The sequence below is a fragment of the Procambarus clarkii genome, chromosome 79, assembly GCF_040958095.1.
Source record: "Procambarus clarkii isolate CNS0578487 chromosome 79, FALCON_Pclarkii_2.0, whole genome shotgun sequence".
In the NCBI taxonomy this organism is placed as follows: domain Eukaryota; kingdom Metazoa; phylum Arthropoda; class Malacostraca; order Decapoda; family Cambaridae; genus Procambarus; species Procambarus clarkii.
This window is the reverse complement of record NC_091228.1, coordinates 18,930,997-19,003,085: the sequence shown is the minus strand read 5'-3', so window position 1 is coordinate 19,003,085 and position 72,089 is coordinate 18,930,997. Positions and strand designations below refer to the sequence as shown.

The 72,089-nt window shown below is 41.9% G+C and overlaps 1 protein-coding gene across 1 annotated transcript; it reads right to left on the bottom strand.

Moving 5' to 3' along the window:
* Positions 1-23,936: 23,936 nt before the first annotated feature.
* Positions 23,937-32,488, bottom strand: LOC138357711 (golgin subfamily A member 6-like protein 25). The gene is made up of 2 exons (XM_069314700.1): positions 31,262-32,488; positions 23,937-24,038 (listed from the first exon to the last, which is right to left on the bottom strand). Exons 1-2 carry the CDS (start codon positions 32,486-32,488, stop codon positions 23,937-23,939), a joined length of 1,329 nt encoding a protein of 442 aa, XP_069170801.1.
* Positions 32,489-72,089: the final 39,601 nt, after the last annotated feature.

Here is a 72,089-nt window from a genome sequence, read left to right as displayed (position 1 = left end):
GGCAGCGATGTGGTGGAGGCTGACTCCATACAGTTTCAAATGTAGATATGATAGAGCCCAGTAGGCTCAGGAATCTGTACACCAGTTGATTAACAATTGAGAGGCGGGACCAAAGAGCCAAAGCTCAACCCTCGCAAGCACAAATAGGTGAGTACACACACGCATCAGGCGCGAAAGAACTTTGTAACACAACAGCAACATGGGTTCAGGGATGGCAAGACCTGCCTCACAGGGTTAATTGAATTCTACGACCAGACAACATAAATCAGGCACGATAGAGAAGGCTGGGCAGACTGAATATTTTTGGATTGCCAGAAAGCCTTAGACACAGTACCACATAAGAGACTAGTGCACAAGCTGGAGATGCAGGCAGGAGTGAAAGGGAAGGTACTCCACAGGATAAGGGAGTATCTAAGCAACAGACGACAGTGAGTCACTGTGAGGGGTGAGGTCTCAGATTGTCGAGGCGTCACCAATGGAATCCCGCAGGATTCAGTTCTTGGACCTATACTGTTTCTGATATATGTAAATGATCTCCCAGAGGGTATAGAATCGTTCCTCTCATTGTTTGCTGATGATGCAAAAATTATGAGGAGGATTAAGACAGAGGAAGATAGTATGAGGCTACAAGATGACCTAGACAAACTGAAGGAATAGTCCAACAAACGGCTACTAAAGTTCAACCCGATTAAATGTAAGGTAATGAAACTAGGCGGTGGAAACATGAGGCCAGACACAAGATACCAAATGCGAGAAGAAGTTCTTCATGAAACGGACAGAGAGAAAGATCTAGGAGTTGATATCATAACAAACCTGTTTCCTGAAACCCACATAACAAGAATAACATCAGCGGCGTATGCAAGGCTGGCTAACATCAGAACTTCCTTCAGGAACCTGTGTAAGGAAACATTCCGAACATTGTACACCACATATGTAGGACCAATCCTGGAGTATGCGGCCCCAGCATGGAGTCCGTACCTTGTCAAGCACAAGACGAAGCTGGAAAAAGTTCAGAGGTATGCCACTAGTCCCAGAACTAAGTTAGTTTAGTTCTGGGACTCAGTTTCTGAGTTACGAAGAAAGGCTGCGTGAAATGCATCTGACGACACTGGAAGACAAAAGAGTAAGGGGAGACAGGATCACTACCTACAAAATTCTCAGAGGAATTGACAGGGTAGATAAGGATGAACTGTTTAAAACGAGTGGTACGCGAACAAGAGGACACAGGTGGAGACTGAGTATTCAAATGAGCCACAGGGACGTTAGAAAGAACTTTTTCAGTGTCAGTTAACAGATGGAATGCATTAGGCAGTGATGTGGTGGAGGCTGACTCCATACACAGTTTCAAATGTAGATATGATAGAGCCCAATAGGCTCAGGAACCTGTACACCTGTTGATTAACGGTTGAGAGGCGGGACCAAAGAGCCAGAGCTCTTTGAGCCCTGCAAGGGCTCAAAGCTCTTTGCTCTTTGAGCCTTTGAGCCCTGCAAGGACAATTAGGTGAGTACACACACACACACACACACACACACACACACAAGGGGAACACGCACAAGGGGACACAGGTGGAAACTGAGTGCCCAAATGAGCCACAGAGATATTAGAAAGAACTTTTTTAGTGTCAGAGTGGTTGACAAATGGAATGCATTAGGGGGTGATGTGGTGGAGGCTCACTCCATACACAGTTTCAAGTGTAGATATGACAGAGCCCGATAGGCTCAGGAATCTGTACACCTGTTGATTGACGGTTGAGAGGCGGGACCAAAGAGCCAGAGCTCAACCCCCGCAAACACAACTAGGTGAGTACAACTAGGTGAGTACACACACACACACACACACACACACACACACACACACACACACACACACACACACACACACTCGCCTCCCAGGTCACATCCCAGGTCACCTCCCAGGCCACCTCCCAGGTCACCTCCCAGGTCGCATCCTCCCCAACTCAGCCCTCCTATACCTCCCCCCTGCCTCAGCCCCCCAAAACCCCCCTGTCCCTTCCACATTTGCACCTCCCCAACGATTCCCCTGCCCCTGCTACATCACACCTGTCAACGACCCCAGTGGGTCAAGCCATGCCCTCCCCAAACCCACCTTCCCATCCCCCCTCCCCAACTACCCCTTCCTACTCCCCTGCCCCTTCTACCCCATTGACTTCAATTCCATCTACTCCATCCCAGCTTCCACTGCACCCCTCTTCCACTCACCCCCAAACCCCACCCAACCCTCACCCCTCCTATGCACCTCCAGCCCACATTTAACCCCCTCACCTTGTGACCCCCTAACACCTTCCCCCATCTCCCTCTTCCCCTCTTCTACCCCAAAACCCCCACCTACCCCCGATTCCCCCCTAACTAATATACCCTCTCTTCCACTCCCAGCACCCATGCTCCATTCTCATCCCAGCCCTCCGCCCTCAGTATCCCTCTCCCCCCCAACCTCTCAACCTCTATCTGACTCTCAGTCTCACTCTATTTCTCAACCCCCCTATGCTATTCAGACCCCTAACTTTCAGACCCATTATGCCCTTCCTACCCCCCTAGATGCCCAGACCCCATTCGCCTACCAGGCACTCCCAGGCACCCCCCTAGCACCCCCCCACTCACCCCCACAGCCCCCACTTGCCCCCCAGACACCCCCCAGCTCCCCCCAGACCCCTGGTGAAAGGGGGAACTCTGACACCCGAGTTTCCAAGAAGAGTCTCAAGGTTTGGTACACCAATGCTGATGGGGTAGCCAATAAAGCAGAAGAGATAAAAGAAAGAGTTAGTGAGGCAGACCCAGACATAGTGGCAATAGTGGAAACTAAAAAAAATGGCATGATCTCGGATGCAATCTTTCCAGAGGGGTACCAGGTGATAAGAAAAGAAAGGACACAGAGACAGGGAGGAGGAGTGGCACTACTAATAAAGCGGAAATGGAAGTTTGATGAGCTGGAAAATCCGGGTACCAATGAAAGCACGAGCTTCATACATGGAACTCTGACAGTGGATGGGAAGAAGATTGTAATCTTGATACTCTACAATCCCCCACCAAACAGTAGAAGGCCCAGGCAGGAGTACGAGGACAGCAACAAGACATGTATAGATGAACTGCAGAGGGCAGCAACTTTAGCGCATAGAATGAGAGCGAAGCTGCTGGTCATGGGGGACCTAAATCACGGAGAGATAGATTGGGAAACGAGGAATCCCCATGGCGGGGAGGAGACCTGGGGAGCGAAGCTGGTAGACGTTATTGACAGGAATTTCCTAACACAGCCTGTGAAAGAAGATACTAGGGAAAGAGGAGGGGATACGCCCAGCCTATTAGATCTCATTTTCACTCAGAATGTAGAAGACATCGAGCAGTTGGAACATGAAATACCACTAGGAGCTAGTGACCATTGTGTCCTAGTCTTTGACTACATGATGGAGCTTAAAATTGTGACCAAAGAACAAGAGGTCCGGGAAAGGAGACTTGATTACAGAAGGATAAGGGACTACCTGGGAGAAGTGCAGTGGGAGGAAGAACTTAGAGGAAAAACAGTGCAAGGTATGATGAACCAAGTCATATTGAAATGCAAGGAGGCTGAAGAGAGATTTATTCCAACAATAAAGGAAAAAAGCAGGAGGGAATATAATAACCCATGGTTTAATAGACAGTGTCAGGAAGCAAAGGTGAGAAGCAGGAGGGAGTGGAGGAAGTACAGAAGACAAAGGACAGAGGACAACAGGATTAGATGTAACAGAGCTAGGAATGATTACATTAACATAAGACGAGTGTCGGAAAGAAATTATGAGAATGATATTGCAGTCAAGGCGAAAAAGCAACCAAAATTACTACATAGCCATATAAGAAGGAAGATGTCGGTAAATGACCAAGTGACAAGACTGAGGAAAACAGAAGGGGCATATACAGAAAGCGACAAGGAAATCTGCGAGGTACTGAATGCAAAATTCCATGGAGTGTTCACAACCGAGCCTGAGCAGCTCCCATTGTTAGAAGAGATTACCCAAGATGAAAGACTATCAGATATAGAGGTGACAGCAGAGGATGTAATGAAACAGTTGACAACACTGGATGCAAATAAAGCTGTTGGACCAGACAAAGTATCACCGTGGATACTTAAAGAGGCAGCGCAGGCTCTCAGCGTGCCTCTGGCAATGATCTTTAATGAGTCACTTATGTCGGGAGAATTGCCCAGTTGCTGGAAGGAGGCAAATGTCGTACCGATTTTCAAAAAAGGTGATAGGGAGGAGGCACTTAACTACAGACCCGTATCACTGACAAGCATCCCCTGCAAAATACTTGAAAGAATAATTAGGCTAAGACTTGTTGAGCACCTGGAGAGCATTGGGTTTGTAAACAAGCACCAACATGGGTTCTGGACAGGGAAATCATGCCTAACAAACCTTTTAGAATTCTATGATAAAGTAACAAGGATAAGGCAGGACAGAGAAGGCTGGGCAGACTGCATATTTCTTGACTGCCAAAAGGCCTTTGATACGGTACCGCACATGAGACTGCTATACAAACTTGAGAGGCAGGCAGGAGTAAGCGGAAAGGCCCTAGTATGGGTGAAGAACTACCTAACAGGAAGGAGCCAGAGGGTAATGGTAAGGGGCGAAAAGTCGGACTGGCGAACAGTAACAAGTGGAGTACCTCAAGGATCGGTGCTGGGACCAATCCTCTTTCTAATTTACGTAAATGATATGTTTACAGGAGTGGAATCATACATGTCAATGTTTGCGGATGACGCAAAATTAATGAGAAGAGTTGTGACAGACGAGGATTGTAGGATCCTCCAAGATGACTTAAACAGGCTGCAGAGATGGTCAGGGAAATGGCTACTGGAGTTTAACACCAGTAAATGTAAAGTTATGGAAATGGGATCAGGTGACAGGAGACCAAAGGGACAGTACACAATGAAGGGGAACAGCCTACCTGTAACAATTCGAGAAAGAGACCTGGGAGTGGATGTGACACCTAATCTAACTCCTGAGGCACATATAAATAGGATAATGACAGCAGCGTACTCTACACTGGCGAAAATTAGAACTTCATTCAGAAACCTAAATGAGGAGGCTTTTAGGGCGCTTTACACTGCCTACGTGAGACCCGTCTTAGAGTATGCCGCGCCATCATGGAGCCCCCACCTGAAGAAACACATAAAGAAACTGGAGAAGGTTCAGAGGTTTGCGACGAGGCTTGTCCCAGAGTTACGAGGGATGGGATATGAAGAGCGGCTGAAGGAACTGAACCTTATGACACTAGAGAAAGGAAGGGAGAGAGGAGATATGATAGGGACATATAAAATACTCAGGGGAATTGACAAAGTGGAAATAGATGAAATGTTCACACGTAATAATAACAGAACGAGGGGACATGGGTGGAAACTGGAAACTCAGATGAGTCACAGAGATGTTAGGAAGTTTTCTTTTAGCGTGAGAGTAGTAGAAAAATGGAATGCACTTGGGGAACAGGTTGTGGAAGCAAATACTATTCATACTTTTAAAACTAGGTATGATAGGGAAATGGGACAGGAGTCATTGCTGTAAACAACCGATAGCTAGAAAGGCGGGATCCAAGAGTCAATGCTCGATCCTGCAAGCACAAATAGGTGAGTACAAATAGGTGAGTACACACACACACACACACACACACACACACACACACACCAATTTGAGTTTGGTGTTTGATACCAATCTGTATCAGTTGAGTTTGATCCCAATCTGTTTTGCCTCTTTACTGATGCAGTCTAAGCATTTGGGTGCAAGGCGCGCCGCATCCCTTCCTTTTATGATGATGACAAAGTCGTCCGCGTAGTTTAGCAGCCTGCAGTGATGTGGAAATTTCAACCTCATTATTCTTTCCATTAAACAGTTGAAGAGAAGAGGGCTAAGAATACCTCCTTGCGGTGTACCATTTTCATGTCTTTTGTACTCAGAGACTGTGCCATGAAGTTTTACTCTTGCTTCTCTGTTTATGAGACAGTTTTTGGTCCAGGAGAGCAGGTTGCCTCTGACCTCTTTGTCAATGAGGCAGCAGAGAATAGCTGGGGCGCTAGCCAGTTCAAAGGCTTTTTCGAGGTCCAGGAATATCAGCATTCCTGGTCTGTCATTCAAGTGGGCTAACAGAGTTGTAATACATTCCACTGTGCCAACCCCTCTTCTATAGGCATACATATCATGGTGCAGTTTAGGCATTTTCCACTCCAGTCTGTTGAGTGCCATTCTGTCAGCCGTCTTGGCTGCACAGCTTTGGAGAGAGATGGGCCTGGGATTAGCTGGATCTTTGGGTTTTGGGATCGGCACTATGTCTGCTCTATTCCAAGCAGAAGGTCTAGTTTGAGAAGTCCAGGCTAAATTAATTAACCTTAGGTATGCAGCGTCTCCCTCTGGGCCAAGGTTTCTAATCATTTTATAGGTTATTTTGTCGGCTCCAGGGGATGTATCCTTGGAGTTTTTCTTAGCCCGATTGAGCTCATCCAGTGTGAAGGGGGCATTAGTGTCAGAGACTTCTTCACATGCTGTAAGGATTCTGTGCCACCTTTCTTCCTCTAGTCCGGTCTGTACTGCTAATACATCTGGTGGAAGTTGATTGCTGGCTGCTCTCTCTGCAAACCTGGTTGCCAGTACTTCGGCTTCCTGTTGAGGATCCTTGGGGTGTGGAGCTTTAGGTGTTTTATTCCCTTTGGCTCGGTGAATTTGCTGCCACATCTCTCCGAGAGAGGTGTGTTCATTCAGGTGTGAACACCATTCCAGTCACTTTTGTTCTTTTATTAGTCTGGTCTCTCGATGCACATGTTCCTTGACCTCACAAAGTAAGGTCCTGTTGCAGTCACTTGGCTGCTTTTTGTATAGCTTTCTTGTTCTGTTGAGTCTATGGTTGAGTTTTTTGACACGTTCGCAATAGTACCAATGATCTTTATGGTGTCCGGCGGACTGTTTTTTCAGTGGGATTGAGTGGTTGACTGCACTTTGAATCGCTTTGACAAATTCTTGTTCTGCCTGATTAATGTCTTTGGGAAAATCATAGTTTCTATGCCACTCTGAAATGAGGTTTTGAAATCGGTCCCAGTCAGCTAAAGCAAAGTTCCAGGCTTCAGATGGAGGCGGAGGTGGGGTGGGTAGGTCTAACTGAAGATCAATTTGGACCCCATAGTGGTCGCTTGTGAGTGTGGGCTCAACTGACCATGTTGCTGCATCTCTTAGGGAGGCTGACACGAAGGTTAGGTCTAATCTGCCTCCTTGGATGTGGGTAGGTTCATCTTTGTTTAGGATTTGTATTTCTGGAAGCTGGTCCAGTAGATGTGTAATGTGTATGCCGGCCTCATTTGTTCTGTTCGAGCCCAGTGCCAATCGATGATGGGCATTAAAATCTCCACAAATGATTGTGTTTGATGTAGTCACGTGTCCAAATAACACAGAGAGATCCATTTCGGCATGTGGAGACCTGTACACATTGAACACTTCAAGTTTGTCGTGTCTTAGCTCAATGGTGACTCCCATTACCTCTGTCCCTGCTCCACAGTCGGGTGGGCTGGTTATGGACTTGGAGATCAGGTCACATTTTACATAGATTGCACATCCCCTGGATTGCCCATTGATCCATGGAAGGAAGAAGCCTCTATCTATAGCCTGAGATTTTAGGTTCTAATCTGGCTCGAAGCAAGCTCTCCTGCAGTATCAGGATGTTTATGCCTTTGGTTGCTGCTATGAATTGTAAGTGTTGCAATTTAGTGCGCAGTCCTTGCGCATTCCATTGCAGGATCTTTAGACCTCTAGGTTCATGGAATTTGCTGATATTACCGTGGTATCCATGGAGTCTGATGAACGCGCCATGGAAGTTGTGATTGGTGTAAAAGATCTTAGTGGACCTGAAATTGATTCATCAAGGTCGTTTTCAGACGAGCTGGACTGTTTTTTTTAGGGGAGTGTCTCCTGCTCTGCATTCTTGAAGTTGAAGATATTATATTTTTGAAGTTCTTGAGCTTGTGCTCAATTGTCTTCCGAGTTTCTGTGGTTTGCTTGATACCATGTGATGACAGCAGATTTTCAACCAATTCCGTGACCAAAGTTTTGAGCTTTGGCCTGAGAGTGTCCAGTTGTGCGGGAGCACTATTTACTGTTGCGCAGGTTTGGGGCCTGGCTTCTTTTTGACCCTTCTCAGTGGTCACTTTGACATTGGAATTGTTACTCTTACCTTATTGCCCCCAGTGTGCTTACTGGATGCAGTGGGAGGGCGACTGCTTTGAACATGTTTCTTGTGTCCTCCATCTGTCTTTTTGTCCTGTACGGAGGCCTTCACACCCTTCACCATGGCCGATGGTGAAGGGCCATGTGCCCCCTCTACCTGAACAGGTGGACTCCACGCGGTTTTAGTGGGCAGGGAAGCTGGTATAAGTTTTGGTGGGGGCTTCGGCTCCGCTGTAGGCGTGGTAGGGTTCGCTTGAAGCCTTTTGAGCCTTTCAAGTTCCAGGCGTGATGTGCCTTGGAGCAATTTGGGCACTTTGCTTGGACAGGGTGGTTTCCCTTTTGTTTATCAATGCATATTTTTGTGTCGTGGGGCTGGCTGCAGACTCCGCACCTCACTGGGCGTTGGCAGCCATCTTTGTGATGCCCAAATCTCTGACATCTGAAGCATCTTAGGGGTTCTGGGGTGTAAGGCCTGTGTTGGAACACGCCCCAGATTCCAAGGTCAAGTTTCTCCGGGATCCGTCCTCTTACTGTGAGAAGGACTTCTTGGGTTTCCTGTTTTATGGTTCTTACCTGGCATCTCTCTGCTGACACAACATAGACATGATCATTTCATTCCCTTTATACACTGCACATGCACAACCTGTTCTACCAGTGCCTAACTGCACAAAGCCATCAGTAAAGGCATAGGATATAGTCGGTTTGAGATTTTGAAGATGACTGTCAATAGCTTCTAATGTTATCCATCTCATAGTTTCAGTGTTATACATTTGTTTTACACTGATGGGGATATAATGCAGAGACCTGCACATCTTTCCAAGGGGGAATATAGTGAACAGTTTTATCAGGGTTAAGAGACACATTCAGTTTCAGAAGATTATAGGCACAACAACTGAGCCACACACTGTAGGGAGCTTTTTGCGGCGGATTGAGGGAACATTCAAAATTGTTTAGAATGGATCGCAATGTAATTTGAATAGAGCTAAGGGGGACCATTATTTTTCAAAGTTTTGGCACAAAACATAGTACTAAGTACTATGTTTTGTACTAAAGTAGAACTATTCTTTCATAAATGGAAGGTAAGTTTAGTTCCTTTCTCATGTTAACAATTGTGACAGTTCTAGGACAACCCAGGATGATGTGCAGGGCATCATTCTGTACTACATCTTGGCCTTGTAATTGTTTAGGAGAAAAATTAAGAAGATGCAAGGCATAATAATCAACAACAGATCGTATAAAGGCAATATAAAATTACGAGCATATTTTTTGTTAATGCCAAATTTATTTTATTTTTTATTTATTTTATTTATATATATACAAGAAGGTACATTGGGTTTGTGAGAATACATTGAATAGTACAGTATTTACACTCTTGTAAAACCACTAGTACGCGCAGCGTTTCGGGCAGGTCCTTAATCTAGCAGATAATTTTAAGTAGGTAATTTCTATCAGAATTGATAAATGATAAATACATTGCAAGAGAAAAATGAGATGAGAGAGCTTAGTAAGTGTATTAAAGCACATTGTTATATTAAAGCTCTGATTGATTACATTGACAGCTTGATTGGTAATTTAAACAAGATTAATAGACACCATGCAGCAGATTGACAGTACATATAAGAAGACAGCAATGATCACAATGGTAAAGATGTTCAGATTGGGTACATAAAGATTGGGAGATTGGATAGCAATAGATACAGTGCAATTTTAAAGCAAAAAGTGAAAAACTATGAAGATGAAATTAGGTACTTTTTAGTATTGATTTTGAATGATGTAAAAGTTGGACAGCTTTTCAATTCACTAGGGAGTGAGTTTCATAAACTGGGTCCCTTTATTTGCATAGAGTGGTTACACAGAATAAGTTTAACTCTGGGGATATCAAAAAGATATTTATTTCTGGTGTGGTGATAATGGGTCCTATTACATCTGTCCAGGAAGAGTTTCAGAGCAGGATTTGCATTTAAGAACAGGGTTTTGTAAATGTAGTTGACACAAGAGAATTTATGGAGTGAGATTATGTTTAGCATGTTTAGGGAGTTAAACAAGGGGGCTGAGTGTTGTCTGAAAGCAGAATTTGATATTATTCTGATAGCAGATTTTTGCTGGGTGATGATGGACTTGAGGTGGTTTGCAGTGGTTGAACCCCATGCACAGATACCATAGTTGAGATATTGATAGATTAGTGCATAATATAGAGAGATGAGAGCAGAGTTAGGTACATAATATCTGATTTTGGAGAGTATACCAACTGTTTTAGAGACTTTCTTAGTTATGTGTTGTATGTGGGTACTGAAGTTGAGTCTCTTGTCTAGGAATAGGCCAAGAAACTTTCCATCATTTTTATTGCTAATGTTTACATTGTCTATCTGAAGCTGAATTGCATTTGTAGATTTGCTTCCAAATAAGATGTAGTAGGTCTTTTCTATGTTAAGTGTTAGTTTGTTGGTTGACATCCATAAGTGGACTTTTTTTTAGTTCATTATTAACAACATTATTTAGTGTATGTGGGTTGGGGTTAGAGTAGATGAGGGTAGTATCATCAGCAAACAAAATAGGTTTCAGAATGTTAGAGACATTAGGCAGATCATTGATGTATATAAGAAATAGAAGAGGTCCCAAGATGCTGCCCTGTGGCACTCCAACGGTTATTGGTAGAGTGGGAGAGATTATATATATATATTTTTTTTTTTTTTTTTTTTTTTTAGATATATACAAGAGTTGTTACATTCTTGTACAGTCACTAGTACGCGTAGCGTTTCGGGCAGGTCCCTGGAATACGATCCTCTGCCGCGAAGAATCGTTTTTTCATCCAAGTACACATTTTACTGTTGCATTAAACAGAGGCTACAGTTAAGGATTTGCGCCCAGTAAATCCTCCCCGGCCAGGATACGAACCCATGACATAGCGCTCGCGGAACGCCAGGCGAGTGTCTTACCACTACACCACGGAGACTGCTAATTGGCAAGATGTAGTTCAGACTCCAATGGCTACACATTGGAGTCTATCACTAAGATAGGATTGGAAAATCCTTTGCCAACAAGAGTTTTGAGAGGTTTAAGATGCTCAAAAAGTTTTTTGCGCAGGTTGCTGATGAGATTTGTATCATTAACCTCGACTCCAAGATATTTATAAGACTCACAAGTCTCCACGGGCACTCCATTAATAGTATAGTTAACATGAAGAGAATGGGGAATAAGAACCCTTGTTTTATCAACAGAGATTATGAGCCACATTCTACTACTTTCTTGGAGAATGCATCAAGTAACACTTGTAGCCTTGGTTTACTGTGTGCCATAATACAAATATCATCAGCATAACATATAACAGTTTCCGTAGGTTGTACAGGTATGTCATGGATAAGTTTGTGCATAAGTATATTGAAGAGCATAGGGCTTAGGACACCACCTTGAGGTGTGCCTAGTTCGTGAAGATAATCCCCTATCCAGCTCAATAATCTCCCTTTAACACCAAGACCAGCTAATTTATATAAAATAACCTCTTTGTTGGCTTTATCAAAAGCTCCTTGTAAATCAATAAAAAATCTATAATAATCATTATCATTAGCTAGACATTTAATAGTACAATCAGAGGTACTTTTGCCTCTGAGGAACCCGAACAAATTACTAGACAGTTGATCACCTATTATATATAAAAGTCTATTTAAAATGATCCTCTCCATCATTTTACAAAAACACGAGGTTAAAGACACAGGTTTGTACTCTCCATTGGCTTTAGGGATAGGGATGATCATAGCTTTTTTCCATTTACTGGGAATACTGCCCTCTTTATAACTAATATTAAAGAGGTCTAAAAGTGGGCTTTTCGTCATAATGGCAAGTTCATTAAGTATTTCATAAGTTACTCCATCCTCCCCAGGGGCGGTAGATTTCCCAACTTTAATCGCCGTTATTAGTTCTTCTCTGGTAATACCTGTGCAAGTGACATCACCACTGTTACCTGCTATAAGTATAAAATCCTTTCTTAGATCTTTCCAAGAATCTAATGACTCTCTCGTTACAGCGGGTAATGAACTAAGTTTGGCAGCTTCTGCCCATTTATTTACGAGCCCATTTGCAATTTCTTGCGGGTCTGGATGTGCAACAAAATTATGCTTTTTACCCCTTATTATATTTACGTCTTGCCAGATTTCCTTCAAGTTTCTGTTACTCCCAACTTTCTCTGCAAATTCCTGCCAATACTTGCTCCTAATTTCCTGTCTCTTCTCCCCACACAGCCTAGCAACTGCCAGTAAAGCATTCTTCCCTTCCTCAGTCCTACCATTCCTATTCCAATCCCTGTGAGCTCTCCTCATTGTTAATGTCCACCCCTTAAGCATCTTGTCATGTGTATAATTTTCTTTTCTGGGGGGATGCCTTTTTATACTAGATGTTTTCCTGTTCAATGTTGCATTAAATACATCTACTTCCTTAATTAAATCTTCATAAAATGCTTCTGCCGAAACTGGCTTATAAGTATCATACCAAGACTTAATATGGCCAACAAGACCCCTTAATTCTCCCTCATTAAACTTTAACCTTTTCCTCTGAAGGCAGGCATGCTTTTTATCTAGTTTAAGCTGTATTTGTAATGCAAAATGTTCACTTAGCATTTCATCCACAGTAAGACAATTCCCCTCTATGCCCTCAGCATTTATCAAACAAGCATAATCTAATCTCCCTCCCCTCAGGTGAGTAGGAGAGGGCTCGCCCAGCAGTTGAACATCTTCATGTTCCTGCAAAAACTGGTACCATCTGCAACCATTCCTATTTGCTTTACCCCTTGATCCTAAAGCTGGATGTCTGGCATTAAAATCCCCTACCACAAGTGTATCTTCAGAAAAGAAGGAATCTGGCAAGTATCTTAAATCAAGGGAGCCATCAGAGATGTATAGATTAATGAAATTTAACTCTCGGTCTTGTAATTGTATCCGCAAGCTAATACTTTCAATACCTCTATATCTCTGAGGGATTCTAGTTATCTCAGCAGGTATGGTACTTTTGACATAACATGAGACCCCTCCCCTAGTTCCTAAATCAGCATATAAGTGAAAACCTCTATAGCCATTTAGCCTCAGTATGCTACCATCCCTATCCCCAGTTTCCTGGAGTGCTACTATGTCAATATCCTCTCTAAGAGTATAATAGTGTACATCCACCGCTCTAGTTTTTAATCCATTAACGTTCCAAGATAATATTCTTGGAACTGTTGCCCGTTGTTGGAATTATTCTATTCATTGTTGCCCGAAAACGCTATGCATACTAGTGGCTTTAGGTATTGTATGTATTACCTCTATCTATAAATCCAACATCATGTTTGTAACTAATCCTCTATGTATGTACTTTTACCTGAATAAACATTTGATTTGATTTACTTTCATCCATAATTAATAATAAAACTACCTTTGCCCTGTCCGTCACATTCCATGAGATACGAGAGTACCTTAGAAACTTCCTTCCAACACCGTAACATTTTTTTCTTTCTCCTCACTTTCACAATTACTACTAACATTGAAGGTAATATTATTCATATCTATTTTCTTTGTTATTTCTGTATACCGTTTTACTTTAACCGTTCTTTCAATATTTGTCACAACAGGAGGTTGAACACCGCGAACACTACTAGAAATACTACTATTTAACACTACTATTTTCCTGACTATCCTCTATCATCGATTCGTCATGCTCCTCCTTATTTTCTTCTACACTCGTTTCACACAGAAATCACAATAACGTGATGCATCAAATGAACAAATTCACAAGGGCCGTGACGAGGATTCGAACCTACGTCCGAGATCATCCCAGACGCCTCCTTTATTGACTGAGCTATAACATGGTCAAAAGAGTTGAAACCGAAGTTCTACTGAACTTACTGGATCCTACAGCCTCTCCGAGACACAAACCAGGGTTTTACATAACTCCCCCCATGCACTCGAGCTATGTCAATAGGCCGTTCTCCCTCTTCGCCCATACTTTATTACACGGTTTGTGTCTCGGAGAGGCTGCAGGATCCAGTAAGTTCAGTAGCACTTCGGTTTCAACTCAACTCAAATCAAATCAAATCAAATGTTTATTTAGGTAAGGTACATACATACAAGAGATTTTACAGTGAGTGATGGATTTATAGATAGAGCTAGTACATACAATGCCTAAAGCCACTATTACGCAAAGCGTTTCGGGCATGAAAAACTTAAATGACTAAAGCTTAATACTAATTGAGCATAAAGAATAAAATGAAAACGTGGAATGAAAACATAGCTGAAAAAGCAGCACAAATACAATTCTGTCGACAAACAGCGCTCTTTAAAAAAAACAGACATTGGTTGACAATAGAAGGGTATGGTAGGTTACAGGGAATTTATTAGGTATAGCTTCGTTTTTATCTTAAACTGGTTGAGAGAGGTACAGTCTTTAACATGGTTGGGAAGGTCATTCCACAATCTGGGTCCCTTGATTTGTAGAGCATTTCTAGTTTGATTAAGTCTTACTCTAGGAATATCAAAACTGTATTTATTTCTGGTGTGGTGCTCATGGGTTCTGTTACAACCTTCTATGAAGCTTTTGAGGTCAGGATTGGCATTACAGTTTAGCGTTTTATATATGTATAATACACATGAGAGAATGTGCAGTGACTTAATGTCTAACATATTCAGAGATTTGAGTAGGGGTACCGAGTGATGTCTGGGGCCAGAGTTGGATATTGTCCTAATAGCAGCTTTGTGTTGAGTAATTAGAGGACGTAAATGATTTTGGGTAGTAGAACCCCAAGCACAAATACCATAGTTGAGATATGGATAGATGAGGGAGTAATAAAGTGTCACCAGGGCAGGGCGGGGTACATAATATCTGATCTTAGAAAGAATGCCAACAGTTTTTGAAACTTTTTTTGATATATTTTGAATGTGTCCCTGGAAATTCAGCTTGTGGTCAATGAGAATGCCAAGGAATTTGCCATCTAATTTGTTACAAATTTGGGTATTGTTTATTTTGAGATTTATTTGATTAGAGGATTTATTGCCAAACAGAATATAGAAAGTTTTGTCAATGTTAAGGTTGAGTTTGTTGGCAGTTAGCCAAAGATGGACTTTATTTAGCTCAGTATTTACTGTGGCATTTAGAGCAAGGGGGTCAGGACTGGAGTAAATGAAGGTTGTGTCGTCAGCAAATAGAATTGGTTTGAGGTGTTGGGAGGCATTTGGAAGGTCATTAATGTAGAAGGTCACTCTTTTGACCATGTCATAGCTCAGTCGTTAAAGGCAGCGTCTGGTGTAACAAACTAGGCTTTGTTGTAAGAAATTATTCAGTATAGATTCTCAGTCATAGACATGGGGTCCGTGTGGTCTTGAAAGTTTGGAGTAAGAAGATGGTCGACCTGACTCTGGAGAGAAAGGTCATCCCTCCAGGGATTAAAGGGATTAGCATTTAAGATTACAAGGTGGCTGGTTCTCTGTATTAATGCAACATATAATGAATATTTCAACAAAATACATTAAATACAGTAATTAACTAATTTGGTTTATGTATGTATGTTAGGTTTACATGTATGTAGAATGAAGGTTGAGATGAGGGTGGTATACCGTCACAGAGAAGTGACGTCATGTGGAGGGACTAGTTTGTGGTCCGGATGACTCACCATGTCAAGGTCACGCGGCCCAGAGAGTGACCACATTAGTAATTCATAAAATTATAAAAGCAGGTCACTAGACAATGTGGTAATTGGAAATAGTCTTTCCCTAAGATGCCTGAACAATTACCATCAGTTTAATAAGAGTTTAACCATCTGCGTTGACAGTAAATTTAAGATTAGTTTGTTAAATTAAACCTTGCTTGGTAATTGATAACCTGGGGAGCAGGCGGAGTAAATTCACTCGCCACAACGCCTACACCATCGGGGTGGTCGTCTCACCTCATCACCACCCACCAGCTGCGTCCTCAAGACTGCAAGCGGACCCGAAGTAAATGGTGGAAAATCGAAGAGGGAGCCAGCATGTAGCAGTACTAATACTTCTCGTCGATGGATCCATGGTTATGTCGTCTATTGTAACGCCAGCGGGACGAGGCGGACACTAGAGGGAGCCAGCATGCAGCAGTACTAATACTTCTCGTCGATGGATCCATGGTTATGTCGTCTATTGTAACGCCAGCGGGACGAGGCGGACACTAGAGGGAGCCAGCATGTAGCAGTACTAATACTTCTCAGCGATGGATCCATGGTTATGTCGTCCATTGTAACCCCAGCGGGACGAGGCGGACACTAGAGGGAGCCAGCATGCAGCAGTACTAATACTTCTCAGCGATGGATCCATGGTTATGTCGTCTATTGTAACCCCAGCGGGACGAGGCGGACACTAGAGGGAGCCAGCATGCAGCAGTACTAATACTTCTCGTCGATGGATCCATGGTTATGTCGTCTATTGTAACCCCAGCGGGACGAGGCGGACACTAGAGGGAGCCAGCATGTAGCAGTACTAATACTTCTCAGCGATGGATCCATGGTTATGTCGTCCATTGTAACCCCAGCGGGACGAGGCGGACACTAGAGGGAGCCAGCATGCAGCAGTACTAATACTTCTCAGCGATGGATCCATGGTTATGTCGTCTATTGTAACCCCAGCGGGACGAGGCGGACACTAGAGGGAGCCAGCATGCAGCAGTACTAATACTTCTCGTCGATGGATCCATGGTTATGTCGTCTATTGTAACCCCAGCGGAACGAGGCGGACACTAGAGGGAGCCAGCATGCAGCAGTACTAATACTTCTCAGCGATGGATCCATGGTTATGTCGTCTATTGTAACCCCAGCGGGACGAGGCGGACACTAGAGGGAGCCAGCATGCAGCAGTACTAATACTTCTCAGCGATGGATCCATGGTTATGTCGTCTATTGTAACCCCAGCGGGACGAGGCGGACACTAGAGGGAGCCAGCATGTAGCAGTACTAATACTTCTCAGCGATGGATCCATGGTTATGTCGTCTATTGTAACCCCAGCGGGACGAGGCGGACACTAGAGGGAGCCAGCATGTAGCAGTACTAATACTTCTCGTCGATGGATCCATGGTTATGTCGTCTATTGTAACCCCAGCGGGACGAGGCGGACACTAGAGGGAGCCAGCATGCAGCAGTACTAATACTTCTCAGCGATGGATCCATGGTTATGTCGTCTATTGTAACGCCAGCGGGACGAGGCGGACACTAGAGGGAGCCAGCATGTAGCAGTACTAATACTTCTCGTCGATGGATCCATGGTTATGTCGTCTATTGTAACGCCAGCGGGACGAGGCGGACACTAGAGGGAGCCAGCATGTAGCAGTACTAATACTTCTCGTCGATGGATCCATGGTTATGTCGTCTATTGTAACCCCAGCGGGACGAGGCGGACACTAGAGGGAGCCAGCATGTAGCAGTACTAATACTTCTCGTCGATGGATCCATGGTTATGTCGTCTATTGTAACGCCAGCGGGACGAGGCGGACACTAGAGGGAGCCAGCATGCAGCAGTACTAATACTTCTCGTCGATGGATCCATGGTTATGTCGTCTATTGTAACGCCAGCGGGACGAGGCGGACACTAGAGGGAGCCAGCATGCAGCAGTACTAATACTTCTCAGCGATGGATCCATGGTTATGTCGTCTATTGTAACGCCAGCGGGACGAGGCGGACACTAGATGAACGACACGGGCTCCCTACAGAGTACAGTCGACTCGCCATAGAAGCGGGCCACAGCCTCCCTCGGCCCAAGGTCAACTGTACAAGGGTATACACGCATGCTAACTGTAGGTAGTAACTAAGTGATTGTAACCTATCCACCGCTGCCCACTGGATGGGGGGGCGGTGTGCAGGACAAACATATAAATTGTGACACTAGCTCTCCACATATGTCAGTTGCTTAATTTAGAACCTGTACTTGAGGTCGATCTCGAACCCATTGTTGATGTGACGACTTATACTGAATTTTGTAACTAGCTCATCAAGATTGTAACTTGCTTAGCTAAATGAATTGTGGGGTTCAGTCCCCGAGCCCATTATGTGCCTCTGTAACCCTTTCCACTACCGCCCACAAGATGGGTATGGGGTGCATAATATATGAACTAAACTAAAACATGGTGTTTACGGTCTCGTAGTCTGGTGTCATCAAGAAACGCCTAAGATGACGTGGACCATGGTGACTGAAGATTGGGAGCCACTTGTGATGTCAACACGCCACCCACCTCAACGCCATCTGCAGCTACTTCCGTCAAGATACAGATACATCGTTAGGCGTTTACGTCCTGCATCTCTGTGGTTCAGCTACTAGTTCAGTCTCTTCTATCAAGACTGTTGTGTGAGCTACAAGATGAGTAATGAGTCGCGTCTTGTTAGCGAGGTTCACCCGACCGGCGGCAGCCAATCACGAGCTGTCACTGGTCACTCAACACTCAATTAGTGAACAGTTTGTTGTCCTTCAGCGGTAACTGGATGAAGTACAAGAGGACCAGGATTATCTAGTCAGCAACTGATGGTCATGGAACTACTGTCAACTAATCGTCAGCTTCTAACATCGATTTTTTTTTCATCATGAACAATAGAGGAACGGAAAAAGTAAATGTCATATTTACTCTTTAGAATTAACGTAATGCTTCTGAAAACCTAGTAATATGAATTTGGTAAATATAGTATTTAAATGTTGAAACAGAGAAGTTAAGTTACTAAAAGTCTGGACGACTGAAATATGGAAAATATAGTATTTAAATGTTGAAACAGAGAAGTTAAGTTACTAAAAGTCTGGAAGTCTGAAATATGGATTTTTTTTTGTTAAATAACGCTATAATTTAAACCTATAGCGCGTCGCCTAGAGCAACAGGTACTAGAAAATTGTTGTCATGTCGTGTTCTGTGCTTGAGAGCAAGAGGGGCGAACTATATAAACATTTGACACTCTTAGTGTGAACACCATTTTTGCTGAACTTCAGCGGTGAACTGTGATATTTGATTAGTAATATTAATTAATAAATGATATATGATGTGTTTGATTGCTTAGTCTTAGAGAATGTCATGTGGACATTAATGTTTTAATAAAGTGGATAAGTGGAACACCGGGATGAACTAGGAGCGAGTTCAGTGTTCCTCTCTTGTGAGACTGAGATTTCACTTTGTGTTTTTCATTTCTCATGTTGTGGATGGGAACACGGGTTGGCTAAATGAAGAGCCAGGGAATTTTACTATCTAGTTTTGCTGACAGATTAGGGATATTTTTATTTAGCTAGATCAGTCAGTGTAGGATGCATAGTTCCAGGTATTGGATGATTGCTGGCTGTCAGCTGACAGTCGGGATACTTGCTAAAAGTAGTAATGTTTATATTATGATGTTTGCTGGACAATCTGATGATTGTCATTTATTTAGTTAGGGTAGCTTGTGATAGAGGCATGGATTTATTAATTATAACTGTGGGTTTGGATATTAAACCTCATTTTTTCATATTATCAAAAACAAGGTTTATTAAATTACTTATGGGGGGAGGGGGGTTGTAACAAACTAGGTTTGTTGTAAGAAATTATGTATTATAGATTCATTATTTGGTCTATGGGGTCTTGAAAGTTCGAGTGAGAGGATAGTCTACCTCACTTTGGCAGGGGGGTAGAAATAGCCTAAGCTACTCTATCCCTTTGAGATGTATTTATTGCTTATCTCAATAAACATTCTTGAACTTGAACTTGGAAGTGAGAAGGTCCTCCCTCGGGGATTAGGACAGTAGTGTAGGTACAGGGTCGCCAGCTCTCATTGGGTTTAAAGTATAACTGACTCATTCAGGTATTAAAGTAACTGTAATTAATAACTCCCTGTTGTCAAGCATGTTGATTAATTTAACGTCAGTTATGAGTGCAGAATCAAATCCCCTTCTTAACCATATGTATATGCATATTATATAGATTTACCCCCCCCCCCCCCCAAGATTCAAGATTGTGTATGGAGATAGCTCTAGAATTAATATAAATTTACAGTTAATTTAGTAAGATTTATTTTATTTCATTTTACATTTAAAAAAAGAGATCCATAGGCACTGATTCTCAAATTCTTCAATATAAAGAATGGTCCTTCAAAACATTTATTATTATTATTATATAGTAGAGCTAGATTTCCCCACATTCGTTTTGGTCTTTCAAACTAGGATCTTATCCGAGACCCAACAAAGAACCAAAATTAATATTAAATCTCTACCGGTTCTCAGAGCCCAAATTCTTTTTGGTTCTTCAGACCCGGATATGCCAGTATAAATTCATATATATTTTATGGTCCAGTGCATCATATTAAATTACTGGTTCTATATAATCTATTATAACTCAACTAATCAATTACTAACCCTGATTATAGTATACTCCTAATTAGATAGTATTATCAGGTACTAGGATATATATTCTGTATTTGTGCTGTGTATTGTATTTGTGCTGCTTTTTCATCTATGTTTTCATTTCTTGTTTTCATTCTACTCATTATGCTCAATTAGTATTAAGCTTGTCATTTAAGTTTATCATGCCCGAAACGCTTTGCGTAATAGTGGCTTTAGGCATTGTATGTACTAGCTATACCTATAAGTTAAACAATCCTTGTAATTATTTATTGTATGTATGTACCTTACCTAAATAAAATTGTATTGTATTGTATATTAATTATTATTTACGGCCGTCAGCAGACCGCCACCCATATATTATAGCCTAACCCTATTAGTTCACATTGTTAATATACTAGACTAATGCCACTTTCTACAAGTAGCATTAGTGGTTCATAGCCAACTACCCACAATACTTAGACCTATATCCCAAACAGAGGCGAGAATATTTAGGTCAACTGCTCATAATTTTTACAACAATCCTGTGTTAACATCTGCATTAGATTGGTCACACCATTTAACAAATATTTATTTCGGTGGTAATGATATCCACCCAACTCACCACCCAGATGAACTCATAAACCATCTCAGAAATATCATCAATTCCTTTAAGGAAATTAATAGCACCGTTGTGTTCGCATTAGTGGAACTTCTCCAACCAAGGAGTAATAATCGTTGGAGAGTGAGTCCTGAGTATTATCAACGTGCAACTAAATATATTAATTTTCGGCTGAGAAAAAGAGTGAGGCTGGACGCCACCTACATTCACTTTACTGTCAGACCATATCATGAAAACTTTGCTCCAGACGGAGTACACCTGTCACCAGAGTCTAGGGCATATGAGGTCGATAAATTAATTAATACCATTAATCACCACAGAAGGTTGTGGCTAGCAAGCCAACATTAACTGTACATATTTAAATTTCTTATACATGTATTTCTTATAAATGTATATTGTATATATCAAAACTACAAAACCCAAAAACATAGCACTGATATATCAACATTATTGCACATAATTTTTGTATTTATGCCAATCCACATTGGATAGGATATTTTTAGACTGGAATTGTACTAAGTTATGTACAACTCTAGCCTAACTTATTATTAGTTACTTTATTAGGTAGGATTAATACCAGACTAGTACTGTGTTAGACAGCACTGGTTAATTACTATTTAATGTTGTGCAGATCCTAAGTAGGGTGAAATTTATTATCTTTACACAAATTGTGTATTTATTTTATTGTATTTCTTACTGTATACTCCTTTGAGTGTTACTAGGTGTCACTATACCAACCGAGGGTGATAATAATAAGCTAACCCCAGGTGCAACCGTAGTGGCATCCAAGCATCACTCAAATCTTAAGTGCTCCTGTTAGGTAGGAAACCTAACCTCTATACGAGGTAGGATTAAACATAACCTAAGAAATTAAATATTAGGCTATTAATAACTGTACCTGCCCCACACATATGAGAGCAAGTACCATAGCTGTCAAAATTAGCTACATAAGCTCTATACAGCTCAAACTCATAGCCAACATGGCTACACCAAGAAAGTTAGAAATAACCTTGAAAGACCTTCAAAGTCACTTGACAAGGCTACTCAACATATGTGACAGCTAGATAGACAGTCTCCGTGGTGTAGTGGTAAGACACTCGCCTGGCGTTCCGCGAGCGCTATGTCATGGGTTCGTATCCTGGCCGGGGAGGATTTACTGGGCGCAATTCCTTAACTGTAGCCTCTGTTTAACGCAACAGTAAAATGTGTACTTGGATGAAAAAACGATTCTTCGCGGCAGGGGATCGTATTCCAGGGACCTGCCCGAAACGCTACGCGTACTAGTGGCTGTACAAGAATGTAACAACTCTTGTATATATCTCAAAAAAAAAAAAAAAAAATGTATCCAGTTGATCTCATATCGCTGGAATTCTCAGCAAAGATAGCTAACCAGAAACTCAAACAAGTACAAGAAATTATTGTGATGTACACAGGTGCACTCAATGTCAGTAATACTGACCCAGATGAAATATATCAACTTATATCTGACCTAGCCAACTATGTAGACGAAATTTAGGCCAGGTTAAATTACTATAATAAGATGCTTGCAACAGAAAATGTTCCTGCTGGGTTGGAACACCTTTATAGTATACCTATACCAAAGCAAGCACCCAACTCATCAGATAAAATAAATGAGCTAAAGCAAGATGAGGATACTCCTCTAATTAAATTAGATCCTTACACTGGATCAATAATTGTAGTTAAACCATCATTTTCTACAGTTTTATTAAATACAACCTTACCTAATGATATATTAACCGAATCTGAATAGCTTTCAGAGGGCTCATCCATATATTCCATGGATTCTGAGAATTCAGTACATGAGGCTACTGAATTATTATGCTTCCCAGATGAACCCAAAGAAAGAAGTGAAACTGTAACAGACAGTGAAGCTGAAACAGAAGATGAAGATACAGCTGAAGCTGAATTAGGAGCTGAAGCTGAATTAAAAGTTGAAGCTGAATTAAAAGCTGAAGCTGTATTAAAAGCTGAAGCTGAAATTGAGGCTGAGGCTAAGCAAGAAGCCTTAAGCCAAATTAGTGATAGTCCTAATCACTCAAATCAGCCTCTTAGAGGTAATGCTGAACATGATAGCACCAATCAAGCCATCCAGCTCTCTAGAGAAAGTACTGACAACGAGAAGGCTATCATAAATCTTATGCACCAGCTACTGGACTTAACCAGATCAATCAGTTGACTCCTTGCAAACATTTAGTCTAAAACTAGTCACTGTTAAAATCCTTCAGCAGTGAAGTGGATCAATCCACTGCTGAGTAAATGACTAAAATTGTCATCCAAAGAATGTTGTCTAGCGAGGTGCTAAATGAATTATATTCTTATCAGAATAATACCGTCCTGACAATGCAGGATATATTAGCAGGTTTGTATATTGCCATGAATCAAAGACAGGCAGACCAGGCACCTAATGCCTATACTCAATCAACAGAGACAGTACCCACATTAAATTCTTTAATTGAAACTCTTAAAGTGACACAGTCATTAGGTAATACAGGAACTAATAATCAATATAATATTAACAGACCAAAAATTTATTTATCAGTGAGACCTAAGAATAACATAAGTACTCCCTATAGAACCCAATAATTACTCCCAAGAGTACAACAAGTACTCTCAAGAAACAAACTAATAAATACATGCAAACACCAAAGCCTTCAAAACTTGTAGACAATGTTTCACCTAAACCGGTGAACCTTAACCATGCTGTAGTCTGGGAGTTATGTTTGTTTTGCAACAATTAAAACCATTCTGTATATAACTGTACAAGTTACCCTAATAGAGACACCCGAGTCAGACGACTAAACAGTTACACAGATGTACCAGGTGTCTCAAACCACATAATACTAACAGCTGTGAGACCCCACTGAACACCTGCAATAGGTGTTGAAGACGGCAGCATCATGCTGCACTGTGCAAATATCAAATATTAAATCAAATTTTCAAACTCCAAGGTAAGAGATAGAAATCTTACACAAGTACAGTGCTGCAAGTTGCGAGAAGTTTACTGCGGTCAATCACCAGCATCTCAAGTTAATGCAACATTGCCTTCTGCCCAACTCCAAGTCTAGAATAAAAGGGCCAAGATCGCCATTCGTGGCCTATTCGATCAAGGGGTCCCAGAAAACCTTTATTACCCAGAAAGCGGCAGAGGCACTTAAATTAAAACCAATAACATAGGTCTAATTAAACCTGTCAGGGTTCATGATAAATAGAAGACCCCCAGGAATACAGTAGTCCAACCACTAGTACGCCTAGGTGGCTATGTCAGGCCCGTTCAGCCCATAGTAGTAGATCAAATCCCGTTTGACCTAAATGTTAAGGGTCTAGGGAATACAACCAGATTCCTACAGCAAAATGGAGTTAAATTGGCTGGCAACGAGTTAACGTCTAACCGCCTCACCGATGTAAATGTACTAGTAGGAGCAGACAATTAATACCAGTTTATTACTGGTCAAGTTAAACAACGGGGCATGAATTTGCTCAAATCAGCAAGAGGCTACCTACTTACAGGTAAAGTTTAAAACCTGAACAAGCCTATGTCTGCTAACAATAGATATTAATAGAAACTAAACCATCAGCTGAAAATAATTCTGTGGCAACCAGCATAAAGGAGAAAACAGTTGAGTAAATAAATCCAGATTGAGTCTGGTACAATTAATATTAGCCAAGATGTTTTTATGGATCTCAGTGGATAATCAGTGGTCAGCAGCCTAAACCAGTGCAAGTCGCAGCAACCAACCCCACTGTAGACCCAGAACTATTCTCGACAGGTATAATTGACCACACTCAGTCCCTACGTAAAACAAATAAATTAAGCTAGAAAATTCTAGTACCCAATAAATCACGCAGGACCATGAAGTAATCCAGAAACTTCCATACCTGAAAATTTACCAGGACCAAGGTCCTAAATAACCACTGGCCCATAAGGTCTTGCCAAGAAAACCTTAGACTAGTCTTAACCAGACAACTGCGTTTAATCAAAGTTTCTCTGAACTAGGATTCTCGTAATTTACCTAATGAAATTTCCACTTGCAGTGTTGTTTGGGCTACTTCTTTTTTCTCACTTCTGCCTTTAAGCAACTTTAGAAAACGTTTTTGGATCAGCACCTAGCACGAGCAAAATTGAAATCTTGCATATGGGTTGGGATAATCCATTACAAATTATCTTCCAAGCATGATTGGTCGTAGTAACAATGAATTAATTTTGTCCAACAACCCTAGGTTTCCCATAATCTAGTGAATTAACACCTATTAACTCAGCAGATTATATTGCTTAAGATGAGTCACAACAAAGGGACTGCCAATTAAATTCTTTAGACTCCCTTTAGGCTTCGTTAAGTCTCTAGAGGACTATAGCATCGTAGCCCAATAATTATAAATCGAGCACCCATTATTTTTTGCAGGGATTCTCCTGCGCGGGCCCTAAGCCTCTGGCTGGCCCTCTGCGCGGGCCCTAAGCCTCTGGCTGGCCCACTAAGTGTTGCTTGTTTCTGTTTTACTTGGGCGGAGTATGAGTATTTATGACTCATATGGTCGCCTTAGTAAGATATGTGTTTAATAACTTCTTCTGCTCTATTGAATCTAAGTTGGAATCTTAATGTGTTTGAAACTGTGCACTGTGTTAGATAATGTTGGAGTGGTCTGTTGTGGCTGTAACTGTGCACTGTGTTAGATAATGTTCCAGTGGTCTGTTGTGGCTGTAACTGTGCACTGTGTTAGATAATGTTCCAGTGGTCTGTTGTGGCTGTAACTGTGCACTGTGTTAGATAATGTTCCAGTAGTCTGTCGGGCATTTCTCCACAGTGCTGACATTTCCTCTCATCACCCATTATTGCTCACCATGATCATTCAAGCCCATTATTGCTCACCACAATAACCCGAGCAAGCATTACTGCTCAGCATGGTAACCTGAGCAACCATTACTGCTCAGCATGGTAACCTGAGCAAGCATTACTGCTCAGCATGGTAACTTGAGCAACCATTACTGCTCAGCATGGTAACCTGAGCAAGCATTACTGCTCAGCATGGTAACTTGAGCAACCATTACTTCTCATCATGGTAACCCGAACAACCATTACTGCTCAGCATGGTAACCTGAGCAACCATTACTGCTCATCATGGTAACCTGAGCAACCATTACTGCTCATCATGGTAACCTGAGCAACCATTACTGCTCATCATGGTAACCTGAGCAACCATTACTGCTCAGCATGGTAACCTGAGCAACCATTACTGCTCATCATGGTAACCTGAGCAACCATTACTGCTCATCATGGTAACCTGAGCAACCATTACTGCTCAGCATGAAATTCTTTAAGCTACGTGCTTCGTTAAGTCTCAAGAGGACTATAGCACTGTAGCCTAATACATATAAACGAAGTAGTTACTACTACTCATAAATAACTCTGTTAAGCTATGTGCTTCCTTAAGTCTGTAGAGGGGTACAGCACTGTAGCCTAACCCATTCACAAATGAACAGTTTAACTCCTCATAATTTAACTAGGGTGACACTACCAAAGAAGAAGAAGATAGTAAGATTTACTTGATTTCATTTTGCATTTAATAAAAGTGATCCATAGGCACTGGTTCTCTAATTCTTCAATATAAAGAATGGTCCTTCGAAACATTTAATATTATTATATACTAGAGCTAGATTTACCCACAACTCATCATGTGAGTGAATATGGTGCGTTAGTGACAGTATTCGACAGCGCCACTCACCCTGTGAGTGAACACACCGCCAAAGTGACAGGATTGGGCCGTGTCACTCGTCCAGTGAGTGAACATGCTGCCATAGTGACAATATTGGACAGTGTCACTCATCTTGTGAGTGAACATGATGTCATAGAAACAGGATTGGGCAACGTCACTCATCCTGTGAGTGAACACACCGATATAGTGACAGGATTGGATAGCGTCCGAATTAGTAACTGGGCGTCCACAATGCAGGCCGAGTTGGTAGCGATACTGGTAGCACTCGAAATTATTGACAACACTGAAGTAGACAGCTTAATTATTTCTGACTCCCTATCCTCACTACGAGCAATAAACAGTTTGCAATCAAGTAATAACGTGCTTGTCTTGGAAGCTAGACGTAGATATGTAAGAATACTTAGCAAGAGGGTAAATATAAAAATGTTGTGGATTCCTTCTCACATTGGCATGCAGGAACATGACAAAGTTGACGCCCTTGCTAAGGCTGCAGTAAATAAAGACAGTATTGAATGGAATCTTGAGTTATCAAATAGGTCCCTTAAAAGTGTCATTAGACGAGAACTCCTAGATGGATTTGAAGAAAGTAGAACAGTGCAAACTGGAACTAGTAGGTCCATTGTTCATCACAATGAAATGTGTGAAGTAAAACATGTGTATGGGGCAAGTAACAAAGTCAGTAGAGTAACAGATGTTGTCACAGCTCGTATAAGACTTGGCTACAAGTATCTCTGGCAGTTCGGCTTGTATAGGGATCTAGATGAAGTAAAGTGTAAAGTGTGTGGACATAGGCAGGGACACACACTCGAACACTATATCTTGGACTGTTGTAAAATTGAGCCTTTTAGAGATAAGTCTAAGCTCACTCTGTATGATATGGCAACCTATCTTATTACCATGGATAAATTACCTGAAATCCTTGCACTGTATCCACATTTTGCTTCCAGTAGATGAACGACATATGAGATTCAGAAACAAGTAGTGTATTGTGAGGACTAATAATAAACAGAAGCTCCCCTATGACTCTGTAATATCCCCATTGGCCAAACTATTATGTATTAACGATAAAACCTACCATTAATGTATGATGACTTACTGTAAATATGTAGCTCTTGTAATAGCACTTTCTCTGTAACTAGCTGACATTGTATCTATAAGGTGTGAAGGATTGAAGAAATTGTTTATGTAATAATCTAACATGAGGTCTGATAAAGACCTTTTGTGCCCTCTGTAATGCTTTTGCGCTACCGCTCACAGGATGAGTATGGGGTGCACAATAAACTAGCCGCCTTCGGCGGCAACAATCAAATCCTCAACCTGTGAGTGAATATGTTGCATTAGTTACAGTATTGGACAGCCCCACTCATCCTGTGAGTGAACTTGCTGCATTAGTAACAGTATTGGACAGCGCCACTCATCCTGTGAGTCAACACACCGCCATAGTGACAGGATTGGGCCGCATTACTCATTCGATCTAGCAGTTGATTTTGTAAATGCGCCCAAGAAAGATAGTGTGCACTCTACATTATTAAAACAGTTAACACTGAAAAGCATCACTGAAAGTACTCAGGGTATGGGTAACGATGTGTATCAGTGCTATACCGACGGCTCTGTAGAAGAAGGTGGACGATGTACTGGTTGTGCATGTAATATATTTGAACAATCTTCTCTCGTACATACAGTAATGAAGCGCGTCAATGACTGGGCAAGTACAAGTCAAACCGAACTTGCAGGCATATACCTTGCCACTGAATTTTTAAAAGACAAAGGCAGTGGACTTATATACTGTGACTCGCAGAGTGCACTCCTGGCATTGAACGCACATAGTAGTGACACCCAGAAAATAGTCAGTGATATTCAAATGAATGTTTTAGCTGCCAAAGAAAAGAGATTTGACATTAAATTCCTATGGATACCATCACATGTTGGCATCTCAAGGCATGACACTGTTGATATGCTTGCAAAGACAGCCTGTAGAAAACCAGTGGTAGAAATTGATATGGGTGTTTCATTAGCAGTGATAAAGAGAATACCTAATGAAGATCTCACAGACCTAACAAATTCACAAAGACCTGAAAGTTGTAGCATTAAATATTATGATAGATATCGTGAGGAGACATTCACATATGGGACTAATAGAACAAGAACCCGGCAATGTGATGTTATAGTGGTCAGAATACGCCTGGGATATAGACGTATCTGGCAGCTTTCTCAAAACCCAAATGTCTAGTACACAATGTGTCAACTTTGTGAAAGAGAAAACATGCACTCTCTTGAACATTATATTGTAGAATGTCCCATACTGACTGACTTTCGCCCTCCTGGGCTAAGGTATGCTGAACTCTGTAACTACTATAGTACTGGAACACTTGATGATATATTGGACTTGTACCCTAGATTAACCATGTAATGTATCAATTATACAATGAATGTATGTGATGTAACTCTATAACCTGAGCTTGTGAAAGCACCTTAATCACCTTCAGTGATTAAGTGCTTAATTGCACACTAGTTTCTCTATCAGTTATCTCACCCTGTCAGAGTAAAAGAGACAAATGTATGTGTATGCATGTGTGTATATATGTATATGTGTGTGGTGTGTATATATATGTGTATAAAGTATATGTGGAAGTTGATCAGAATTCCATTTCACCTTTGTAAATGCACGTTAATGACACTATGTAAAAGACACATCTAACACTTTATGTAGGGCATACGTAAATCTGTGTATTTATGTATGTAGCTTAGCCTAGCATTTTAAAAAGCACTACAATCACCGTCTGTGGTTGATTGTTCAATAAATCCCTGAACTATATGTTTAACTCATCTCTAACCCAGTCCATGGAGGACAGAAGAAAATGTATATATGCTGGTTAGCATTGTTAATGTGTGGCCACGTCTGTGGTAGAAAATAATAATAATAAAAATATCCTGTGAGTGAACATGCTTCCATAGTGACAGTATTGGGCAACGTTCTAATACTGTTCACCGTAACACCAATACAGCGTCCCTCCCCCGCCCACATGTAACCTCCCCACATCCCATGTTTTTTTTTTTTTTTTTTTGAGATATATACAAGAGTTGTTACATTCTTGTACAGCCACTAGTACGCGTAGCGTTTCGGGCAAGTCCTTAATCCTATGGTCCCTGGAATACGATCCCCTGCCGCGAAGAATCGTTTTTTCATCCAAGTACACATTTTACTGTTGCGTTAAACAGAGGCTACAGTTAAGGAATTGCGCCCAGTAAATCCTCCCCGGCCAGGATACGAACCCATGACATAGCGCTCGCGGAACACCAGGCGAGTGTCTTACCACTACACCACGGAGACTGGTTTGTGGTAAGTTTGTGATGAGAGAGAGCTAAAGAGGGAGTGATCTCCATGCTTGGTTGTCAGCAGTGTGCAGACTTTCAATATAAATGATGTGTGGAAGGGCTCCAGTGGGGGCTGTGTGGCGGTAAGGTGACGGAGTCCCATCACTCTCACTCTCAGTGTGGAGGGTAGGAGGTGATGGGCAGGGGTGATTGTCCTTGGTGTGAGGGTTGGGGTTGAGGGTGGGAGGGAGATCACCAGCCCTCCTCACGGTGCTGGGCTCAACATAACATCATCATACAAGTGGTACTGAGAAAGATAGCAGCAACAACGCGGTACTGAGAGAGATAACAACAACAACAACAACACGATACAAAGAGGTACACGTGTGGTCCAGTGTTTATCAACACGCGGCCAGTCCCACCCGTCTTTATGGCAGACATCCACGAATTTCTCCCAAGAATGTGTCCTCCCCCTCCCCCCCCCGGGATATTCCTGCCTGGGCCGTAAGCCTCTGCCTGGCTCAGGGTGTACTCACCTAGCTGTGCTTGTGGGAGCTAACTCTGGCTCTTGAGTCCCGCCACTCAACTGGCAATCAACTGCAGTACAGATTCCTGAGCCTATTGGGCTCTCCTTAAATTAATAGCCTACTGTGCTTACTGTGTCATTTATGTGTTATGTTCCCATTACTCGGCTCCATTATATATGTTAACCAATTCAGCACTACTACCTATCAGTTTTAGTGCCGGTGTAATTAATACAATAATTTACAGTTTCATTGTCGGTGTAATCAATACAATGCTTAACACTTTACAGGAGAGGAGAGCGGCCTGTGTTATGGCTGCCCGGGACACGTGGACCCCTACACACACGTGCTCTTCACCCTCTCCCACTCTCACTAACACTCTCACTAACACTTTAATGACTACACCCTCGGCATTGTCTGTGGTTTTGACTGGTGGCATGAGAATATTGCGTTAAGGTAGCCGAGAGAATACACAGATGAGATAGAGAGCGGCAGCTGGTGTGTGTGGTCGGTCACAGCGGCTAGTGTAAACATTAGCGGCGCCTGAGGCCTGTGAACACACACCACACTGTTCTCTCACCCTGACCCACTGCTCCTCCTCCACGCTCTCTTGTCTCACTCTCACCCTGACCCACTGCTCCTCCTCCACGCTCTCTTGTCTCACTCTCACCCTGACCCACTGCTCCTCCTCCACGCTCTCTTGTCTCACTCTCACCCTGACCCACTGCTTCTCCTCCACGCTCTCTTGTCTCACTCTCACCCTGACCCACTGCTCCTCCTCCACGCTCTCTTGTCTCACTCTCACCCTGACCCACTGCTCCTCCTCCACGCTCTCTTGTCTCACTCTCACCCTGACCCACTGCTTCTCCTCCACGCTCTCTTGTCTCACCCTGACCCACTGCTCCTCCACGCTCTCTTGTCTCACCCTGACCCACTGCTCCTCCACGCTCTCTTGTCTCACCCTGACCCACTGCTCCTCCTCCACGCTCTCTTGTCTAACCCTGACCCACTGTTCCTCCATGCTCTCTTGTCTCACCCTGACCCACTGCTCCTCCACGCTCTCTTGTCTCACCCTGACCCACTGCTCCTCCTCCACGCTCTCTTGTCTCACCCTGACCCACTGTTCCTCCATGCTCTCTTGTCTCACCCTGACCCACTGCTCCTCCACGCTCTCTTGTCTCACCCTGACCCACTGCTCCTCCTCCACGCTCTCTTGTCTCACCCTGACCCACTGTTCCTCCACGCTCTCTTGTCTCACCCTGACCCACTGCTCCTCCACGCTCTCTTGTCTCACCCTGACCCACTGTTCCTCCACGCTCTCTTGTCTCACCCTGACCCACTGCTCCTCCACGCTCTCTTGTCTCACCCTGACCCACTGTTCCTCCACGCTCTCTTGTCTCACCCTGACCCACTGCTCCTCCACGCTCTCTTGTCTCACCCTGACCCACTGCTCCTCCACGCTCTCTTGTCTCACCCTGACCCACTGCTCCTCCACGCTCTCTTGTCTCACCCTGACCCACTGTTCCTCCACGCTCTCTTGTCTCACCCTGACCCACTGCTCCTCCACGCTCTCTTGTCTCACCCTGACCCACTGCTCCTCCACGCTCTCTTGTCTCACCCTGACCCACTGCTCCTCCACGCTCTCTTGTCTCACCCTGACCCACTGCTCCTCCACGCTCTCTTGTCTCACCCTGACCCACTGCCCCTCCACGCTCTCTTGTCTCACCCTGACCCACTGCCCCTCCACGCTCTCTTGTCTCACCCTGACCCACTGCTCCTCCACGCTCTCTTGTCTCACCCTGACCATAAAGAATACTCTCACTTCCTCCCTCCACCAGTAGCCACGGACTACTGGGCAAATATCCACCAGTAGCCACGGACTACTGGGCAAATATCCACCAGTAGCCACGGACTACTGGGCTAATATCCACCAGTAGCCACGGACTACTGGGCTAATATCCACCAGTAGCCACGGACTACTGGGCTAATATCCACCAGTAGCCACGGACTACTGGGCTAATATCCACCAGTAGCCACGGACTTCTGGACTAATATCCACCAGTAGCCACGGACTACTGGTCTAATATCCACCAGTAGCCACTGACTACTGGACTAATATCCACCAGTAGCCACGGACTACTGGACTAATATCCACCAGTAGCCACGGACTACTGGACTAATATCCACCAGTAGCCACTGACTACTGGACTAATATCCACCAGTAGCCACGGACTACTGGACTAATATCCACCAGTAGCCACGGACTACTGGACTAATATCCACCAGTAGCCACGGACTACTGGACTAATATCCACCAGTAGCCACTGACTACTGGACTAATATCCACCAGTAGCCACTGACTACTGGACTAATATCCACCAGTAGCCACTGACTACTGGACTAATATCCACCAGTAGCCACGGACTACTGGACTAATATCCACCAGTAGCCACGGACTACTGGGCTAATATACACCAGTAGCCACGGACTACTGGACTAATATCCACCAGTAGCCACGGACTACTGGACTAATATCCACCAGTAGCCACGGACTACTGGACTAATATACACCAGTAGCCACGGACTACTGGACTAATATACGCCAGTAGCCACGGACTACTGGTCTAATATCCGCCAGTAGCCACGGACTACTGGACTAATATACGCCAGTAGCCACGGACTACTGGGCTAATATCCGCCAGTAGCCACGGACTACTGGACTAATATACGCCAGTAGCCACGGACTACTGGGCTAATATCCGCCAGTAGCCACGGACTACTGGACTAATATACGCCAGTAGCCACGGACTACTGGGCTAATATCCGCCAGTAGCCACGGACTACTGGCCTAATATCCACCAGTAGCCACGGACTACTGGGCTAATATCCACCAGTAGCCACGGACTACTGGGCTAATATCCACCAGTAGCCACGGACTACTGGACTAATATCCACCAGTAGCCACGGACTACTGGACTAATATCCACCAGTAGCCACGGACTACTGGACTAATATACACCAGTAGCCACGGACTACTGGACTAATATACGCCAGTAGCCACGGACTACTGGTCTAATATCCACCAGTAGCCACGGACTACTGGTCTAATATCCACCAGTAGCCACGGACTACTGGTCTAATATCCACCAGTAGCCACGGACTACTGGTCTAATATACACCAGTAGCCACGGACTACTGGGCTAATATCCACCAGTAGCCACGGACTTCTGGTCTAATATCCACCAGTAGCCACGGACTACTGGTCTAATATCCACCAGTAGCCACGGACTACTGGTCTAATATACACCAGTAGCCACGGACTACTGGTCTAATATCCACCAGAAGCCACGGACTACTGGTCTAATATCCACCAGTAGCCACGGACTACTGGTCTAATATCCACGGACTACTGCACTAATATCCACGGACTACTGGTCTAATATCCACCAGTAGCCACGGACTACTGGTCTAATATCCACCAGTAGTCACGGACTACTGGTCTAATATCCACCAGTAGCCACGGACTACTGGGCTAATATCCACCAGTAGCCACGGACTACTGGTCTAATATCCACCAGTAGCCACGGACTACTGGGCTAATATCCACCAGTAGCCACGGACTACTGGGCTAATATCCGCCAGTAGCCACGGGCTACTGGCCTAATATCCACCAGTAGCCACGGACTACTGGACTAATATCCACCAGTAGCCACGGACTACTGGGCTAATATCCACCAGTAGCCACGGACTACTGGGCTAATATCCGCCAGTAGCCACGGACTACTGGACTAATATCCACCAGTAGCCACGGACTACTGGACTAATATCCACCAGTAGCCACGGACTACTGGGCTAATATCCGCCTGTAGCCACGGACTACTGGGCTAATATCCACCAGTAGCCACGGACTACTGGGCTAATATCCACCAGTAGCCACGGACTACTGGACTAATATCCACCAGTAGCCACGGACTACTGGGCTAATATCCACCAGTAGCCACGGACTACTGGGCTAATATCCGCCAGTAGCCACGGGAGTCTGAAGTAAGTTTACTTCACTACTAAACAAAGAAGTTTAAACTTTGTTAAAATATCTATATATTGTATATATATATTTTAATATGAATTATATATGTTAAGAGGAATGAAAGATTGCTGAGAGGGCTTAGGCTGAAGAAGTTTATTTATTTTTTATTTATTTATTTATATACAAGAAGGTACATTGGGAATGTGAGGATACATAATATGGTGTTTACAATCTTGTAAAGCCTCTAGTACGCGCAGCGTTTCGGGCAGGTCCTTAATCTAACAGATCCTAACTCCAGATTCTAACTCCATGTAACCTACCTCACCCCCAAAATGTCAACCGCTGTCTACTACTTTAAAGAATACTGTTTGTTGACCAAATTGTATTTTTTTTTCAGCCAAGTTTCTTCCCCCCCCTTTTTCATTTTTTGTTCTCAACAAAATTTATGCTTTAATCTCAATTAGTATTAAGTTTTAGTCTTAGTGTTTTTCCTGCCCGAAACGCTTTGCGTAATAGTGGCTTTAGGCATTGTATGTACTAGCTCTATCTATAAATCCATCAACTTAGGTCAACAAACAGCATTGTTTAAAATAGACATGGGATGACATTTAGAAGTAAGGTAGGTTACATGGAGTTAATTAGGTAGTGTTTAGTTTTTATCTTAAACTGGTTGAGAGAGGTACAGTCTTTAACATAATTGGGAAGGTCATTCCACATTCTGGGCCCCTTGACTTATAGAGCATTTCTAGTTTGACTAAGTCGTACTCTTGGAATATCAAATAGGTATTTGTTACTGGTGTGGTGCTCATGGGATTTGTTACAACCTTCTAGGAAGCTTTCTGTGTTAAGTGTTAGTTTGTTGGTTGACATCCATAAGTGGATGTATTCTTGTATTATTCTTGTATTGTATAAGTGGAAGTAATCTTGATATAATACATATTTGTTGAGGTTGATGAGATATTCTTTGTAAAAATAGAGCTGATAAATTGAAGTTTTGAATTTATAGTAAAATATAACGGGATAATTTTTTACCATTTCTAGAAGACTAGGATACTAGAGTAGGATAGTCTTAGAATTTATTTATTGATGTATTAATTAGTTATATTGATATGGCATTTTAAGTAAATTTGGAAACTCCTAGTGGTTATTATTGCCCCTGACTTGTGTGACGTTGGGGGTGGAGCAGGTAAGGTAGCGAGGTCTGAACATTAACTAGCTGGACAAAATTAGGGGAAGAGTTATGGAGAGAAGAGTTACAGGAGGCTTAAGCTGACGTTACAGTGTAACTGACGAAAGGGCGGCCAGCAATATTCTTTCACGCCTCAATTAGAGAATTGCTTGAGATAGACTACGGCAAGGTAGCTGTCTCCCTCTCCCTGAGATTGTTGGCCTTGGCGATTTAGGATGGTGATGTGGTATTGAGAATGATGTTGCTAGACACAGTGAAAGATACGACAGTAAGTAAAGTCTCGCTAGATGTCACTAGGCTTTTAGTTTGGCAATTCAGAGAGAAGGTAACATTTTTCATCTTACAGCTGTAGCCAATCACGACGCTGCCATATCGGAGCTTATCCGTGACCACTTGCGACATATTTACGTCGAATTTTCTTATAAAATTAGCACATTTCGAAGCAAAACAATGTTTTTTCAACTTGTACAGTCAGCACCGACATTGTAGTATACAAATACGTTACATTTTTTGTTTACCTACGTAATTCTAAGAGATAGTGTATAGCTGCCCTTGTCGCTCCCAAGACTTGAGAAACGATGAGATCTATTTACGTATATATTTACTTACGTTGTTGACGTCGACCTCGTTCTGGCAGCTCCTGCGACGTTGCTGGATCCATGTGTATTGGCATTTGCCTTTCTATTGGATAATTTCAGCAACGTGGAGAGGGAGGACCTGCTGCATGGGTAACGGCTTCTCCTCCATATCTACCAACCCAGGCTTTGCGCCCTGTTAGGGCGCAACTCCATAGTCTTCCGAGACTGAAGGATGCCTACTACTATTTACCTAAATTTACCCAAGGGCCACTAACTATCTAGTGGCCTCGACGAGGACAAAAAGCCGGGGGCTTGTTAAGTCCCGCCAATTGTCCTAATAATATTTTCTAGCTGGATTTTGGCAGGTACGGCTTCAGCGGGTAGGCGGTTCCATGGGTTTTAACCATCTGGGTAAAAAAAAATCTGTTTTTAGTCTTACTTGAGAGGACATACTCTTCAACACTATATCTGTGATTGCCCTGTTATCAGTGACTTCATACCAAATGGTATGAGGCACTTTGAGCTCTGTAATTACTTCATACACTCAGGAATATTGGAAGATATTCTTGTGCTGTACCTAGATTTTGCCAATGGAGGCTAATAGATCAGCTTTTAGTATTTTGTTCTCTCCTGATTCCATGTATGACTGGCCATCCTGTGAGGTGAGGATGTTGGATGAGCTTGTAGCTGGTTTTTGATCTACACTGTGTGGTCCTTCATACAGAATAGGGAAGCAGCACATTGCTGTGTATACCTAAGCATGTTAAAAAAATACATTGTTTGAGAGGAGTCTTGTAGAAACTAGTAAGAGTAGTTATAATGTTTCCATGATTCAGTGCTTACCTCTTGTGAAAATCGTGAAGTTATTGTTTAGTCAGAGTTGATTTGTTTTTTGTATTGAGGCTGGTATTTTCTCCCCTGATTCCATGTATGACTAACCATCCTGTGAGATGGGAGTATTAGTTGAACTTATAGCTAGTTTTTTATCTACACTGTGTAATCTTCCATATAGAATAGGGTAGCAGCACATTGGTGTGTATACCTAAGCTTCTTAATACAAAAATATCAGTAATAAAGATTTTAAATTATAGTTTGTGTTATTACCAATATTATCCTTATTAAATCATGTTAACCATGGATCATTAAGATCTCATGTTGATATGTAATACAGTAGTCATGTTTCTTTTGAATTATTCAATAAATTGTGCATTATGTCTCAATTTTTCACTTCTTTGGATATACTGTACAGTACAAAAAGATAGGATAAAAATAAACCAGTAATATTTCTTTCATTATATTTTTTATTTAAAACTGCATCAATATTTTTACAGCTGACAGGATTTGTTTCTCACAGGTGCATTATTTGTTAAACAAAAATAATTAGGTTTATTGCTACACACAATTTTGCTACACAGCCTTCCCAGCTTGGTGCCTTCTTTTGATAATTACTTACTGATAGTTACACAGCCAAATTGTGTAACAAGAAGAGGTCTTGGACACAAATTTGTTCCATGCTAAATGTAGAGGATTCAGCTGAGCATTCCTCAAATAAAATAGGCTGCCTCAGCTTATAAAGTAAATAAAATAAGCATTCCTCAAATAAGTAGCTGCCTCACCTCACTGCCTTACTGCTACATAGCCTTCCCGGCATGGTGCCTTCTTTTGATAATTACTGGTTCCACACACCCAAATTGTATAAAAGGAAGAGGTCTTGAACCCCTACTTTCCTCTCTCTTCTTTAATAGTCCATATAGTCATAATTATAGGTTTAAATATTCCATGAGAAAAGTTTTTGAAGATTTTACCCTAATCTAATATCATTTGTGCAGCATATTTTTCTTTTATGTCTCACCCAGATTTAATTTCAAAATAAAACCAAACAAAATAAATTAAAACTGTGTATGTATAACTAAGGTACACCCTTACTGATTACTAGGTGAACAGGGGCATTTGGTGATAGTAAATGCTCCCATCAGGCAGGGCTCATAACCCTCTCATATTTCATGTTCACCAGTGTTTATTTACCTAATTAATAACTATTGGTATAATATCTTGCTATTATAAAACTAATTCTAATATCATAAAAGACATATTTACTTCAAGTTTCAAGCAGAGAATGCATATATAACTAACACGAAGGTCTCCTCTTCACGAGATTCGCCAACTAATAATATTTTGTTTATATTAAAATCGATCCCAGTGTTATGTAGTAGAGAAAAATTGAGTTATATCCAGTTTACGTAAAGCTACGAGTGGCTGACAGCACACTTAGATGACGGACCAAACTTGCGAAGGTTTTTCTTCTTAGTGTAGCTACCTGAATACCGACGTAGCTGCCACGAAGGCGTTAAGAAGAAAAACATTCGTAAGTACCTTCGTGAATCTGGCCCCTGGAGGCTGTGCTCATTCAGGAGCTGACACCAGTAATCTTATTTATTTATTTATTTATTTATGCATATACAAGAATGTACATAAGGAATGTGAGGATACAAATATGGTAATTACAGTCTTGTAAAGCCACTAGCACGCGCAGCGTTTCGGGCAGGTCCTTAATCTAAGAAAATTTTAAGGAGGTAAATACTTGCAAAATTTATAGACAAAAAAATGATAACAGATTACATGAAATGAAAAAAAAAAAAAAAAGATGAGAGAAAATTGTAGGTACAGTATATTAAAGCACATAGGTAGCTAAGATTGATTGCAATGACAGCTTAAAATGGTAGTTGACGACAAATTGGTAGGCACAATACAGCAGAAACAATATAAGATTGATTGCAATGACAGCTTGAATGGTAGTTGACAAAAATTGGTAGTCACAATACAGCATATGGCTAGCACATAAAAGAAGACAGCAATGAACACAATGATAAGGTTGTTTGATATTACATAAAAATTAGGAGATTGGGTAACACTAGGTACAGAGCAAATTTAAAGCTCAGTGTAGGAAACTAAGATGAAGTTAGGTACTTTTTGGTTTTGCTTTTAAATAAGGCAAAAGTTTTACAGTTTTTCAATTCACTAGGGAGTGAGTTCCATAGACTAGGTCCCTTAATTTGCATAGTGTTTACACAGATTAAGTTTGACCCTGGGGATATCAAAGAGATATTTATTTCTGGTGTGGTGATAATGGGTCCTATTACATCTGTCCAGGGAGAGTTTCAGAGCATGGTTTGCATTAAAGAACAAGGTTTTGTAAATGTAGTTGACACAAGAGAATGTGTGGAGGGAGTTAATATTTAGCAAGTTTAGGGATTTAAACAAGGGAGCTGAGTGTTGTCTGAAAGCAGAGTTAGTTATAATTCTGATAGCAGATTTTTGCTGTGTGATGATGGGCTTAAGGTGGTTTGCAGTGGTAGACCCCCATGCACAGATACCATAATTAAGATAGGGGTAGATTAGTGCATAATATAGTGAGAGGAGAGCAGCGTTAGGAACATAATATCTGATTTTGGAGAGTATACCAACTGTCTTAGAGACTTTCTTATTTATGTGTTGAATGTGGGTGCTGAAGTTGAGTCTCTTGTCTAGGCCAAGAAACTTGCCATCATTTTTATTACTGATGTTAATGTTGTCTATCTGTAGCTGAATTGCATTTGATGATTTGCTTCCAAATAAGATGTAGTAAGTCTTTTCGATGTTTAATGTTAGTTTGTTCGTTGACATCCATAAGTGGACTTTTTTTAATTCATTATTCACAACATTATTTAGAGTATGTGGGTTGAGGTTTGAGTAGATAAGGGTAGTATCGTCAGCAAACAATATAGGTTTGAGAATATTAGAGACATTAGGCAGATCGTTTATATATATAAGAAATAGAAGAGGTCCTAAGATGCTGCCCTGTAGCACTCCAACGGTAATTGGTAGAGTGGAAGAAGTTGTATCATTGATGGTTACATATTGGTGTCTGTCACTAAGATAGGATCGGATGTAGTCAAGGGCAAGGCCTCGGATTCCATAATGCTGGAGTTTAAGTAAGAGGTAGTTGTGATTAACAGTATCAAAGGCTTTTCTTAGGTCAATGAAGAGTCCAATCGGAAACTCATTTTTGTCAAGGGCTGAGTAGATAATGTCAAGGAGACTAATGATTGCATCATTGGTGCTCTTTTGGGACCGGAAGCCAAACTGGCAGGGGCTGAGTATGTCGAATTTTACGAGGTAGGAATAGAGCTGTTTGTAAATAATTTTTTCAAATATTTTTGATAGAGTGGGTAGATTTGATATTGGTCTATAATTGTTTATGTCCGCCGGATTGCCTCCTTTATGGACTGGCGTTACTCTTGCTTTTTTGAGGATATCAGGGAAGGTGTGATACTCTATAGATTTGTTGAACAGTAGAGCTATGGGTGGGGCAAGGGCATGGGAGGCTCTCTTGTACACAATGGACGGAATTTCACTGGTGTTCCCTGCCTTGGTTTTTAGAGAATGTATGATGGACACAACATCTGCCGGGCTGATTGGTGAAAGGAGAAGAGAGTTTGGATAGCTGCCTGAGAGATATGTGTTAATATGTGTCTGAGTCTGTGGGATTTTACTGGCAAGATTAGCACCAACCGATGAAAAGAAACTATTAAATTCATTTGCCATTTCTAAATCAGTTGACGGTATATCCCCATCCTTGTAGAGTTTTATTTGGTTATGTGATGACAGGTAATCAACATTCAGATGAATACCACTTCCAATATACAACTGTTCGATGGTCTTCCATTGACCCAGAAGGAAGATGTAAGACCTGGACCTAGATTCACGAAGCTCCATGTATTTCTTCGTAAGTAAGTGTGCTACAAAGGATCTTAAGTATCGGCTAAGTACTGTATGTGCCTACGTGCGATTCAGGAAAGTGTACTTGCAAAGATTTCAAGTAATTCACTTAAGTCTCGTTAGATGTCTTTAGTACATACAATGCCTAAAGCCACTATTACGCTAAGCGTTTCGGACAGGAAAAACACTAAAGACTAAAACTTAATACTAATTGAGATTAAAGTATAAAATGTGTTGAGAATATATAAAAATAAAAAAAGGGGGGAACATGGCAGAAAAACAGCAAAAAATACAATTTGGTCGACATATATTGTGTAGCTTTCCTTGTCGCTCGGAAGATTGAAAAACATGCGCAGACAATTATTGTGTATATTTACCTGAATTTACCCAAGGACCACTAACTATCTAGTGGCCTTGATGACGACAGAGAGCCAGCGGCTTGTTAAAGGTCCTGCCAATTGTCCTAATGATATTTTCTAGCTGGATTTTGGCATTTACAGCTTCAGCAGGTAAGCGGTTCCATGGGTTTATAACTCTTTAGGTGAAAAAACATGTTTTCAGTCCTACTTGAAAGAACATACTCTCCAACACTATATCTGTGATTGCCCTGTTATCAATGACTTCAGACCAAATGGTATGAGGTACTTTGAGCTCTGTAATTACTTCATACACTCAGGAATACTGGAAGATATTCTTGTGCTGTACCCAGATTTTGCTAGTGGGGCTAATATTTATCATTACCAGTATTATCCTTATTAAATCATAAATGTTAACCATGGATCATTAAGATCTCATATTGATATGTAATGTTAGTAATGTTGACTAAACCATACACTAGAAGATGAAAAGACGACGACAATGTTATTAATATTTCTTTTGAAACATTCATTAAATTGTGCAGTATGTCTCAATTTTTCACTTTTTAGATATACAGTAGAAAAGATAGTTTAAACAACCCAACAATATTTGTTTCATTATATTTTTGTATTTAAATAACTGGATCAATATTTTTACAGCTGACAGGATTTGTTTTACTCACAGGTGCATTTTCTGTTAAAAATAAAATTAGGTTTATTGTTACATACATTGGTACTACATAGCCTTCCCGGCTTGGTGCCGTCTTTTGATAATTGCTTATTGTTACACACAGCCAAATTGTGTTACAGGAAGAGGTCTTGGACAGAAATTTGTTCCATGCTAATTGTAATCAGCTGAGTATTCCTCAAATAAAATAAGCTGCCTCAGCTTATAAGGTAAATAAAATAAGCATTCCTCAAGTAAGTAGCTGTCTCACCAATTGGTGATAATTGAATTTTTCATGTGAGGGGAAAATCTTCGAAACCTCTTTACCAATTGCTTTGAAATTTTGACACAACGTTCCATTCGAATACGCACGTGTTTTTGTATACCTATTATATACATGCTTCACCTGTGACAGGTTAAACATACTTTTTTTTAAGAAACAGCGCCCTCTGTTGCACCTAATAGCAACACACACACTATACTAAATATGTTACAATTCCATTTCAATGTTTCCGATTACATTGACAAATTGAATTTTCATAGATATTGATTTATTTTCATTTTGATATAATTATTTTGTGTGACATTGCATTGGAATTGAGGTGTGTTGTTTACCATACTGGTCATTTTGTGAGTAAAGTTTATTTTTTATTTTTTCATTTCTTTTTTAACTGTTTTTCTTATATTTCAGTGATGGGACTGCATCGGACGAGGCAGTGGGGGAGTGGTGGGGAGGACGAGGGGATGGGAGCAGGGGATGGTGGGGAGGACGAGGGGACAAGGGAGGGGGTAATGGTGAAGAGGACGAGGGAACGGGGGAGTTGGGGAAGGTGGGGACGAGGAGACAGGGGAATGGAGAATGGTGGGAAGGACATGGGGACAGGGGAGGGGGGGGGATGGTGGGGAGGACGAGGGAACGGGGGAGTGGGAGATGGTGGGGAGGACGAAGGAACAGTGGAGAAGAGAGTGGTTAGGAGGACAAGGGGATGAGGGAGGGGGGGGTGGAATGGTGGGGAGGACGAGGGAACGGGGGAGTGGGGAATGGTTGGGAGGGCAATGGGAGAGGGGAGTGAGGAATGGGTTGGGAGGACGAGGGGATTGGGGAATGGTGGGGAGGACTGGGAGACAGGGGAAGGTTGCTGTGGCTCAGCAACACACATATGTTGTTGAGCCACAACAACGTGTGGCCAGGTACAGCTAGTATCTATATTTATAAAATTGTAACTGTTCGTTTGTTCAAGATCGCTAATCTCTGAAAGTTCTACACCGATTGGTTTGAAATTTAGATTCAACGTTTCATTCGCATCCGAGCATGTTTTTATATACATTCTATATAGATGTAACATCTGGGACGGGAAAAAACATGCTTTTTTTGAAAAACTGTGTTTTTCATGTCTTTTTCATGTGAGGGAAATCTTCGTAACCTCTTTACCAATTTATATGAAATTTTGACACAACATTGCATTCGAATAGGCACATGTTTTTATATACCTACTATATACATGCCTCACCTGTGACAGGAAAAAAAGATGCTTTATTGAAAAACAATGCCATTTGCTGGACGTAAGAGCAACACACGCCTTAATCTCCGCAAGTTTTTCGCCCAGTGCTTTGAAATTTTGACACAAAATTGCATGCAAATAGGCACGTGTTTTTATATACCTACTATATACATGCCTCACCTGTGCAGGATTTTTTTTTTTTTTAAACAGTGCCATCTGTTTGACGTAAAGAACAACATACGCTGTAATCTCCAAAAATTCTTCACCGAATGCTTTGAAATTTAGACACAAAGTTCAATTTGAATATGCGTGTGTTTTTATATACCTACTATATAGATACCACATCTGTGACAGGTAAAAACACGGATTTTTTAAAAAATTGCGCCATCTGTTGCAAGGCTTAGCAACACACGCTATACTAAATATGTTACGATTCCATTTCAATGTTTCAAATTGTATTGATAAACTGAATTTTCATAGATCTCTATTTATTTTCATTTTGATTTAATTATGTGACACTGCGTTGGAATTGAGCTGCGTTGTTTATCATACTGTTCATTTCGTGGGTATTGTTTATTTTTTTTATTTTTTCCATTTTTTCATTTTTTTTAACTGTTCTACTTATTTTCAGTGATGGGAACATCAGATCATTTGATGATTTGATGGACAAGGGAACAGGGAAGTGGGGAATGGTGGGGAAGACGAGAGGACAGGGAAGGGGGATAATGTTGGAAAGGACGAGGGGACAGGGGGAGTGTTGCATGGTGAGGAGGACGACGAGATGGGGGAATTTAGAATGGCTGGGAGGACAAGGGGACAGTGGAGTGGGGGATGGTGGGGAGGACAAGGAGACGGAGGAGTGGGGGATGGAGGGAAGAACGAGAGGACGTGGGAGAGGGGAATGGTGGGAAGGACATGGGAGGGTTGCTGTGGCTCAGCAATGCACATGCAATGCAGAGCCACAGCAATGCATGGGCCAGGTACAGCTAGCATATATATATAAATGGAAATTTTCGTTTGTTCAAGATCGCTAATCCTCGAAAGTTCTTCACTGGTTGCTTTGAAATTTTGACACAACATTCCATTTGCATTCGATCGGGTTTTTATATACCTACTATATAAATGTCACGTCTATGACTGGAAAACATTTTTTTTTTAAACTGTGTTTTTCATGTGAGAGAAATCTTCGGAACCTCTTTACCAATTGCTTTGAAAGTTTGACACAACGTTCCATTTGAATATGCGTGTGTTTTTATATACCTACTATATACATACCTCACCTGTGACAGGTAAAACATGCTTTTTTTTTTAAGAAACAGCACAATCTGTTGCACTTAAGAGCAACATGCACACTATACTAAATATGTCATGAATTCCATTTCAATGTTTCCAACTGCATTGACAAATTGAATGTTCATAGATTTTGCTTTATTTTCATTTTGATATAACTATTTTGTGTGACATTGTATTGGAATTGAGCTGTGTTGTTTACCATACCATTCATTTCGTGAGTATAAGTATAGATGCTACACCTATGACAGGTAAAAACATGCTTTTATGAAAAACAGCGCCATCTGTTGCATGTAAGAGCAATACATGCTATACTAACTATGTTACGATTCCATTTCAATGTTTCTGATTTCATTGATAAATTTAATTTTCATAGATTTCGATTTATTTTCATTTTGATTTAATTATTTTGTGTGACATTGCATTGGGCGCTGCCCAATAAACTCGCCCCTCGGGGCAAAATTTAATTTTTTTTTTAAATTGCATTGGAATTGAGCTATGTTGTTTACCATACTATTCATTTCGTGAGTATAGTTCATTTTTAAATTTTGTCGTTGGTTTTCATTTCGTTTTTTAACTGTTTTTCTTATATTTCAGTGATGGGAACATCACCTGCCAGATTCACGAAGCAGTTACACAAGTACTTACGCACATGTACATCTTTCCTCAATCTTTGACGGCTTTAGTTACATCTATTAAACTGTTTACAAGCATGAAAACATTCAAATCAACTGTTGTTGTTGTTATAAACAGTCTCCTGGTGCTTCGGAACTTATTAACTGCTTATTAATTGAAAACAAAGCCGCCAAAGATTGAGAAAAGATGAACAGGTTCGTAAGTGCTTGCTTAACTGCTTCGTGAATCTGGCCCCAGATCATTTGATGTTCCCAATTTTCTGATGAGAACATCAGATCATTTGTGAATGCATTGGACGAGGGAGTGGAGAATGGTGGGGGGAGGACGAAAGGACGAGAGTGTGGGGATGGTGGGGAGGACGAGGGGACGAGAGTGTGGGGATGGTGGGGAGGACGAGGGGACGAGAGTGTGGGGATGGTGGGGAGGACGAGGGGACGAGAGTGTGGGGATGGTGGGGAGGACGAGAGTGTGGGGATGGTGGGGAGGACGAGGGGGCAGCAGAAAGGGTAATGGTGGGGAGGACGAGGGGACGAGTGTGTGGGGATGGTGGGGAGGACGAGGGGACAGCAGAAAGGGTAATGGTGGGGAGGACGAGGGAGTTGGGGATGGTGGGGACGAGGGGAGAGGGAATGGAGAATGATGGAGAGGAGAAGGGGACAGGGGAGTGGGGAATGGTGGGGAGGATGAGGGGACGGGGAAGGAGGGAATGGTAGAGAGGACGAGGGGATGGTGGAGTGGGGAATGGTTAGGAGAACAAAGCGACGGTGGAGTTGGGGATGGTGGTTCTTTAGTATGCTATATACAACATACTAAGGAAACTACTCCAAGCTTGTACTAAAGAGGCACCCTTCTTGAGCCCAGATGGGCACATGTATAAGCAAGTAGATGGGGTCGCCATGGGTTCTCCCCTAGGTGTCCTGTTTGCGAACTTCTACATGGGTACCATCGAGCAGGTCTTAGTTGACATGGACTTGAAACCTGCCATATACTGTAGGTATGTTGACGACATTTTTACACAAGTACCTGATGTCAGACGTCTGCAGGAGCTGAAGGAGGCATTTGAGCAGAATTCTGTGTTGAGTTTCACTTACGAGATGGAGAAGGATGGGAAGCTGCCCTGTCTAGATGTAACAGTCATGGAAAGAAGCGGAGGCTTCCACACTGCAGTCTACACTAAGGAAACAAACATAGGAATGTGCCTCAGTGCCAATAATGACTGCCCAGACAGGTACAAGAGGAATGTTGTCAATGCTTACGTCGACTGTGTTCTCAGCCACAGCTCAGAATGGAAGCAAGTCGATTAAGAACTTTGTAGGGTAAGGCAGATCCTAGTCAACAACGGCTTCTCTAATGGTTTTGTTGAAGGCATCATAAAAAGAAAGGTAAAACGCCATGCAACCTCTGAAGAGTCAACTAACACAACACATGTACCCCCTATTAGACTATTTTACAGGAACCTCTTTTTGACATTTATTATTATTAACATCTTTATTGACAAAATTAATTACAATTTTGCCTAATCTGAGGATTTTGATAGTCTTATTAAAGTTAAGATAATGCTAGTATTCACTAGTCACGCAGGACAGAGGGTCATACATAAGACAATTGGTCTAAACTGTAGGCTGAAGCACATATATATCATGGTTACAATCAATGTTTTAATGTATGGATATGTGAAAACAACTTTCTATTGTGCACTGCCACACAAGGGCAGGGATGGGTTCATAAGTGATGCAGCTTAGAAGTAATATAAATAAAAATTGTTCTTCATTCTATAAAATGGACAAGCAAATTTTGGGTAAATTGTTAGGATGTCGTCCAGAACACCTGAGTCAATAAAATAGTTACACAGTTGGTGGTACAAGAGGCCAGGAGGTCTAAAGTCCTTTACGGTTTCACATTCAGCTCATAAAACGGAGGAAAGGGTCCTGAAAGATATTGTTGATAGGAATGTTATCCCTACAGACCAAAATCAGAAAATACAATTGACAATTTACTATAAAACCAAAAAACCGGCCAACCTACTCATTAAAAAACTCTCCAGACACAAAGCAGAATGCCTTGAAGGAAAGCAACGTCGCCTATGCCTATAAATGCCCACTTGGGGACTGTAAGCCCCAAAGAACTCAGTATATAGGAAACACAACAACATCTCTTTCCAGGCGATTAACAATGCATAACACAGGATAAGTGGTGTTGTCCAATACTGTCACTAATGCAGCATGTTCTCTCACAAGATAAGTGATCCCAATCCTGTCACTATAGCAGTGTGTTCACTAACAGGAAGAGTGACGCTGCCCAATACAGTCACAATGGCTGTGTGTTCACTCACAGGATGAGTGGCGCTGTCCAGTAATGTCAACAATGAATCATGTTCACTCACAGGATGAGTGGCGCTGTCCAGTATTGTCAACAATGCAGCATGTTCACTCACAGGATGAGTGGCGCTGTCCAATACTGTCACAATGCATCATTTTCACTCACAGGATGAGTGATAATGGGAAACGAGCCAATGACCGGCAATTTTGCTTCCCCCTGCCAGTCATTGGTGCAGGGATATTTCCATTTTGTCATACCATTTCTCAACTGCTCCCTCCCAATAATATATAATTCCCCCAAAATATAAATTAAAAGGCTCCAACGTCCTGCCATTTCATTGAAGGGGATTAAAATGCGGGTCCCTGTCTGGTGTGTTTTGTGTTACCTCAGTGACCCCTTGCACGGACATTGTTAATGGTCAGTGACGTCACCCAGTCCTCATCTTCCCTGTATAAGCCCGTTTTCTGTTATAGTATATTTATTCCCATTTTCAATATTTAGAGCAAAGGGGATGAAAAGGCTGCCGTCTGTCAAGCCTAATGTACAGTGGCGTTATCCATTATAAGCTCGTTATCCTCAATAAGGTATTGCTATACTGTTTCCCAGTTTCTAAGATCATTTTATAGCTAAGATTTCATATTAATATAAGAAATGAGTTCAACCCTGTAACAGAACCAGTATTTACCCTGGTCATTTTTCCTAAATCTAAAACTTATCCAATTTGTTTCGTGTACTGCCTCGTGTTGATACTTTTGATAGGTTATTAATATTCCCCTTTGTCATGTCCATTCTCTCACACCTCTATCATGTCACCCCTATTTCTTCTTCGCCTTTCTAGAGAATGTAATTTAAGCTTTGTCAATCTTTCTTCAGGGATTGCTTATCGAGCACAGGGTGAATATAAAGGAAAATTCACTATCACCCATTTTGTATGAAAGAAGCCCCCCCCCCCCAAGACACGGTGACTTCAACAGGACATTCAGTAGTAATCCAAATTACTAATCCAATGACCATCCAAATGATGGTCAAGTAATCCAAATAATTTTTCTAAACAGACTACACTCAGACATTTATATTTAATTCCTCCTTCACTGCTAGTCTTATGTACGTCTCTCAATGGCTCACAAACATGCCCCCCACATCCCTACTGCAGCATATAACAAATCAAATACTCATTCAGTGTACATAAATATGAACTACAAAGAGTAAAAGCAAGTCTCTCATGTTTTTGAAATAAGGCCTTCTGCAGTTACCTTCATTCTAAGGTCTTCATCCACAATGTGGTGTGATCCACCAATGAGCGCACAGCTTCTAGCCGTCGTTTTACATGCGGTTCCTTGGAGGTTCACACATTAGTCCAATCTCTTAATCGCTCTCAATACCTCAACTGTACTCTGTGTGTCATCACGGGCGATGCTCTGATGCCTTTTCCTTCGTATTTTTCGCTCATTGCTCATATTTATTATTGATATTCAATTCATAAGCCCTAGCAAACCAACCTAACCTAACCTATTATACAACAAAAACAAATACATTCTACAGACCAGTTGTTGTTGATTTAGCGACGTCACAAAAGCTGCCCAGTATAGGGATAGAGTATTAACTCCCATTAAATCATGTCACCCCTAACTCTTCGCCTTTCCAGTGAATGCAACTTAAGCTTTGTTAATCTTTCTTCATATGAAAGATTTCTAATTTGGGCAATTAACTTAGTCATCCTACGCTGGACACGTTCAAGTGAATTTATAGTAATCTAAATGGGGCCTAACCAGAGCAAGATATAGCTGAAGAACCACACCAGGTGTCTTGTTATTAACGCTTCGGTTAATAAATCCCAGTGTCCAATTTGCCTTATTACGAACATTCATGCATTGATCCTTTTGTTTTAAATTCTTACTAATCATAACTCCCAGATCCCTTTCGCAATCCGACCTCGCAATCTCAACACCATCTAGCCCGTATCTTGTAACTCTATCATCATTACTTAGCCTCAGAACTTTACATTAATCAGCATTAAACTGCATTTGCCAATCTTTTGACCATTTCAAAACTCTGTTTAGATCAACTTGAAGTGATAATGAATCTTCTTCCGTGTTAATTTCCCTACCGATTTTTGTATCATCTGCAAATTTGCAAATGTTGTTACTCAAACCTGAATCTAAATCATTTATATCTATTATAAACAACAGAGGTCCCAAGTGGGAAGCCACCGGACAATTCACAGTTCACCCAGTGAGCCAACTGCACGCTGACTTTGTCTCCAGTAGCACAGAGCATCACCTTCACTCACCAGACCACTCCACAAGTGATCATTTGAATTTCATCATGGAATTCCAATTGAATTATAATCGATCCAGCAATGCTGCTCAGTGTAGGAAAAGACCATCGATAATGGATACTAGTTCTGAAAGTGACGGAGAGTGGCATCACGTGAATAAGGCAAACAGGACAAGCCACTCCATGACGACCCATCGCCCATTAATCTCTCCAGCTTCTCCAGCTCTCCCAGCTCCTCAGACTAGATCTACGCTTCCAATCTTCAAAGTGCAGCACACCGAAGGTAAGTCTTCCTACGCTACTGTAGTGGACCTGGAAAAAGAGTTCCCCCAGCTCCAGGTCAGAGCAAAACCTAATCTCAAAGGAGAATACATTCTGAGGCCTAAAGACGAGTCGGCCGCTACGATTCTAAAAAATTACACAAAATGTGAGGAACTGAAATCAGAGGATAAAATAAGTAAAGTCATTGTCCTCCACTATCCCTTGCATATGGCCCTTGGCCATCTCGAAAAGCTGAACTATGTGGTGTCAGCAGAGAGATGCCAAGTACGAACCACAAAACAGGAAACTCGACAAGTCCTTCTCACAGTAAGAGGACGGATCCCGGAGAAACTTGACCTTGGAATCTGGGGCGTGTTCCAACACAGGCCTTACACCCCAGAACCCCTAAGATGCTTCAGATGTCAGAGATTTGGGCATCACAAAGATGGCTGCCAACGCCCAGTGAGGTGCGGAGTCTGCAGCCAGCCCCATGACACAAAAACATGTATTGATAAACACAAGGCAAACCACCCTGTTCAAGCAAAGTGCCCAAATTGCTCCAAGGCACATCACGCCTGGAACTTGAAATGCCCTGAAAGGCTCAAAAGGCTTCAAACTAGCCCCACCACGCCTACAGCAGAGCCGAAACCCCCACCAAAACTAATACCAGCTCCCATGCCCACAAAAACCGTGTGGGGTCTACCCACTCAGGAAGAGGGGGCACACAGCCCTTCACCATCGGCCATGGTGAAGGGTGTGAAGGCCTCCGTACAGGACAAAAAGACAGATGGAGGACACAAGAATCATGTTCAAAGCAGTCGCCCTCCCACTGCATCCAGTAAGCACACTGGGGGCAATAGGAGTAGCAATTCCAGTGCCAAAGTTACCACCGAGAAGGGTCTAAAAGCCACTAGGCCCTCAACCTGCACAACATTAAATAGTGCTCCCACAGAACTGAACGCTCTCTGGCCAATGCTCAAAACTTTGGTCACCGAGTTGATCGAAAGTTTGCTGTCATCACATGGAATCAAGCAAACCACATAGACTCGGAAGACAATTGAGCACAATCTCAAGAAATTCGAAGATGTAATATCCACACCGTCAAGATAGCAGGGCAGGAGACATCCCCATAAAAAAACAGATAGAGTCCAGCTTGTCAGCAAGCGACATTGATGAGTCAATTTCAGGTCCACTAAGAACCTATACACCAATTGCAACTTCCATGGCGTGTTCATCAGACTCCATGGATACCACGGAATTATCAGCAAATTCCAAGAACCTAGAGGTCTAAAGATCCTGCAATGGAATGCGCAAGGACTGCGCACTAAATTGCAACACTTGCAATGCATAGCAGCAACCAAGGGCATAGACATCCTGATACTACAGGAGAGCTTGCTTCGAGCCAGATTAGAACCTAAAATCTCAGGCTATCGAGGCTTCTTCCTTCCATGGATCAATGGGCAATCCAGGGGATGTGCAATCTATGTAAAATGTGACCTGATCTCCAAGTCCATAACCAGCCCACCCAATTGTGGAGCAGGGACAGAGGTAATGGGAGTCACCATTGAGCTAAGACACGACAAACTTGAAGTGTTCAATGTGTACAGGTCTCCACATGCCGAAATGGATCTCTCTGTGTTATTTGGACACGTGACTACATCAAACACAATCATTTGTGGAGATTTTAATGCCCATCATCGATTGGCACTGGGCTCGAACACAACGAATGAAGCCGGCATACACATTACACATCTACTAGACCAGCTTCCAGAAATACAAATCCTAAACAAGAATGAACCTACCCACATCCAAGGAGGCAGATTAGACCTAACCTTCGTTTCAGCCTCCCTAAGAGATGCAGCAACATGGTCAGTTGAGCCCACACTCACAAGCGACCACTATGGGGTCCAAATTGATCTTCAGTTAGACCTACCCACCCCACCTCCGCCTCCATCTGAACCTGGAACTTTGCTTTAGCAAACTGGGACCGATTTCAAAACCTCATTTCAGAGTGGCATAGAAACTATGATCTTCCCGAAGACATTAATCAGACAGAACAAGATTTTGTCAAAGCGATTCAAAGTGCAGCCAACCTAGCACAAATGGTATTTGTGCTTGGGGTTCTACTACCCAAAATCATTTACGTCCTCTAATTACCCAACACAAAGCTGCTATTAGGACAATATCCAACTCTGGCCCCAGACATCACTCGGTACCCTTACTCAAATCTCTGAATATGTTAGATATTAATTCACTGCACATTCTCTCATGTGTATTATACATATATAAAACGCTGAACTGTAATGCCAATCCTGACCTCAAAAGCTTCATTGAAGGTTGTAACAGAACCCATGAGCACCACACCAGAAATAAATACAGTTTTGATATTCCTAGAGTACGACTTAATCAAACTAGAAATGCTCTACAAATCAAGGGACCCAGAATGTGGAATGACCTTCCCAACCATGTTAAAGACTGTACCTCTCTCAACCAGTTTAAGATAAAAACTAAACACTACCTAATAAATTCCCTGTAACCCACCTCACTCCTCTATTGTCAACCCATTTCTGTTATTTTTTTTAATCAACACTGTCATCCTATTGTATTTGTGCTGCTTTTTCAGTCATGTTCCCCCCTTTTTTTTATCTTTATTTGTATTTGTTCTCAAACACTTTTTATTCTTTATGCTCAATTAGTATTAAGTTCTAGATATTAATGTTTTTCTTGCCCGAAACGCATTGCGTAATAGTGGCTTTAGGCATTGTATGTACTAGCTCTATCTATATATCAATCCATTAATGTAACATCACTTGTATGTATGTACCTTACCTGAATAAACATATTTATTTATTTATTTATTTATACAAAAAGCAGCCAAGTGACTGCAACAGGACCTTACTTTGTGAGGTCAAGGAACATGTGCATCGAGAGACCAGACTAATAAAAGAACAAAAGTGGCTGGAATGGTGTTCACACCTGAATGAACACACCTCTCTCGGAGAGATGTGGCAGCACATTCACCGAGCCAAAGGGAATAAAACACCTAAAGCTCCACACCCCAAGGATCCTCAACAGGAAGCCGAAGTACTGGCAACCAGGTTTGCAGAGAGAGCAGCCAGCAATCAACTTCCACCAGATGTATTAGCAGTACAGACCGGACTAGAGGAAGAAAGGTGGCACAGAATCCTTACAGCATGTGAAGAAGTCTCTGACACTAATGCCCCCTTCACACTGGATGAGCTCAATCGGGCTAAGAAAAACTCCAAGGATACATCCCCTGGAGCCGACAAAATAACCTATAAAATGATTAGAAACCTCGGCCCAGAGGGAGACGCTGCATACCTAAGGTTAATTAATTTAGCCTGGACTTCTCAAACTAGACCTTCTGCTTGGAATAGAGCAGACATAGTGCCGATCCCAAAACCCAAAGATCCAGCTAATCCCAGGCCCATCTCTCTCCAAAGCTGTGCAGCCAAGACGGCTGACAGAATGGCACTCAACAGACTGGAGTGGAAAATGCCTAAACTGCACCATGATATGTATGCCTATAGAAGAGGGGTTGGCACAGTGGAATGTATTACAACTCTGTTAGCCCACTTGAATGACAGACCAGGAATGCTGATATTCTTGGACCTCGAAAAAGCCTGTGAACTGGCTAGCGCCCCAGCTATTCTCTGCTGCCTCATTGACAAAGAGGTCAGAGGCAACCTGCTCTCCTGGACCAAAAACTGTCTCATAAACAGAGAAGCAAGAGTAAAACTTCATGGCACAGTCTCTGAGTACAAAAGACATGAAAATGGTACACCGCAAGGAGGTATTCTTAGCCCTCTTCTCTTCAACTGTTTAATGGAAAGAATAATGAGGTTGAAACTTCCACATCACTGCAGGCTGCTAAACTACGCGGATGACTTTGTCATCATCATAAAAGGAAGGGATGCGGCGCGCCTTGCACCCAAATGCTTAGACTGCATCAGTAAAGAGGCAAAACAGATTGGGATCAAACTCAACCCCTCAAAGTCAAAGGCCATGCCCATAAAAATAGCGAAGCCCAACATCCAACTCACAGTACAGGGTCAACCAATAGAATGGGTCGACACCTATCAGTATCTAGGAATCATCCTGGACACACACATGAATTTTAATGCTGAGGTCACATACTTGAGAGAGCGAACTGCGGCCCGGACGGTAATCCTCAGGTCGCTAACTTCCCTTTCTGGAGGAGCCAATCTGCAAGTCCTTCGCACATACTATGTACAGGCAGTCAGATCAGTGATCGATTATGCCGCACCTGCACTCACAAATCTATCACACCAACAGTGGAAAAAGCTTGAAGTTGCCCAAAACAATGCTATGAGAGCCGCACTGGGAGCCCCCATGTGGACCAGGCTTGAAACTCTTAGACTGGAGACGGGTTTGCCCTCTCTACAAGAAAGAATATCACAAAGGACAGCTACAATTATCAGTAAGATAATTATTTCTTCTGATCCAATCCCAGTACGGCAGGCTTTGGTGGTTGGACTAGGCCAAAACAATGGAAACTCTTGGGCTGCAAGAGCAGGAAAAGTCCTAAACAGACTACATTTAAAAAAGCATGATTCTTGATAGAGAGGGTGATCATGCACACCCAAATTACACTCCTTCCGCACCGTGGGGAGAGCCTACTTTCAAAATCGTAATAGAAAGTCTCCAAATGAAAAAGGCTGCCTATGATCCGACAATCCTAAGGCGCATAATAGAAGAGCAAATGTATAGCATAGTAGTAGCAGGAGCCACCCACATCTTCACAGACGGATCAGTGGACACAGAATATGAGAGTGCTGGCGCTGCTCTTTGCACGACCAGCGTTCAGGCATATTGGAGACTGGGAGGACTAGTATCATCAACCCAAACTGAGCTGTTTGCCATACAACAGGCATTCGCATATGTGATTGCACAAAACACTCAAAATGCAATCATACACACAGACTCAAAAGCTGCACTTCAAATACTAGGACAAAAACAGTGGAAAGATAATGTGGAAATAATTACCACCATTTTGTATCAAGGAGCAGTCGCTAATGGCAAAGGACTCAACATAACTTTAAACTGGATCCCATCCCATATTGGAATCCCATTAAATGAGAAAGCCGATGAAATTGCTAAATTGGCAACTCGTCATCCAGTGATACATAAAACAATTCAACCCAGCCTAGAGAACATAAAACACATCATCACCAAAAAACTCTCACATCTCAACAAAGCCGACCAACACCAGAGAATAGCTGAAGGTTCACCATCTGCAACACGGTATCTTCAGGCAACCAAATTAGAAAGGTTAAATATCCCAAAAGGAATCCACAGGGAAATAGCAGTTAGGTTATATAGACTACGTCTAGGTTACAGATGCAACTGGGAGATGGGTGAACCCCGATAGAGAGAATGCATCTTCTTCCAAACTGTCACAGAAAAGCCATTACTTTACTATCTTCTGGAATGTGAAGCAACCAATGACCTTAGAAGAGCTTTAAGAGTTCCTGAATCATGCAGTGGCCACCCTGAAGCCATCAACACAGCCACTCTCCTGGTCAACAAAGGTGTTCAGCAGCTGGACACCCTCATAAAGACTGTCAAGCAGTATCCTCCCCCGCGATAACAGCTTGATGGTTAAATGCAACCTCAGGATACTGAAAAAAAATTGTACCACTTACGGGCTATTCATGCCCGTGCCACCTCTTGGGTGGCTTAATCTTCATCAATCAATCAGTCAGACCACACACACGGGAGACCTCTCCCGTCACGCAGGGTGCAGTCGCACCTCCACAGATCTCCAGTATCATCTGTTGATACTGGTAATGGCTCAAAAGGGCCACCACTTACGGGCTATTCATGCCCGTGCCACCTTTTGGGTGGCTTAATCTTCATCAATCAATCAATCGGTCCCAAGACAGAGCCTTGAGGCACTCCACTTACAACATTTTCCCACTCTGACTTAACCCCATTCATACTAACTCTGTTTCCTTTGGAATAGCCATGCCCTAATCCAACTTAATATAGCACCCCCAATTGTGGGAACCGACCTGTGAGACTTATATTTATTTAATTTATATGAATTTATATTTACGTTAATTTATATACTTCGATAGCAATTTGTATAATGATGAGTGGACTGTATTTCTGCAATAATCTCATAATCTCACAAATCGATCCTCTACACATTAGGGGGGGGGGGTTATATTAATTGAATTTATAGATATGCAGTCAATCAAACTACAGTATTAGACTACATACATTGAAGAGGTTCCTTATCTTATAGTACAGCAAGCTTTAGTCCACCAGGTATAACTAGGTTGTAGACACCAAATTATCCTCTTTGAGGTAGCTTCCATCACCCAGTAACTGGTGCACAAAGTCTTGCTTCCTCGTCTTGACCTGTCAAAAGGGCGCTAGCTGTAAAGCCAGATACCTATATATGACAGGTATATCAGAGAAAATACTGTACATGGAACAATAAAGACCTGGCTTAATTACCTTTAGTTTGAGGCTATCTCGTGCTCTAACCGGGTAACCCTACCCAATGACATTAATGGCCACTAATGATAGATAATGGGTTTCGGAAAGAACACTTAACTTGATTTGATGACAGCGTGTTGACAATGGTACACCTTTGGTTTCCATAACACTACGTCCAAGTAAAATTAACAGGAGCCGAATTTGCTCCCGAGAGCCTCTGGTCTAGTATAAACAATGGCAATGTCTAACACTCCATACTATTGACGCTACTGGCCGACATTGTCCAGATATGATAGGAGCCGAATTTGCTCCACACGTCTCGGAGGTGACACAACAATGGCTGCCCCTCCTTCCTCACCCTGACGCCTAGCTTACATTGTCCAGATGTCAAAAGTGATAGAAGGGTCACATTTACTCTACTTTAATATTGATAATTAAGTTAATTTATATGAGATGTTTTATGATGGTAAAGTTCAAAGACTAATGTATTTAAGAATAATTCCCACCATAATAGGTGGTGAATATAATAGTATGTGGTGATGATATCCTGTTTTCTATAGATGGTAATTCCACTACAAGTTACGTTTTCTATGGTTAACTTGTTTATACAATACAGCTATTATCTGTATGATATTAAATGGTGTCGGATTTTCCGACACCAATACCATGAGACTCTATCTTTATAATCAGTCTTTCATGTGGCACTGTATCAAAAGCTTTGCTAAAGTCAAGGTACACAACATCACAATCCTTACCACTATCAACTGCCTCAACTATGCTGGAATAAAAAGTTAGCAAATTTGTTACACATGAACGGCCATTTGTAAAACCATGTTGTGATTCGTTTATTAAATTTGTGTTTTTCAAGATGAAAGCTAATGGTATTTGCAGTGATCGATTCAAGTAACTTTCCCACAATAGACGTTAGGCTAATTGGCCGATAACTTGATGCAAGTGATCTATCTCCTTTCTTTAAAATTGGTACCACATTAGCTATCTTTCATGACTCTGGCACTCTGCCTGACTCTAATGATTTATTAAATATGGTGGACAATGGATCGCAAAGCTCCTCTTTGCATTCTTTAAGCACCCTGGCAAACACTTCATCCGGCCCTGGGGATTTGTTTGGTTTGATATATATATATATATATATATATATATATATATATATATATATATATATATATATATTATTAAATATGACCGAAAAAGTAAGATTAATAATTCTAACACGAATTTTCTCAATCTTTCGTACATTACGCTTCACTGTTGGAGGTAAATCAAAAATCACTTCTCCAAAATTCATTTTTATTTCTAGTCTGACGCGACACGGGCGCGTTTCGTAAAACTTATTACATTTTCAAAGACTTCACAAATACACAACTGATTAGAACGTATCTCTGATTTTATATCTACATTTGAGTGAGGTGGGAAGGGTGATGTGGCATTAACACAAGACAGAACAGGAGGGGATATTAATAGGGTATTAAAAGTATCAACACAAGACAGAACAGAAACAATGGGTATTGAATAGAAGTGTTTGTAGAAAGCCTATTGGTCCATATTTCTTGATGCTTCTATATTGGAGCGGAGTCTTGAGGTGGGTAGAATATAGTTGTGCAATAATTGGCTGTTGATTGCTGGTGTTGACTTCTTGATGTGTAGTGCCTCGCAAACGTCAAGCCGCCTGCTATCGCTGTATCTATCGATGATTTCTGTGTTGTTTACTAGGATTTCTCTGGCGATGGTTTGGTTATGGGAAGAGATTATATGTTCCTTAATGGAGCCCTGTTGCTTATGCATCGTTAAACGCCTAGAAAGAGATGTTGTTGTCTTGCCTATATACTGGGTTTTTTGGAGCTTACAGTCCCCAAGTGGGCATTTGAAGGCATAGACGACATTAGTCTCTTTTAAAGCGTTCTGTTTAGTGACCAGACACAAAACAGAACGCTTTAAAAGAGACTAATGTCGTCTATGCCTTCAAATGCCCACTTGGGGACTGTAAGCTCCAAAAAACCCAGTATATAGGCAAGACAACAACATCTCTTTCTAGGCGTTTAACGATGCATAAGCAACAGGGCTCCATTAAGGAACATATAATCTCTTCCCATAACCAAACCATCGCCAGAGAAATCCTAGTAAACAACACAGAAATCATCGATAGATACAGCGATAGCAGGCGGCTTGACGTTTGCGAGGCACTACACATCAAGAAGTCAACACCAGCAATCAACAGCCAATTATTGCACAACTATATTCTACCCACCTCAAGACTCCGCTCCAATATAGAAGCATCAAGAAATATGGACCAATAGGCTTTCTACAAACACTTCTATTCAATACCCATTGTTTCTGTTCTGTCTTGTGTTGATACCCGAAACGCATTGCGTAATAGTGGCTTTAGGCATTGTATGTACTAGCTCTATCTATATATCAATCCATTAATGTAACATCACTTGTATGTATATACCTTACCTGAATAAACATCTGAATCTGAATCTGAATCTGATACTTTTAATACCCTATTAATATCCCCTCCTGTTCTGTCTTGTGTTAATGCCACATCACCCTTCCCACCTCACTCAAATGTAGATATAAAATCAGAGATACGTTCTAATCAGTTGTGTATTTGTGAAGTCTTTGAAAATGTAATAAGTTTTACGAAACGCGCCCGTGTCGCGTCAGACTAGAAATAAAAATGAATTTTGGAGAAGTGATTTTTGATTTACCTCCAACAGTGAAGCGTAATGTACGAAAGATTGAGAAAATTCGTGTTAGAATTATTAATCTTACTTTTTCGGTCATATTTAATAATATATGTCTACAGGAAAGACTGCTACCAAAATATACTAATATATATATATATATATATATATATATATATATATATATATATATATATATATATATATATATATATATATACATTGCTCAAGGGAGAATTGTTGAAATATAATGGGTTTAAGGTATAATCTCCAAAAATGGCTTCCATATCAATAATGGCCATGTATAACTTCTCAGGGATCACTCCACCCTAGGGCTGGTCCATAGTTAATGATTTTTGGCCCTGACCTAGAATATAGGTTTTAAATAGGGTTTTATCAAATATATACGTTACTGCTCCATTATTTTGGGCGAGTGCTCTGTTAATAGTCAATAGCCCAGAAGGGAATGGGGTTAACCTATCGATCCATAAGAAGGCCATATTTATATTATATTTATAATTAGCAGTGGTTGTATCACTGTCAATAATCCATTTATCACTATTTAACTCCAAACGTATTCTTACATCTACGTTATCCAGTAAATATTCGATTATAGATGCGATATCCAGCAGTAACTTAAAGCACGTATAAATGCCGTGTTCTTTCATATCAGCCCTTTTCTCATCCTGAGAAAATGGCTCGTATTCGTAGCAAAATACTGCGTATCAATTTTATTGGGTATTATTAGAGCCCCTTCTTTATTAAAATGCTCTAGATGTTTAAAACGATAGACTCTAGCATCTGGAAAGAGTTGTTAGCAGCTTTATATACGCCCAATATGAAAATAAAGAATTACTTTCAATAAGTTGTTCGTTAAAATACACCACTACTGTTTTAAAAAGTGTTCGTGATAATCTATTGGCCACAGTCACTTTATTTGCCCGATTCTATTGCGGCGTCAGCTTCTGTTAATTCTATCTCCACTTCTAGGGGCTAGTGATGGCATATCCAGGAAATGACCAGGAATGCCAAGGATCCTGAATTCGATATACGAGTCTTTAAATTTATTAATTCTTAAATTAACAGGTAAAATATCTATATTTTTCCTGCTAGCTATAGTGGACTCAATCATACGTGCAGAATTAAGTTTGGGAAATCCATCTGTTACAGCCACTGTGTAACTTTCCAAAGGGGATTGTAGCCCCGCTCCTAGTGTAGTAGTAATATTCATGCTGGATGCTATGAGAAGAATGAATTGCATTTTATGCAAACACGTCATTATATCTCTTCTTCTTCATCTTATTTTGTTTTGTGAAACTACGAATAAGTGCTAATTTGGTGGCCTTAGCCTTTCTCTTAGACTTTTTCCGCCTTTTACCACCACCTAAAATCTGACGCCCTATTCCCTTCAATGATTCGATCCCATGCTTCTTAATTGACTTTTTAAAGGAATGTTCGCCTGTTTGCATGTCTTGTAATACATTCTGACCCACACTCAAGACGGCAGGAGCGAGGGTTCTCATTAAAAATGGCGCTGCTATACGGGCCAAACATGTGAGGAAACTGAATATACCACCTCTTCTTATATGACTCCTATTGAATATTCTAATATCACTCAGCCCACCTCCTTTATATGAGGCAGGTGGGCTAATTAAGAATAATGTTTCGTCTACAGACGGAGGGATGAAATTGACGCGCGTTTTGTAGCTTGCAGATGTGTAATGAGGCTCGGAACTGTAATGTCCTTATTATATAGACCCAATTCGGGGTCGTATATGTAAAACAGCTGTTGTGCTTCCTCGTTTATCGAAATAAATAGGAGTCTTATTAGAATCGGTTACTGCAATACTTATACTATCCAGTACATTTGTATTTAACGGTTTATATAGTTTCCTATTCGTGCTTTCACCGCCCTGCAAAGACACTACGTCTAATATATTCACTAATAAATTCCCGTACATCGTGGGTGCAATTTTATCACAATAAACACACAAGTAATCCATCATGCCCCTGGGTTGTGGAGGGTAGGGACACGTGTCTGATATGGGAGTTTCTTCCAAATAATTCTTGTGTACGTATATATCATAATTTTTATGCTGATCAGTTCCTAAAACCATGCCAATACTCGCCCCAAAAGATAGGGAAATCCTGCATATTGCTCGATTATCGTCATAATACAATACATTTTCATCGCTGCTCGCGGTATTGAACTTTACCCTATTGGAAATCGAACCATATTTAATATATGCATCTGTATATCTCGGGAAATGAATCTTATAGACATCAGACACAAAACTCAAATCATTCTGTGAAAAAATATGGGTAATTTCATTATTGATGGCGTATATAATTTCCTTTATACTACTAGCTAAAATATTAGTTTTCGGCAGAAATTTTAAATGTTTGTAACTAATTCCTTTAGCATCTAGGTACATAATTCTTACGCAGATATAATTCTCCAGATCATCCGATCTTATTATGTAATGACGAAGGCAATAATATATTCTGGAGACACATCTCGTAGGAACGTCTAGAATCTAGCACAAGTTGATTATACTGTCTGTTTTCAAAAGCACTTGGTACATTATTAGGAAATAAATCTGTATTAAAAACACTGGTGGAGTAAATAACGTGGGAATCCATTGCTGGACTGTGAATGAATAAACTAAAAACAAAACAGAACATTTATTTACACGCTCACCTTTAGTAGGCTAGTCACGTTAGCCTCCTCCTCCGCCTACTTTAGGACGTTTAGTTTCTCCAGCAGCTGTAGTAGGAGTATACACCCGTTTTCTTCTTAGTACCGCCTCATCATTAACAACTACAGACCTATCTCAATTCTGCCAAACTTGTCAAAAATATTTGAAAAGCTAATCTACAAGCAGCTTTACTCATATCTAGCCAAACTCAATATACTTAGCTCTTGCCAATATGGTTTCAGACCCAATAAAAGCACTAACGATGCACTTATTAGTATGATTAACTTGATACATGCAGTTCTTGATAAAAATGAGTTCCCTGTTGGGTTATTTGTTGACCTATGTAAGGCTTTTGACACTGTCAACCACCAAAACCTTCTTCTTAAATTACAACATTATAGAGTCAGAGGTCACTCCCTGCAATACCTTAAATCTTACCTTACTGACAGGCTCCAGTATGTTTCTGTGAATAATTCCATTTCTCCCACCCTACCCATCAACATCGGTGTTCCTCAGGGCAGCATACTTGGCCCTCTCCTCTTTCTCATCTACATTAATGACCTTCCAAATGCCTCTCAACACCTCAAACCAATCTTATTTGCTGACGACACAACCTTCATTTTCTCCAGTCCTGACCCCCTTGCTCTAAATGTCACTGTGACTACTGAACTAAATAAAGTCCATCTTCGGCTAACTGCTAACAAACTCACCCTTAACATTGACAAAACTTTCTATATTTTGTTTGGCAATAAATCCTTAAATGAAATTAATTTAAGAATAAACAATATACAAATCAGTAGTAAAGTTGATGGTAAATTCCTTGGTGTCCTCATCGATAACAAGCTGAATTTCCAGGGACACATTCTAAATATAACAAAAAAGTTTCTAAAACTGTTGGCATTCTTTCTAAGATCAGATATTATGTACCCCGCCCTGCCCTGGTGACTCTCTATTACTCCCTCATCTATCCATATCTCAACTATGGTATTTGTGCTTGGGGTTCTACTACCCAAAATCATTTACGTCCTCTAATTACTCAACGCAAAGCTGCTATTAGGACAATATCTAACTCTGGCCCCAGACATCACTCGGTACCCTTACTCAAATCTCTGAATATGTTAGATATTAAGTCACTGCACATCCTCTCCTATGTACTCTATGTATTTAAAACTCTGAATTGTAATGTCAATCCTGACCTTAAAAGCTTCCTAGAAGGTTGTAACAGAACCCATGAGCACCACACCAGAAACAAATACCTATTTGATATTACAAGAGTACGACTTAGTCAAACTAGAAATGCTCTACAAATCAAGGGACCCAGAATGTGGAATGACCTTCCCAATCATGTCAAAGCTGTACCTCTCTCAACCAGTTTAAGATGAAAACTAAACACTACCTAATTAACTCCTTGTAACCTACCTTACCCTATATTGTCAACCCATGTCTTACTATTTTTAAACAATGCTGTTTGTTGACCAACTTGTGTATTGGCTGTTTTCTACCATGTTCCCCCTTTTTTATCTTTTTTTTATTTTCCTTTTTATTTTTTCTTTCAACACAATTTATTCTTTAAGCTCAATTTCTATTAAGTTTTAGTGTAAGTATTCCCCACCTCACCTTGCCTGAAACGCAGTGTGTACTAGTGGCTTTAGGTATGTACTACCTCTATCTATAAATCCAACATTATGTTTGTTAAACAACTATATACTTTCTTGAATAAAATTTACTTTACTTTGCTGTACACTATGGTTGTGTATTCACTCACAGAATGAGAGACGCTGCCCAGTATTGTCACTATGGCGGTTGTTCACTCACAGGATGAGTGGCGCTGTCTAATACTCTCACTCTTGCGGTGTGTCACACTATCCGCTAGTGAGACTGACCATCCACAAGTGTGATTAACCATCTGCTAGTGTGATTAATCATCTGCTAGTGTGATTAATCATCTGCTAGTGTGAATAACAATCTGCTAGTGTGACTATCCATCTGATAGTATGACTAACCATCCACTAGTGTGACTAACCATCTGCTAGTGTGACTAACCACCCGCCAGTGGGACTAACCATCCGCTAGTGTGACTAACCATCCACTATCGTGACTAACCATCCTCTAGTGTGACTAACCATCCTTTTGTTTGACTAACTATCCGCTAGTGCGACTAACCATCTTCTAGTGTGACTAACAATCTGCTAGTGAGACTAACCATCCGTTAGTGTGACTAATCACCTGCTAGCGAGACTAAGCATCTTCTAATGTGACAAACCATCCTCCAGTGTGACTAACAATCCACTAGTGTGAATAAACATCCGCGAATGTCACTAACTATCCGCCAGTGTGACTAACCATCCGCCAGTGTGACTAACCATCCACTACTGTGATTAACCATCCGCTAGTGTGACTAACCGACCGCTAGTGTGGATAACTATCCGTCAGTATGACTAACTATTGACCAGTAAGACTAACTATCTGCCAGTGTAACTAACCATCCGATAGTATGACTAACCATCCGATAGTATGACTAACCATCCGCTAGTGTGACTAACCATCCACTAGTGTAACTAACCATCCACTAGTGTGACTACCCATCCGCTGGTGTGACTAACTAAGGAGCCGGTCGGACAGCACGCTGGACTTGTGATCCTGTGGTCCCGGGTTCGATCCCAGGCGCCGGTGAGAAACAATGGGCAGAGTTTCTTTCACCCTATGCCCTTGTTATCAAGCAGTAAAATAGGTACCTGGGTGTTAGTCAGCTGTCACGGGCTGCTTCCTGGGGGTGGAGGCCTGGTCGAGGACCGGGCCGCGAGGACACTAAAACCCCGAAATCATCTCAAGATAACCTCAAGATAACCATCCGACAGTGTGACTAACCATCTGCTAGTAGGACTAACCATCCACTAGTGTGACTAACCATCCACTAGTGTGACTAACCACCTGCTAGTTGGACTAACCATCCACTAGTGTGACTAACCATCCACTAGTGTGACTAACCATCCACTAGTGTGACTAACCACCTGCTAGTAGGACTAACCATCCACTAGTGTGACTAAAAATCCACTAGTGTGACTAACCATCCCCTAGTGTGACTAACCATCCCCTAGTGTGACTAACCATCCACTAGTGTGACTAACTATCCCCTAGTGTGACTAACCATCCGCTAGTGTAACTTGCCTTCTGCTAGTGTGAATAACCATCTTCTAGTGTTACCATTCATCCTCCAGTATGACTAACCATCCGTTAGGATGAGTTTCCTTCAGATATTGTGACTAACCATCTTCTAGTGTTACTGACCATCAGCCAGTGTGACATTCTTCATTTAGTGTGACTAACCTTCCGCTAGTGAAACTAACTATCTGCTAGTGTGACTACCCATCCGCTAGTGGGACTTTCCATCCACTAGTGTGACTAACCATCCACTAGTGTGACTAACCATCCACTAGTGAAACTAACCTCCCGCTAGAGTGACTAACCATCCGCTAGTGGGACTTTCCATCCACTAGTGTGACTAACCATTCACTAGTGTGACTAACCATCCGCTAATTTGACTAACCATCCGCTAGTGTGACTAACCATCCACTAGTGTGACTAACCATCCACTAGTGTGAATAACCATCCGCTAATTTGACTAACCATCCGCTAGTGTGACTAACCATCCACTAGTGTGACTAACCATTCACTAGAGTGACTAACCATTCACTAGAGTGACTAACCATCCACTAGTGTGACTAACCATCCGCTAGTGTGACTAACCATCCGCTAGTGTGACTAACCATCCACTAGTGTGACTAAATATCCGCTAGTGTAACTAACCATCCACTAGTGTGACTAACCATCCACTAGTGTGACTAACCATCCGCTAGTGTGACTAACCATCCGCTAGTGTGACTAAATATCCGCTAGTGTAACTAACCATCCACTAGTGTGACTAACCACCCGCTAGTGTCACAAACCATCCGCTAGTGTGACAAACCATCCACTAGCGTGACTAACCATCCACTAGTGTGACTAATGATCTATTAGTGTGACTAACAATCCAGTAGTGTAACTACCACCCGCTAGTGTAACTAACCATCCGCTAGTGTGACTAACCATCCGCTAGTGTGACTAACCATCCGGTAGTGTGACTAACCATCCGCTAGTGTGACTAACCATCCGCTAGTGTGACTAACCATCCACAAGTGTGACTAAATATCCGCTAGTGTAACTAAACATCCACTAGTGTGACTAACCATCCGCTAGTGTGACTAACCATCCGCTAGTGTGACTAACCATCCACTATTGTGACTAAATATCCGCTAGTGAAACTAACCATCCACTAGTGTGACTAACCATCCGCTAGTGTGACTAACCATCCGCTAGTGTGACTAACCATCCGCTAGTGTGACTAACCATCCGCTAGTGTGACTAAATATCCGCTAGTGTAACTAACCATCCACTAGTGTGACTAACAACCCGCTAGTGTCACAAACCATCATCTAGTGTGACAAACCATCCACTAGCGTGACTAACCATCCACTAGTGTGACTAATGATCTATTAGTGTGACTAACAATCCAGTAGTGTGACTACCACCCGCTAGTGTAACTAACCATCCGCTAGTGTGATTACCCATCCGCTAGCGTGACTAACCATCCGCTAGTGTGACTAACCATCCGCTAGTGTGACTAACCATCCGCTAGCGTGACTAACCATCCGCTAGCGTGACTAACCACCCGCTAGTGTGACTAACCATCCGCTAGCGTGACTAACCATCCGCTAGAGTGACTAACCACCCGCTAGTGTGATTACCCATCCGCCATTGTGACTAATCATCCGCAATTGTGGTTAACCACTCGCTAGTGTGACTAGCCATTCGCCAGTATGTCTAACCACCTACTAGCTGTTGTTGACTAACCGGTGTGTCTAACCATCCGCTAGTGTAACTAACCATCCACTAGTGTGTCTAACCATCCACACGTGTGACTAACCATCCACTACAGCTACTAGCCATCTGCTAGTGTGAATAACCGACTGCTAGTGTGATTAATTATCCGTTAGTGTGACTAACCATCCTCTAGTGTGACTAGCCATCCGGTAGTTTGACTAACCATCCGCAAATATTACTAACAATCCGGCAGTGTGACTAACCATCAGCTAATTTGACTCTCCTTCCGAAAGTGTGACAAACCATCTTCTAGTGTTACTGACCATCAGCTAGTGTGACTATCCATCATTTAGTGTAACTTACCTTCCGCTAGTGAGACTAACTATTAGCTAGTGTGACTAACCACCCGCTAGTGTGACTAACCATCCACTAGTGTAACTAACCTCTCGCCAGTATGATTTACTATCCGCCACTATGACTAACAATCCGCAAACGTGACTAACCATCCACTATTGGGACTAACCATCCACTAGTGTGACTAACTATCCACTAGTGTGACTAACCATCCACTAGTGTGAATATCCATCCGCTAGTGTGACTAACCACCTTCTAGTGTGACTAACCATCCGGTAATGTGACTAACCATCCCCTAGTGTGACTAACCATCCCCTAGTGTGACTAACCATCCACTAGTGTGACTAACCATCCACTAGTGTGACTAACCATCCACTAGTGTGTCTACCCATCAACTAGTGTGACTAACCATCCACTAGTGTGACTAACCATCCACTAGTGTGAATATCCATCCACTAGTGTGACTAACCATCTGCTAGTGTAACTAACCACCCTCTAGTGTGACAAACCATCCCCTAGTGTGACTAACCATCCGCTAGTGTGATTAACAATCCGCCAGTGTGACTAACCACCTGTTAGTGTGACTAACCATCCGCCATTGTGACTAATCATCAATTATTTACTAACCATCCGCTAGTGTGAATAACCGACCGCTAGTGTGACTAACTATCCGTCAGTATGACTATTCGTCAGTATGAATAATCATCCGCCAGTATGATTTACTATCCGCCACTATGACTAACAATCCGCAAACGTGACTAACCATCCATTACTGTGACTAACTATCCGCTAGTGTGACTAACCGACCGCTAGTGTGAATAACTATCCGTCAGTATGACTAACTATTGGCCAGTATGACTAACTATTGGCCAGTATGGCTAACCATCTGCCATTGTGACTAACCATCCGATAATATGACTAACCATCCACTAGTGTGACAAACCATCCACAAGTGTGATTAACCATCCACTAGTGTGACTAACCATCCCCTAGTGTGACTAACCATCCCCTAGTGTGACTAACCATCCACAAGTGTGACTAACCATCCACAAGTGTGACTAACCTCCCGCTAGAGTGACTAACCATCTACTAGTGTGACTAACCATCCACAAGTGTGATTAACCATCCACAAGTGTGATTAACCATCCACAAGTGTGACTAACCATCCCCTAGTGTGACTAACTATCCCCTAGTGTGACTAACCATCCGCTAGTGTAACTTGCCTTCTGCTAGTGTGAATAACCATCTTCTAGTGTTACCATTCATCCGCCAGTATGACTAATCATCCGTTAGGATGAGTTTCCTTCAGATATTGTGACTAACCATCCGTTAGTGTGACTAACCATCCACAAGTGTGACTAACCATCCACAAGTGTGACTAACCATCCACAAGTGTGACTAACCATCCACAAGTGTGACTAACCATCCACAAGTGTGACTATCCATTCAATAATGCGAATAACCATCCACTAGTGTGACTAACCGTCCTCTAGTATGACTAACCATCCACTAGTGGGAATAACCATCCACTAGTGGGATTAACCATCCACTAGTGTGACTAACCATCCACTAGTGTGACTAATGATCTATCAGTGTGACTAATGATCCAGTAGGTTGACTAACCACCCGCTAGTGTGACTAAACCACACGCTAGTGTGACTAGCCATCCGCTAGTGTAACTAACCATCCACTAGTGTGACTAACCATCCGCTAGTGTGACTAACCATCCGCTAGTGTGACTAACCATCCGCTAGTGTGACTAACCATCCGCTAGTGTGACTAACCATCCGCTAGTGTGACTAACTATTCGCTAGTATGACTAATCATCCTACAGTGTGACTAACCACCTGCTAGTGTGACTAGCCACCCGCTAGTGGGATTAACCATCCACTAGTGTGACTAACCATCCGCCAGTGAGACTAATCATCCGCCATTGTGACTAATCATCCGCCATTGTGGTTAACCACACGCTAGTGTGACTAACCATCCGCTAGTGTGACTAACTAACCGCCAGCATGACTAACCATCCGCAAGTGGGACTAACCATCCGCAAGTGTGACTAACCATCCGCTAGTGTGAATAACCGACCGCTAGTGTGATTAACTATCCGTTAGTATGACTAACTATTCGCCAGTACGACTAACCATCTGTCAGTGTGACAAACCATCAGCATGTATTACTAACAATCCGACAGTGTGACTAACCATCCTCTGGTGTGATTAACCATCCAATAGTGTGACTAACCATCCAACAGTGTGACTAACCATCCAATAGTGTGACTAACCATCCAACAGTGTGACCAACCATCCGCTAGTGTGACTAACCATCCGCTAGTGTGACTAACCATCCGCTAGTGTGACTAACCATCCGCTAGTGTGACTCTGCTTCCGATAGTGTGACAAACCATCTTCTAGTGATACTGACCATCAGCTAGTGTGACTAACCATTATTTAGTGTGACTTACCTTCCACTAGTGAGACTAGCTATCAGCTAGTGTGACTAGCCGTCCACTAGTGTGACTAACCATCCGTTTATATGACTAACTATCTGCTAGTATGACTAATCATCCGCTAGTATGACTAACTATTCGTTAGTGTGACTATTCGTTAGTGTGACTAACAATCCGCTAGTGTGACTAACCATCCAATAGAATGATTAACCATCAACTAATATCACTAATCATCCCTTAGTAAGACTAACCATCCACTAGTATGAGTAATCATTCACTAGTGTGACGAACCATCCACTAGTTTGACTAACCATCCGCTAGTATGCCTATCTGCTAGTATGACTAATCATCCGCTAGTATGACAAACCATCCATTAGTGTGACTAACTATCCTCTAGTATGACTAACCATCCACTAGTGTGACTAGCTATCCGCTAGTGTGACTAACAATCCGCTAGTATGACTATCTTCTAGTATGATTAACTATCCGCTAGTAAGATTAATCATCCACTAGTGTGACTAACGATCTGCTAGTGTGACTATCTATCCGCTAATATGACTAAGTATCCATTAGTGTGAATAATTATCCACTAGTGTGACTAATCATCAACAAGTGTGATTAACTATCCGCTAGTGGGACTAACCAACTACTAGTGTGACTAATCATCCGCTAATATGACTAACCATCCACTCGTTTGACTAATTATCCGGCAGTGTGACTAACCATCCACTAGTATGACTATCCACTAGAATGACTAACCATATGCTAATGTGACTAACCATCCGCTAGTGTGACTAACCATCCACTAGTATGATTAACCATCCGCTAGTGTGACTAACCATCCACTAGTATGACTAACCATCCGCTAGTGTGACTAACCATCCACTAGTGTGACTAACCATCCACTAGTGTGACTAACCATCCGCTAGTGTGACTAACCATCCGCTAGTGTGACTAACCATCCGCTAGTGTGACTAACCATCCACTAGTGTGACTAACCATCCGCTAGTGTGACTAACCATCCGCTAGTGTGACTAACCATCCACTAGTGTGACTAACCATCCACTAGTGTGACTAACCATCCGCTAGTGTGACTAACCATCCACTAGTGTGACTAACCATCCGCTAGTGTGACTAACCATCCACTAGTGTGACTAATCATCCGCTAGTGTGACTAACCATCCGCTAGTGTGACTAACCATCCGCTAGTGTGACTAACCATCCGCTAGTGTGACTAACCATCCGCTAGTGTGACTAACCATCCGCTAGTGTGACTAACCGTCCGTTAGTGTGACTAACCATCCGCTAGTGTGACTAACCATCCGCTAGTGTGACTAACCATCCGCTAATGTGACTAACCATCCACTAGTGTGACTAATCATCCGCTAGTGTGACTAACCATCCGCTAGTGTGACTAACCATCCGCTAGTGTGACTAACCATCCGCTAGTGTGACTAACCATCCGCTAGTGTGACTAACCATCCGCTAGTGTGACTAACCATCCGCTAGTGTGACTAACCATCCACTAGTGTGACTAATCATCCGCTAGTGTGACTAACCATCCGCTAGTGTGACTAACCATCCGCTAGTGTGACCAACCATCCGCTTGTGTGACTAACCATCCGCTAGTGTGACTAACCATCCACTAGTGTGACTAATCATAAGCTAGTGTGACTAACCATCCGCTAGTGTGACTAACCATCCGCTAGTTGGACTAACCATCCGCTAGTTGGACTAACCATCCACTAGTGTGACTAACCATCCACTAGTGTGACTAACCATCCACTAGTGTGACTAACCATCCGCTAGTGTGACTAACCATCCGCTAGTGTGACTACTATCCGCTAGTGTGACTAACCATCCGCTAGTGTGACTAACTACCCGCTAGTGTGACTAACCATCCGCTAGTGTGACTAACCGTCTCCTTCAAATACTGGACCTTTAAATGGAAGACTTTGTTGGGAGCTGCGTATGGGTACAAGTGACAGGTTG

Bases quoted from the DNA above. Each gene is read 5' to 3' on its own strand.
- LOC138357711 (XM_069314700.1), bottom strand. From the start codon at position 32,488: ATGGTCAGGGTGAGACAAGAGAGCGTGGAGGAGCAGTGGGTCAGGGTG. The intron at 24,039-31,261 runs GTGAGAGAACAG...ATATTTGCACAG, and splicing joins AGGAGGAGCAGTGGGTCAGG to TGCAGCATGATGCTGCCGTC.